The sequence below is a fragment of the Castanea sativa genome, chromosome 7 (genome assembly GCF_040712315.1).
Source record: "Castanea sativa cultivar Marrone di Chiusa Pesio chromosome 7, ASM4071231v1".
NCBI lineage: Eukaryota > Viridiplantae > Streptophyta > Magnoliopsida > Fagales > Fagaceae > Castanea > Castanea sativa.
The window spans coordinates 32,381,538-32,453,626 of record NC_134019.1 but is presented as its reverse complement, the minus strand read 5'-3'; the positions used below and the strand labels follow the sequence as shown (position 1 = coordinate 32,453,626).

Genomic DNA, 72,089 nt, shown 5'->3' with positions numbered 1-72,089 from the left:
TGTGAAAATCCCTAAAAATTTCATGAAAAATGCATGTAAACATGTAAAAAGATGAAAAAGTAAGGTTAAAATAGTCTTACCTAGTATAGATGAAGAAAACCTTTGAAGCTTTGACCACAAAAACGACAAATTTTTTTTTTTGAGAAGAGGGATCGAGAGAGGAATCGAAGAGATAGACAAAAAGAAGTTTTTGAAAAATTCAGATCTGATTCCTATATGTTCTAAAAATTTGAAATTCCATCTATCGAGAGGAATCGAGCAGAAATCGAAAACAACAGGAAAACAGGCTCGATCAGTCCAGAGGAATCAGGAAGGAATCGAGGCAACTTGAGACTTTTAAAAGAAAATACTATTTTTCTCCTTCACATTTCGATTGGTTGAAAAACAGACTCGATCGGTCGAATTTCAAAGAGATGGAAATTTTGAAAAAATCTAGAAAAATTTTCTGCAGAATCATTTGAAAAATTGGTTTTATGATATGACATGAATGTTCATGATTTCAAATGATCTTCAAAACCAAATTTTTCAAAAAGAAATTCAACTTTAACAAATTTCTTCACTTTTATCTTTTCTCACACCCCAGAGATGCATTAAACACTTCAAGAATTTAATTTTGGTAGGCCATAAAAACATTACAACTCAATCACATGTACCAAATTTAACAAAGTTTTGCTTGTGGTGTGTGCAACTAGCAAGTGCATGAGATACTCGCAGGGTGACATGTAAATATAAAAAATAAACACACTTTCTACATTATTCATCACATAAGTTTGATAGTGACTATCACCTAAAGAGTTACATCATATAACTCTCACATCTCTTAGAAAATACGCTTGCAATCATGCAATTTTTTATTGATTTTTCTTTTTCTTTTTCTTTTTCTTTTGAAGCACATTTTTCTTTTTACTTCTTTTAACTAATGTATAGTAACACCTTAAGAATTTTGCTGTGCAAGTACTACACCTTATGAAGTACGGCTTTTATAATTTGTACACAGGTGTTCATGATTGGCGAGTAACAGTGGTAAGATGATTATTTATACCTTTATCCTAGAATTTTCTAGTCCTTACAGTCAAAAGAATGTGACTTCAAAATCAAGAGCATGTGTTTAAAAACCATAAACAACTCACACATATAAGCACTACATAGCACAAACTAGCAAAGTGCAGAAAAATAAAGCTCATCAAAACTAAACAAGGTACACAGTCATGAAATGTAAATTTCATATGCCAACCTCAATTACACATCTCGAAGATGCATAATACAATTTTTTTTTTCTATTTTTTTTTTTTAAAAAAAACTAAAAAACATAAAATAAAACAAACCTAGAATGCAATGTATGAATGGAATGCAAATGCAATCCTAAAGAAAAATAGTTTTTGGTCACAAGAGATAGAAAGAATTAACATAAGGACCATGTCAGACAGACTCACTGAGATTGAGTTTTTTGCATCCAGACCTTTTTAGATGCAAACTTGGAGTTGGAATTATTCCTAATATCAACTCCAGCATTGGTATAAAGGTCAAGAACCTTCACCAACTCATGAATAAGTGCAAGAGGATCTTGTGCTTTTGACCCAGACACTTTTTTGTTTGGGAGATTGCTTTAAAGTTTGCAGCTTAAAGCAATTTAGTCTAGTATGCCTAGCTCTACCGCAAAAGTGACAAAACCACTGTGGTTTGCGGTTCTTCTTGCTTTCAGATTGATTTTTCTTTTTGAGCTTAGACTCACTCATATCTACCTTAGTTCTTCTAGAAACAGGAGCTACTTTCTTATTAATCTTAACATCAGTAGAAGTTTGACTAACAGTATAGGAAGATGTAGCCAACACAAACTTAGGAGGATTTACTATGGTAGTAAATCCATTCTCAACAAACCCTGACCTGTCTTATCAGAAATAGACTTTTGAACATGCAGCATCTCATCTAGTTTAGAGGTAGAAGATCTATTTATTTGTTCTCTAGCAATAGATAAGTCTAATTCTAAACTTTTAACCTTTTCTATCAAGGACATGTTCTTAATCTTAACAGAGTTCAATAGTTCATTAACATCAAACAACTTTAGCAGCGAATTTTTCTTTTCCAGTTCAAGAGTGTTTATCTTTTTCAAACCTAATTTCACACTCATAGCATCTTTAACTACTATTTTCAAAGTTTGTTATAAGTTTCTTTCAAATTTGTATTTTTAGAGAGTTCCTCATTAAAAGGGTTTTCATCAATAGTCTCAATTTCACTTACTACAGTAGTAGTAGTAGTAGTGAAAGCCATGAAATTTCCTTCTTGATCACTTTCAGACTCATGATTGAAACCTTCAACATCACTAAGGTAACAGCCATAGCCTTACCTTTTGACCTTAAGAAGGTTGGACACTCAAATTTCATATGATCGTAACCTTGACAACCATAACACTATTGTCCTTAAGAATTAGTTGAAGATTGACCTACTACTTCTTTTGATTTTTCACCATTATTGTTCTTATCAGTGTCATTCTTCTTCACATTCCTAAAATCAACGTTGTTTCTGTTTCTTGCCCTCCTATTATTGTTTCTCAGAAAGTTTCTAAAGTTCTTGGCAAGGTAAGCAATCTTAGTAGATGATAGTTTATCATCAAATCCACAATCATCAACATCATCAATAGATTTTATGACCCTAGATTTGGATTTATTCGTCTTTGGTAAATCAGATTCATAGATTGAAAAGACCCAACAAGTTCATCTACAGGGATAGAGTCAACATCTTTACTTTCAGTTATGGAAATCACTCTAGGTCTAAAATCCTCAGTCAAAGATCTAAGAATTTTCCTAACAATTTTAGGTTGATTATAGATTTCACCCAAATTAAAAGCAGAATTAACAATATCATTCAATTTAGCATAGAATTAATCAAAAGACTCATCTTCAGATATTCTTATACTCTTAAATCTAGATGTCAACTGCTGCAATTTATTAATCTTTACTGCCTTAGTACCTTCATGCATAGTTTGCTAGATGTTCCATGCAGTATGAGCAATCTTCACATTTGAGATTCTCTTAAACTCTTCCATGGAAACAGCATTGAATATCGCATTCATAGCTTTGCTATTAAAGCTTGTTGTTTCCTTTTGGGCTGTAGACCATTCACTAATAGCAGTAGTTGGTCTTTCCCAACCGTTCTCAACAAATAGCCATACTCTCTCATCAATAGATTTTAAGAAAGCTTTCATCTTAACTTTCCAGTATGCATAGTTATTACCATCAAAGTGTGGGAAAATCACAAGAGAGTGACCGTGTTCCATGACAGCAGGGGTTAAGGATCAACTCTAGGTAAAGATACCTAAAATCAAGAGCTTTGCTTTGATACCAATTAAAAGTTTGTTTAGACCCCTATAAACCTGATTGTTTTAACCTAATTAAGTAACCAAGTGATTACTTAGATTAATTTTTAGATCTAGGTTAAACACAAATAAATCATATCATGCAAAGATGCGGAAAAATAAATAACACCACGATATAATTACCCAGGAAAACTAATGAAACTAACCGTTTCAAGATAAAAATCTGGGGAGGATTTGACCTAACTATCCTCAAGGTAAACCAAATCCACTATAAGATAATTGAAGTTTTTACAAAAGATTTAACCCTAAATCTTATACTACATCATGTAGTAACTTACTAACATAACCATGTGCAAGCTCTGAATCCACAGACTCCTTTTCTTCTTGGATTAACAGCAGCATAAGCACACCTTTACTTGTGACTTTAAGACTCCACTCAAAGGTTTCAGATCATCTTCGCTTGTTGATCTTGATGCAGTAACTAGTTCTACCAATCATTGATTGTAGTTTAAGCTCCAATAGAATCTTATGTAGTTAAAAGGTACAAAACCTCTCAAATTTCACAAAGAGTAACACACAAGTCATCTTCAATTATTCTAAAACGTAATTAGGGTTTTCCTTTTATATGTAGAGAAGTTTAAGTGAAACCCTAAATTTGAAATTCTATAGAAAAACTGTGTCGGTGATTTTTGATCGGTCAAGCCTAATTCTCGATCGATCGAAAAAGATAGAACTTGAATTATCTTTTCTGCAATCAGCTAGATTTCAAATCTTGAAACACACTTATAAGCATTGTCTAAACACTTAGACTAGACATATTTTACTCTCAGTTTGCCAACACAATACAATCATGATTCTAAACATTTAATCTAAATCTTTAGAACCTAACAAAGACCAAATTAATACATGGAATATAAAACTAGTATCTATTAATAAAATATAAACAAAAGAAAAGTAACAAGTAATTGTTTCTCATTTTATTTTAACTCAATCATTTATCAAAAATCCAATACTTCTTGAGATCCCAAAAAATTTCTATGACTAGTTCTAAACTAAATTACACATTAATTGTAAACTAAGTAACACAGATTTTGATTCCAACAACAATGGGTTTTCTGGGACCAAAAAGATAGGATGCAATGCATTTAGGGAGTTAAAATTATTGTCTGATGAAAGACTTCTGGTTGCAAAGATATTGTAAGCAGAGATGGAATCATCATTTTATCTTTGGGGACCAAAAGATGAACCAAAAAAAAGAAAAATACTACAATTCAATACTAAATTAAAACATGAAATATAAAACTAGTATTTATTAATAAAATATTAACAAAATAAAAGTAATATAATGATTGAATTGTTTCTCATCATATTTTAACTCAATCATGTATCAAAATGAAATCCAATACTCTTTGAAATCCCAAATATTTTCTATGACTAAATTTAAACTAAATTACACATCATTTTTTCTTTCAATGCATAAAATCAAGTTCTATTGATTTTACCAAAAGAAAAGAATAAAATCAAAGAGTCCTTTAATAAATCATCTTTCTTTTTGTTACGAAATCTAGATTTTACAATATTCATAATCGAAAATTCAAGTCCATAGTTGCTTAAAAAAAAGTAAGAGTAAGCATGAGTATAACTACTCTATAAACAAATTGGTAGAGTATTGATTTTTATTTAGACCTTATTAAACATTGATAAAGTTTAGGGGAAAAAATTATGATAAATTATATATATATATATATATATGTATGTATGTATGTATGTATGTGCATGTGTAATACCATTGTAGGGTCACAATTTGCACCCGAACCAACTGTATGAAGGGAACAGGCCCAAAAAGTTCAATACAATGAAATTTGTAGAGAGTGGGTTTGAAACCTAGGTTCTATGAATGTTGGATAACAAAGATTATGGGCTAGATCCTCAATTCACTTGCAACAAACTGATTATATAATAGAACTCTCCTCGGACGTATGCCGAGGACGGTTTGTATTGTGTTTTTCTCTTCTAAAGATAGATTACAATGGAGGTTGGTGTGTACAGTATTTTTCTCTTTCTTCTCCGATCCCCCTCCTTGAATGCCTTTCTTTTCCTTTTATATCATCCTCCTTCCTCCCTCCATCTTCCACGTATGGCCCAGATCACCAATCTAGATATTTGTCCCATCCCCCACCCTCTTAAAGTCTTCAAACAATAGCTATAAGGCTGATCACTACTGTTCATAGGTCATTTCTTTATTAATGCGGCCAGAGAGTTAGGTGTAGAGTCTTTAATGCGGTGGTAGCAACTTTTTCTAAAATATTTCTCATTCACTCTTTCTCTTTGTATCCTTGTGGAACACATCTTCATCCACCATACCTCCTAGAATTTCCTTATAAATATCATGGCGCGTAGTATAGTCTTCACCTCATATAGCCGAGGAGATCCCCCTCCTCGGACTATTTCCACCAACCTCTTTCGCAATAGTTTGCTTGTAGGCTTTTAAGTTCGGTATAGTTATTACCACTAAACCCTCCTCGAACAATTTAATACCCTCAGATCAAGCCCAAGGCCCAAGAACATATTCTGACCCTTCTGCCCCCACAATAACCCCTCAAAAATTCATTTTTTCTCCCATCCGAGGAGAAAAATGAAGTTTTGATTCAACACCACAGCCTTCGCACGCTTCTCAAACCATTACACGTGAGAATATCATTTCACTCCTTTTGAAACTGCTCTTGATGCCTTGAAATCCATAACACCCCTATTAATTGCTCCAAGTAACGCCTTGTCTTCCACGTCCAACGGTGAGATGCATATCCAACGGTTCATGTTTTTCCTCAAAATTTGAGCGGGATAACTCCCATTCAATGCCACCTCCCATATATCAAAACGCCTAGGAAGTCGCGACTCAACTCATTACTCCAGAAATCAATCAAATCCTAAGACTCCGTCCTTTTCTCTCCTCTCAATAAGCTCGCGAAGAATCGTCTACTCATTTTCCCGTAAGTTTTCACTCTTTTAAATTCTTTTTCTTCTCGGCTGTAGTCCTCGGCCTTTAATTGTACCCCTTCCCTTTCTAAATCTCCATTTTTACTCCAACCAAATGGGTAGATTCAAATGTCTAGTAGATACCGATGCCAGTATGGAGGGTTTCCAAGCCAAATACCGCATCCCTCAAGAAATGGGTTTGAGATATTGCCCCCCAAAAGCCATAGCTGACGATTGGAAAGAAAGGGAAGTTGTCATTCCCATAATCGCATTTTTGGAGGGTGGAATGACACTTCCCATGAAGAGCGTAACTAGTGAATACCCGCATAATCATAGATTATGCCCAGACCAATGTACATCTAACATGTCTAGAATCTTAGGTTGTGTTGACGCTTTCAACGAGCAAATGGGTTTGAGACTCACATGGCACGACATTGCCCATATGTATGAGTGTCACAAACTTAAAGGCGTAGTATATTACCTCAAGTCTAGGTCTAGCATTGTTAGGCTCATATCGTGTCTTCCCAAATCTAACAAAAGCATGAAGGACGACTACTTAATCGCCTCTGGGAAGTGGTACAACGGTCCTTATTGTCCAGTCGAAGAAGGAATACCAAGTGTGATTCCATAGGATTTAGGTTCCCTGGCTTGGGGTTTAGTTCTCCTAACTTTATCATTTAGATCTATATTGTATCTTAGTTTCCTCTTTATTTGATGTTTATTGTTGATCTAACCATATTTATTTCCTAGGACATTTTTCAGATAAACAACACGTATCGCCCCATTTAAGCCTATCCAACATCGCGAACCTCAATAGAGTTTTAAGATCCGAGGTATTCCTGAGTGAAGATCTGCAAGTAAGGGCAGCCTATCTCATCATGGGATACGAACTGCTATCGGCTACTTTCCAAGATATCGGCAACGCGATCATCGCGGGTGACCGGAGACGTAGAAGGATAGACGTCTCAAAACCGGAGTTCCTTGCTCTACACGATTTACCGGACGACCCTTCTGTCATCCTATACGTACGCCTAATAAAAGCAGCTCCTCCTTCAGTGCAACTTGTGGCAACAACCATCCGAGAAGAGCCCACATCTCCTCGCCTGTCCCTTGAGGAAGAAATAGATCGGTTCCGACTTGAGGAAGTAGAGAAACCTTCAGAGGGCCACATTGTCAACATCTCGGACGAAGAAAACGAACCTGCCGAGAGCTCTTGTATCAAAGGCTTCATAGTTGTACGTGTAGATAATAGTTCCGAGGAAGAAGAAGAAGAAATGTCTCGACAACCAGGGACAAGTTTGAAGGATTTGCTTGCACAAAGGGGCAAGCAAGCCACTGTGAAAGACGCTTCGGGATCCCAACCTCCAGCCAATCTCCCTCCCCCACCTCCTCCTCTAGGCCCTCTCATTACCATACCCAACAGAAAAAACAAAAAAACAAAAAGTGTCAAAAGGCTAGACACGAGCTTCCTCCGTGGAGAGTAGGGGGAGTCATGATTTGGCCGAGGTGCACCGCACTCAGTCCCAATGGTCACCTCCTTTGGAATTGGATAGGACTCTTATTTTTTTCCATGCCTCCATCAGGGAGTTCCAAAAAGGGCACGCCCATTACCTGGCCGAGGCCCTGGAACAGCCCATTTTGCTACCCAAGGATATGGATGCCCTAAAGGGGATGAGGCAACCAGATCTGTTCTTATCCTTAAAAAGGGACTTGAATTTGGTACGTATCGTTTAATTCCCTTACCTTTGTAACTTACTTTCTGTTAACCTTCTTTAAACATTTACACATGTTCAGGTTATTCTTCATAATGCACTTGTTTACTACCCTTGTGCAGGCTGTCCAAGAGGTTTTTGTAGCGGAGAAATGGGTGGAGGATGCTCGGAATGATGCTAAGGTTGAGGCCAACATTTGGATCGAGACTAAGAAAGCTTTTGGTCTAGTCGAACAGGAGAAGAAGAAGCTTGCTAACAAGCTAGTGGAAGAGGTGAAATTAAGGAAAAGCGCTGAGGCTGGACTTAATACAGTCGAAGCCCAAGCGGAGGAGAAACGCAAGCAGCTTCACAACAAAGGAGAGGAGCTAGCCACTGCCTAACGAGACATTTTGCACTTAAAGGGCGAGTTAGCACACGCCAAGGAAGCGGCTCACACCATTAAAGAGACCGTGGATGCCGCATCGCTTGCCTCATTCAACAAGGGGGTTGAGGAAACGAAAATCCGATTGGCCGAAGAGCTAGCTGAAGTATGTAGGGATTACTGCCAACAAGTATGGGCAGAGGCCCTTAATGTGGCAGGGTTCCCTGCTACCTCAGAGTGGAGGAAGGCCGAAAACGTGTGGCTCCCCCCAGACATATGTGCGATTGAAGCCCTTCCACCTCTTTCAATTGCTCCTGAGACAGTGCCCCTTATACAGCCATCCCCAGTTCAAGAACCTCTCCCACCTCTCAAAGCATCTGCTGGCTCTGATCAAGCGGCGGAGCAAGGTGAGAAGACTGAGAAGTGTCTAAGCGAGAGAGCTGATCAGGGTGACCCTCCACCAAGGGTGAAGGACAAAGGAAAACAAATTCAGACCCCATCCCAGACCAAACCTTCAAGTGCTGCCCTCGTCATCAAAGAATTGACTCCCAAATCCAAAGAGACTAGGCCCAAGCAAAAAGGGGAGGAGGACAAAACAAAGTAGGCCTCCATTGAAAATCAACACATAAGCAGCCTAGGATTCTTTCTCAAAATAGCTTTTTCTTATTATAATTTTACTGCCATCATTTTGTCATGTGTTTTTGTTTCCAATGTAATCACGTAAAATGATAATGACAAATTCAAGATTTTGATCTTTAATTCCTTACAGATTTCACTTACTGAAATATTTAGCTTTTTATCTTAATATTCAAATGAACAGGTTAGATCTTTATAATGTCTTAGTTAATATTAGTAATTTGACATGGAAATAATTTCATTTCATTGACCTAAGCCATCAATGGACAACTTGTATATTGAAATTATACTATTTAATGTGCAATAGCAAACTGTTAAATATATAAGAATATACCTCAACCTAAAATGAGAAAAAATATGGTATGAGACTAGATTTTATGTCAAACTTAGGCATAAAAGTAAATCATTAATCTCACCATGATATGTGATCCGAGGAGCCAGGCATGACCAAGTTTTTGTTTGATACTTATAAGAATTAACTGAAGTGTTAATTTCCCTAAAATAGATGGTCCGAGGACCAGACGTAACTAAGGTTCTGTTTAACATTTAATAAAAATATTAATTTCCACAAGGTATGTGGTCCAAGGAACTAAGCATGACCAAGTTTCTATTTGATACTTATAAGAATGAACTGAAGTGTTAATTTTTCCAAAGTAGATGGTTCGAGGATCAGACGTAACTAAGGTTCTATTTAATATCTAATAAAAATATCAATTTCTACAAGATATGTGGTCTAAGGAACCAAGCATGACCAAGTTTCTGTTTGATATTTATAAGAATGAACTGAAGTGTTAATTTTTCCAAAGTTGATGGTCCGAAGACCAGACTAACTAAGGTTTTATTTAACATTTAATAAAAATATCAATTTCCACAAGGTATGTGGTCTGAGGAGTCAGGCATGACCAAATTTCTGTTTGATACTTATAAGAATGAACTGAAGTGTTAATTTCCCCAAAGTAGATGGTCTAAAGACCAGACGTAACTAAGGTTTTGTTTAACATTTAATAAAAATATCAATTTCCACAAGGTATGTGGTTCGAGGAGCCAGACATGACTAAGTTTTTGTTTGATACTTATAAGAATGAACTGAAGTGTTAATTTCCCCAAAGTAGATGGTCCGAGGACCAGACGTAACTAAGGTTCTGTTTAACATTTAATAAAAATATCAATTTCCACAAGGTATGTGGTCCGAGGAGCCAGGCATGACCAAGTTTCTGTTTGATACTTATAAAAATGATAATCAATGCTACACAGTGCCAACAAAAATAAAATGGCAGAAATGTCTTTCATTAATAATAGTACATTCGTAGGTTATTTACATTCCAGGGACGTGGTACAGTCTTTTCATCTAAATCTACAAGATAATACGCCCCTATGCCAGCTACTGAACTGATGCGGTAAGGTCCTTCCCAATTAGGTCCCAATTTTCCCCATGCTGGGTTCTTGGCAGTACCTAACACCTTCCTCAACACCAAATCTCTAGGAGCAAGTGGCCTTAACTTCACATGTAAATCATATCCCTGCTTGAGTTTTTGCTGATAATAAGCTAGCTGAACCATAGCATTTTCTTGCCGTTCCTCAACTAGGTCTAGGCTTTTTTCCAATAAATTGTCGTTGTTACTTGGAATGAAAGAGCTCGTTCTCAGTGTGGAAAATCCAGTTTCCAGAGGGATCACAGCTTTGGCCCCATAAGTCATAGAGAAAGGTGTCTCCCCCTTGGATCTTCGAGGTGTAGTTCGATACGTCCACAAAACATGTGGCAATTCTTCCACCCACCTCCTTTTAGCATCGTCTAATCTTTTCTTGAGCCCATTGACTATAACTTTATTGACTGCCTCGGCCTGCCCATTCCCTTGTGGATAAGTTAGAGTGGAATATCTATTCGTGATGCCTAGATCACAACAGTACTTTCTGAAGGCCTTACTATCAAATTGCAGGCCGTTATCTGAAATAAAAGTATGAGGGATTCCGAACCTAGTGACAATGCTTTTCCAGACAAACTTCTTTGCATCCACATCTCTAATGTTTGACAATGGCTCAGCTTCAACCCACTTAGTGAAGTAATCTGTCCCCATGAGCAACCACTTCCTATTCCCTGTGGCATTTAGGAAAGGCCCTACAATGTCTAATCCCCATTGAGCAAATGACCAAGGACTAGACAAAGGATTAAGGGCACCACTTGGCTGATGGATGTTGGGAGCAAATCTCTAACATTGATCACACTTCTTTGCATAATCTTGGGCCTCTCTTTGCATATTGGGCCACCAATACCTCTGGGTAAAAGCTCTATGAACTAAAGACTTTCCTCCTGTGTGACTTCTACAAATTCCTTCATGCAACTCCTCCAAAAGTAATTCCGTTACTTCAAGATGTATACACAGCAAATATGGTCCTGAAAATGAGTGTTTGTACAACTTTTGATCCTTTGATAGCCAAAATCGAGGTGCTTTTCTGCGTACTTTATCTGCTTCATATTTCTCCTCGGGTAAGACATCATTTTTAAGGAAGGACACTATAGGATCCATCCAACTAGGTCCCACTCTTATTCGATGAACCCAAATGGTGTCACTATTCATTCCAGAGGGCTTACACAAGTCTTCAACAAGGATAACCCAAGGTAGGCTTTGTGCCGAGGACGTTGCAAGGGTAGCCAGGGAATCAGCATGGGTATTCATACTCCTAGAGACATGCAACAAAGTAAAAGATTCAAACTTTGATTGTAAATACCTGACCCGGGCTAGGTATTCTTGCATTCTTGGATCTCTAGCCTCTAACTCCCTTTTACGTGGCCCACCACTAGTTGTAAATCCGAGAACATTTGCACTATTTTTTCACCCATTTTTTGAACCATATCCATCCCTACTAATAGCGCTTCATATTCTTCCTCATTGTTGGTAGCCAAGAACCCTAGCCTCAAGGATTTCTCAAAAGTAAACCCCTCAGGAGACACCAGAACTAACCCCACACCAGACCCTTTTTGATTTGCTGCTCCGTCAACATACATTCTCCACATCCAAGGTTCCTTACACGAGATCATGCCAACTAATTTTTCATCCATAGATAAGCCTTTAACATTCTCTTCTAATGAGGGCTCCGCAAATTCCGCCACCAAATCAACAAGGACCTGGCCCTTCATGGAAGTGCGAGGCATATACTTGATATCAAAAGCCCCCAAGATGGTACCCATTTAGCAATCCTCCCCGTGTAGTCAGCGCTTCGAAGTACAGACTTAAGAGGAAGCTGAGTTAAAATGACAACTGTATGAGATTGGAAATAATGGGGAAGCTTACGTGTAGCATGCACTACCGCTAGGACAGCTTTTCCAAAGGCAAATAATGCACCTCAGCCTTATGTAAAGATTTGCTCACGTAATAAACTGGCATCTGCACATTATTATCAACCCGAATCAAAACCAAGCTAATAGCATGATTAGCCATGGCAATATACGCAAACAGAACTTCATCAACTTCTGGCCGAGACATAATGGGTGGTCGCGAAAGATAATCCTTGAGTTGTTGAACAGCTAAAGCACCTTCCTCGATCCATTCAAATCCTTTCCACTTATTCAATAACTGGAAGAAAGGCCTACACCTATCTATAGACCGAGAGATGAACCGGTTGAGAGCAGCAGTCATCCCAGTTAACCTCTTAACTTCTTTAGGATTCCGAGGTGGCTGTAAGCTATTAATTTCCTTGACCTGTGCAGGATTGACCTCAATTCCCCGATGAGTTACCATATAACCCAGAAACTTTCCAGATTCCACACCAAAGAGCACTTGGAAGCATTAAGACGTAATTGATACTTCCTTAGTGTCTGAAAAGTATCGCTCAGATCTTCCTCATGCATGGAAACTGTTTTACTTTTCACCACCATGTCATCCACATACACTTCAATAGTCCTCCCCAACTGTGGTTCAAACATCCTGGTCATCATCCTTTGATAGGTAACCCCTGCGTTTTTCAAACTAAAAGGCATTACCTTATAATGATAATTCCCTGTAGGAGTAACAAAGGCTGTCTTCTCATGATCATCCAAAGCCAAAGGTATTTGGTGGTAACCTTGGAAAGCATCCAAAAAACTCATCCGAGGATGCCCAACTGTAGCATCCACCAACTGATCTATACGAGGCATTGAGAATGAATCTTTAGGGCAAACTTTGTTCAAATCTGTGAATCCACGCACATTCTCCACTTCCCATTCTTCTTATTTACTACCATTGTATGAGCCAACCATTCTGGATAGAACACTTCTTTAATAGCACCAGCCTTTTTGAGCTTAAGCACCTCTTCCTTGACAGTCTCGGAGTGCTCCTTAGAGGGACGCCAAGGTGGTTGCCTCCTCGGAACGACAGCCAGACTGACGTTCAAGTGATGACAAATGAAACTCGGATCAACCTCAGGGGCTTCATAAGCATCCCATGCAGATACATCTACAGTCTTTCTTAAAAACGTAACCAGCTCCATTTTCTCCTGAAGTGGCAACTAAACTCCAACCTGAAAGAACTTTTCAGGATCATCACTTATAAGAAACTTCTCTAACTCCTCACACGTAGCTTCCTCTATTGCCGCCACATTGGGCGTAGTCAGAGACATTAATTGCTATGAGCCCCCCATAGCCAAGGCCGAGGGCTTTGGCCCAGGCTGATGCAGAATTGCAGCTGCTATACACTATCTAGCCACAGATTGGTTTCCAATAATTTCCTCGATCAGCTCTCTAGACGAGAACTTCACCTTGACATGTAGAGTTGAGGAAACGGCACCTAGAGCATGCAGCCAAGGCCTTGCCACAATAGCTGTGTAGGGAGAATAAGCGTCTACCACAATAAAATCTACATCTACAACTACAACCTCTAGACCTGATTGCACAGGTAACTAAATTTACCCTTTTGGTATGATAGCTTTCCCCTCGAAGCTTATCAGTGGCAAATCATAGGCCATAAGATCCTCGAGCTTTAAGTTAAGCCCATTGAACAAGTCAGGGTACATAATATATGCACCACTACCCTGGTCAACCATTACCCTTCTCACGTCGTAGCCCCTATCCTCAGCGTAACAACCAAAGCATCTTCATGCGGTTGGATAGTCTCAATCTTATGTTCTTCCAAGAAACCAAAAATAGGTGGAGTATTCCCCTTAATCCTTTTTGGCTCAGAGTTAGACTCCTTGGCAAGAGTTCGTGACATAGGCATCAACCTGGTAGGACGAGAACTAGTCCTACTAGGAGCAGCAAAAATAACATTGATTGTTCCCAGAGGAGGCCTTGATGAATTGTTCCCTTGGCTCACCGAACTTGAATGACCTCCTTACCCATTGGGATGATACAAAAATTGCTTCAACCTTCCCTCCTTAACTAACTGCTCCAAATGATTCCACAGAGTCCTGCAATCTTCAGTGGTATGACCTCTGTCCTGATGATAGTGGTAGTGGAGATTCTGATTACGCCTCAAAGGACCCCCAACCATCTTTTTGGGCCATTCGAAGTATGGTTCATTCCGTATTTTTTCCAACACCTAATGTACCAATTCTCGGAAGACAGTGTTAACCACCTGTGGAACAATAGGACCAGATTGCCCAACAAAATCTCTTCGGGGCCTGTTATTGTTGTATCTGTCCGACCTAAAATCCCTCATCTTCTAAGGGATAACCTTCGCTTTTTCCCTTACCCTGCTGTTGATCTTCCTCAACCCATTTCTACTCATCAATTCGATTCATGAGCCAACATACACTTCTTACAGGCTTTTTGGTCAGAGATTTCTGTAAGTCGTGCTCAGTAGGAAGGCCAACCTTGTAAGTCCATATCACTACATCATGAAAATCACCATCAATCTCATTGAACATCTTCTAGTACCTGTCAGAATATGTTCTCAAGGTTTCCCCTTCTCTCATAGCCATGGACAATAACGAATCCAAAGGCCGAGGAACTCTACTACAAGTGATGAAGTGGGACCCAAATGCCCAAGTGAGTTCCATGAAGGAATCAATAGAACCTGCCTTCAATCCATTAAACCATCTCATCGCAATAGGTCCCAAGCTAGAAGGGAAGACTTTACATATTAAAGTTTCATTTTTAGAGTGTACTGCCATCCTTTGATTGAAATGACTCACGTGTTCTACAGGGTCTGTTCGGCCATTATAAATGGTGAACGTGGGTTGAGTGAACCGCCGTGGAAGCTTCCCCTTCTCCACCCTATGTGTGAAAGGTGACTTGGAAAATTGGTGTAACGCCCTACTCATAGCATCATTTCCTAAGCCCCTAGAGGAAGATTCCCTGCCCTGATGACCACGAAGATGACCAAGTGGAGTTCTTGACCTAGACCTGTAGCCACTGCCCTGGCTATCTTTAGAAGAAGGGTCAGAAAAAGAGGGTGTTTGCCTTCGCCTCTCGTGGTGCAACTTCTTCTTCAAATGGTGAATCTCCTTCTGCATGGCTTTTGCATGTTCCTCGTGAGGAATTCTGCTTCCATCTCGTGAACGATTCCATCAGTGTGCTCTGTATGCACACTACCCTCTCAATCTCGTTCCTGCTCAAGATACAGTGAGTGATCCTCATGCTGGGACCTCATAGACTCTACATGATGTGGACCTGAGCCTACCATAATGTTACAATTCCTCAAACACAAGATTTCCCACAGATGACACCAATTGTAGGGTCACAATTTGCACCCGAATCCAACTGTATGAGTGGGCTTGAAACCTAGGTTCTATGGATGTTGGATAACAAAGATTATGGGCTAGATCCCCAATTCACTTGCAACAAACTGATTATATAACAAAACTCTCCTCGGACGTATGCCGAGGACGGTTTGTATTGTGTTTTCCTCTTCTAAAGATAGATTACAATGGAGGTTGGTGTGTACAGTATTTTTCTATTTCTTCTCCGATCCCCTTGCTTGAATGCCTTTCTTTTCCTTTTATATCATCCTCCTTCTTCTCTCCATCTTCCAAGTATGGCCCAGATCACCAATCTAGATATTTGTCCCATCCCCCACCCTCTTGAAGTCTTCAAACAATAGCTATAAAGCTGATCACTACTGTTCAGAGGTCATTTCTTCATTAATGCGGCCAGAGAGTTAGGTGCAGAGTTTTTAATGCGGTGGTAGCAGCTTTTTCTAAAATATTTCTCATTCACTCTTTCACTCTGTATCCTTGTGGAACACATCTTCATCCACTAGACCTCCTAGAATTTCCTTATAAACATCATGGCGCATAGTATAGTCTTCACTTCATATAGCCGAGGAGATCCCTCTCCTTGGACTATTTCCACCAACCTCTTTCGCAATAGTTTGCTATTACCACTAAACCCTCCTCGGACAAGTTAATACCCTCGGATCAAGCCCAAGGCCTAAGAACATATTCTGACCCTTCTACCCCCACAACCATCACCAATAAAATCTTTGAGAAAAAATAAATATAATATATGTTCAAAAAAAAAAACACATATATGTATGTAGAAGAGAATGGTATTACCTTAGAGTAAAAGTAAACTTTTTTTTTTTGTTGATAAAAATAGAGTAAAAGTAAACTAATGGCCTTGCTTAAAGAACCTTAACTCTTATTTTATGATTAACCCATAATCTTATATAGATTATGAAATGATTTTTAATTTACTAAAATAAAAAAAGAACTCTGTGTTGTTAAGTTATCCCACATTGGTAAGGTGTGATATTGAGAAGAGGTTTATCACTTACTCCGCGACACTAACTGCCGCATGCAGTTTTGGTGTTGGCGTGTGAGTGTATTCTTTTATCTCATCTCTCTTCCCCTATATATATACGCGTGTGTATGTGTGTTTCTCAAATAAAAAAAAAAAAAAAAAAACTCAGTATTGTTGAGTCATCTCATATCGGTAAAGTGTGATATTGAGAAATGGTTTATCACTTGCTCCGCGACACTAATTGCCGCATGCAGTTTTGGTGTTGGCGTGTGAGTGTATTCTCTTATCTCATCTCCCTTCTCCTATATGTGTGTGTATGTGTGTGTGTGTGTGTGTGTGTGTTTCTCAAATAAAAAAAGAACTCAGTGTTGTTGAGTTATCCCACATCGGTAAGGTGTAATATTGAGAAGGGGTTTATTGCTTGCTCCGCGACACTAACTGCCGCATGCAGTTTTGGTGTTGGCGTATGAGTGTATTCCCTTATCTCATTCTCCTTCCCCTTCCCCTATGTGTGTGTGTGTGTTTCTCAAATAAAATACCATAGACTTATAGTTGCATACAATACCAAAAACGCAAAAAAGAAAAAAAAAATTAATGGTATTGTGTTAAATTCATTTTATGTTTTTTTTTTATATATATAATTTTTGGAGAGGGTCACATGCCATCTGCTAGCAAGGGCGTAACTAGAAATTTTATAGGCTATATCTTTAAAAATATTTAATAATTATAAGTAATATTAGCCTCATTACAGGCACAAAGCGCTTGTGATGAGGTTTTAAAAAAAAAAAAAAATCTTGGATAAGTTTGTTTTAAAGATATGGATTAGTAGGAGAGTATCATATTTTGTAGGCATTTTAAGTGGAGTTAAAGATATATTTTTATCGAGTTGTCCTCAAGTTTTTTTTTCCTGCTAAACGCAAGGTTTGGGGGTATTTCTGAACCACAAAAAAATCCAGTCTAAATAGGAGAATCTTCTTATAGATAGTATAGGTAGATAAATGATTTAAAAAAAAAAAGGGGGGGGAAGATGTTCCCCTACCTTGGCTTTAGTTCCACCACTGTTTGCAAGTCAGCTATTACATTGTTTTTTTATTGATAGTATAGATATAGATAAAGGATTTTAAAAAAAAAATTGGCCGTTGGCTTTAGCTCCTCCACTGATTGCCAGTCAGCTATTCATTGTTTTTTTTTTTTTTTTAAGTCTATTTGGACAAACTAAAAATTTGGAAGGGTCAAATGTAATTTTTGAAAATAAATTTTAAATATTTACATACTATAATTTTTTTTTTTTTTTTTTAAATTTAAGCAATCAAAAATCATCCCAAGTCATGTCAAAGTACTACTGCAAATCTGCAATGCAAAGACTCAAAATGCAAGTTTATATACTTGAAATTTAAATTTATTTATTTATTATTTTTGTTGTTGGCACTTTTAGATGGAGAAACAAGTATAGATTCCAGGCAAGAAAAAAAAAATTCTTCTAAGTTTTGAGAGTTTGGATAGAGTAAAAATAAAGGGTTTTTTTTTTTTTTTGAGTAAACAGTAATATTTATTAGAACACACACGAAAATAATAATAGTATTTTAAACAGCGGACACTAGACATACACAACCAATATGGAATAAACATCTCTATTTTTTTTTCTTTTTCTTTTTTGAGTAAACAGTAATACTTATTAGAACAAACACGAAAATAATAAGTATTTTAAACCGGATTTATAATACATGTTTTTCTTTTAATTTAAGTGTTCAATTTGTGAGGATAACTATGTCTTATAGTTGGAAATTGGAAGGGCTAAATGGATAATTTTGATGGTCTCACAAATAGTACATGACCATTAATTTTTTTAACTAAAAAATTTTTTTTTTAGTGTGAACTCATCGATCTCACATCACAACAAAATAGATACAAGTATACAACATTAATAAGGATTTGACTCAACTTTAAAGAAATGATGATGCAGTGGAAAATGGTATGAACATTAATTACCATCACAATTTAAAATTACTACAAGACAAACTCTGTAAACTATACAACTTTCGAGTTCTCTCAACAAGTTAACTATATTGTAATAAACTAAGGGTATATTTGGATACCGTTTATTTATTCAAAATTAAAAATTTATTGTTAAAAATATTGTAGCAAAATAATTTTTAAATGTATGAATAGTGTTGTGGACCCAAAAATGCATTAATATGCGCATTTTTAGCTAAGTCGTGAATAGTATTGTGGGACCCAGCCATAAATGCAAACACTAAATAATTTGGACTAAACGTGCAATCCAAACGCACACTAAGAGAGATTTGTTTATTTATATTTATTTGTTTGGTTTTGTTTTCTTTGACAAATGGGTGTGAATTTTTTTTTTTTATTCTCTCTTAGTAGGTAAGCATCAAATGTTGAGGTTATTATTATAGATACCATATCTTGGATTCTTTAAGGAGGTATCTCTCAACGTGTTGTGCTTTGCTTGAGCCATCAAAAACATATATAATTTATTATATGGTTGGCTTTTCACACAGTCAAGCTTCTCTATCTCTATCTCTATCTCTATCTCTATAGTAAATTCCACATCTCTTTCTCTCTTTGTTTTTTTCTTTTTTCTTGAATCACTTATCAAAAAAACAATCTTTTTCCTTGATTGACCAAACCAATTGATTTTGTTGAAAGATTCTACTGACCTGGCTTCAATTCCATGCCATCATTACTTTCATTAGAAGCAGGATTAAGAGAATCTTATACTATTTATATTTGACCCTTCATAAAGTGGATATAAACCCCTTACCACGCAAAAGAGGACAAGCCACACAACAAGTTTGCAACGTGCTACCTACCTTTCATAAATATGCAAAATGACCCAACATTATTTTGTACTTTTATTTAGGTAAAAAAAATTATGGGTTTGCTTTAAAGAGTACCTTTAAGGTATATGTTAACAAACTATTTTAGTCAAATTTTGACACAACTTTTATAGAATATATAAAAATAAGTGAAAAAATCAGTTGTTTTTTTTTTCAATAAAAAGTTCCTAAAAATATTTCCTACACGAATGTCTTTAAAGCATTCATCAACGAAATCCAAAAATTATATATAGTAATTTAAGTAGAGTAGATTAGATTCTCTAATTAAATTTAAAAACTTTAATACATAGACCAATAAAAAAAATTGTAGTATTTTTTTAGGATACTTATGTAATTTACTTAAGTGTTTAAATTTAATTGAAAAACTTAATATATTATGCTTAACCAGGTTAAGGTACTATAAGTATTTTCCTTTAATTTTTTTTCCCCTCTCCATCTCACTCTATGAATCTGTATTTTAACCTTTTAGGATATTGAGAAACATTTTGAAAATAATTAAATAATTTCACACTTTTACTTTTTTATTTTTTGGTGCTGAGATGAATTTTTGCTTTTATAAAGAATAAATTTCTGTTGGTAATGATTGATCTTGCTCTAGAAATTGATGATAATTTGCCCCTGGCTTTGCTAATTGAGGGAAATAATAAACTTAAGGTTGAAACTTAACTGAACTAAACTTTATCAATGCTATTTCCTCATCATCACTGCCTTCACAATGGGGTTTTTATTTCCTGCTATCTGTTTTAGAAATATACATATATTGATTGGTTTACATCCTGGTGTAATTTTAACTACATCTCTCTTTAAATCATTTTCTATTTTGTACAATGGCATACTAATACACTTAACAAAACTTGTCTGACATTATATTAAGTTGGGATTATATGCTCCATTTGTTTAGGCTAACATATTTTCTTGGAGAAAATATTAAAACAATTTTTTTTTTGAAAATATTATTGGATTTTTGCCTATAATTGCAATTATGAATATTTAATTTCTATCTTTAATTTGCACAGAAAATTATTAATATCATGTAAAGCACAATGATGATGGGTGAAGTGATAGTGACAATGGATGTTGTGTGGCAGCGATGGACATGATGGAAATGGTGGTGGTGTAGTAGTTGCGATGGAGTCAGTCAATAGTGTAGGCGTTATCCAAAGTGTGGTAATGACAATAGCAATTTGTGGTGGCGTGATTTAGTGATAGTGGCGTGTGTTCTATCGACTAATATTTTCATAATTTTTTTATTGGACCGTTTAAAAAATTAATTAAGTGAAATAATTTTTCTACCCCATAGCTAAAATAATTGAGAACCCGTATTGGATGAAGTGGTAGGTGAAATGTGGGGAAACTATTCTAATTAATCCTCGTATGGAATGAGATAATTAGTACATTTTGGTCATCTTTCCTAGCTTTCTTCATAATTAGACAAAGACTTCTTGCCGTCTAACTAACCCCTTGTATGGAATGGGATAATTAATACATTCAGGTCACCTTTCCTACCCTTCTCTAAAATTAGGTAAAAGAATTCTTGCCATTAATTTAGTTGACTACTCCATATTTATAAATTTGTTTGTTCACGAGTCTTGCCAGGTTAGAATAGCTAGAGTCAAAGTAGAAATTAGATGTAGCGTTTTTGGTGCAATGACTTTTGGCTAATCCCAAATGCAATGTGAATTCATATCAAAACAACTTTTGAAATTGTGAGAAGAAAAACACAATAAATTTAATATTAGATGACTAAGATATGCAAACTTGGGAATGGAGGAATACTATTCACAAGTCTCATATAGGAGTAATAAATGACTTACATTGGTGGGTTGAATCCCAACATCCATATCAAAATCTGCAGTAAAAAAAAAAAAAAAAAGCTTGGGAGATATGAAGAGAAAGAAATTAGTCACAAAATAAGCAAGTAAAAACTAAAAACCTTTCAAATTTGTCAAGACAAAGAACAATCCCTTTCACAAAATTACAATCTATTAAATAAGGTTAAAAAAAAACAAAAATGAAAATTGATGAAATTGAAGGGGCATATATGAAAAAATGGGTGTGTAGATTCTTCAAGTACAAGCATCCGACAAAACTAATGGAGATGCGGGAAACCGGAGTGGATCCAATCCAAACTCCACGTTTAAGATAGAATAAAATAATATATATATATATTTTAATAAAATTAATGTATCTTTGATATTAATAGAAAATAAATAAATAAAAAAGAATTTGGTGGAAGAAGAGGCAGATTCTTAATTCTATGGAAGAGAAATTTGGAATCTAACGGCTGTAAAAGCGTGTCCTTTTTTAATGTCAGAAAATAAAAAAGAGCATCTTTCTCTTTCTCTCTCTCTCTCACTCTGTCCTTTTTATATATAATGCTAAATAGTTGAAATCTCGGGCAATATCAAAATTTGGGACCCACAACTCTCCAAGATTCCTTATCTCTAAGCCACCCATTTCTGAATATATAGGTCCACACGCTCTATGGTTGGTGTTTTACACGACCCAATCACATGTTATATGGTGTCCCTGTTTAGCTTCAAAGGTTTATAGTTTCTAGGTACACAAGGTTTTTATTTTTATTTTTATTTTTATTTTTTATTTATTTATATGGTTCTTTTGTGGTTCACATGTTATATGGTTCTTTTGTGACTGAATTTTGAATTTTTCTCTTTTTATTCTTCTGAATTGCTGAACTTTTACTAAGCCCAATTTAGTGCGTAGAAAAAAAATTTCAATGAATCTTATGGGATGACCTTTCTTTTCCTCCTTCTTCTTCATTTTATTTTTATTTTATTATTATTAACATTATCACAACTTTGAGAAAATTCCAAATTGTCCTTGCGGTATTGAATACTAAAATCCTTCTACTTGGTTTGGATTAGCTTATTTAATGATTGTTTATTTATTGAGAAAGTTTATAAACACAACAAATTTCATGCTTATTGATGTGACACGTTGTTAGTGGTGTTTAAAAAAAATGATGTTAATAAGTCTAAATAACATAACAGTTTGCCAATTCAATTTATGTGAAAAATATTATGAGATTTTTTGTGTATGTCGTATTGCTTTTATTTTTTTATTTTTTTGATACAAGATAGAATTCTACTCTAACCTAATCTAAGTCTAAATGTATGTGAAACTCCCTCTTGAAAACTTGAATCTCAGCCCTTACCCCCACACTCATAAGTTTTTATACTTGTGGAGTAACCATCGCACCAAGGATGCGCGGTGATGCTTTTCTTTTATTGATATGTTAACAAGTGTGTAAATGCTCAAAAAAGATAATGAATAGTAATAAATATTTCCTTATGAGTTGTAAATATGTAATATACACTAATAAAAAATTTAAAATAAAAATTTGATGAATAATTTATTGATTTGTATACATAAAATTTATTGTGGTTGTTTATGTTTTTCTAGACACATGCATTGTGTGACTTTATTTTAAAAAAATATATGTAAAATTTTATGAATAAAATATTAAATGCACTTTAAATTGTGTCCTTAAGAAATTTGTTAAGAAAAATCTTACACCTTAAATATGTGAAAAATAACTAAAAAAGTGTCTTTCAAAAAAAAAAAGTAAAATACATTTTTATTCATTACAATAAGTTATAGAGAAGTTAAAGTAAAATACATAAAAGGGTAGTCTTAGAGAATTGCAACAAGAACAAAACAATCCGTAGTCCAAAAAGCCTTCTTAATGATAGAAAATGATATGTGGTACTCTCCAAATAATTTTTTGGTGTACGTTTTATTACAGGTCCCATATTTTTGTAAGAAAAGCATCACAAATCATGCTTATCTAAACTCTTACGTACTTAATAGTGATTAAAGATGCCAAATGTTGCAAGATTGCTCAAGTAACTGGAAGAGACTGTAGAAGAGTACATGATTTTTGGGTACAAATAATTGCTCAAACTAATATAAATTCAGAAATGCAGAATATGGATTATAGACCACCGAGATGGAGTGGTACTTTTTTTTAGTACTTCTAAAAAATTAGGTCCTTCTCCAACTTGATCTAAGGGACAAAACTTGCAGACAACTCACAGATGCCAGTTCCATTTTCCTTATTGCAAAGATGACCCAACAAATGGGTTTTGGAATCAACAAAAAAGCTATAAAATAAAATAAATAAAAATTTATAATCCACCAATTAAGCAAAGCCATGACTCAAGAGGTCAGAAAGTTGTGATTCCTTGTGAGATGGAGACCCAAAAACACTGTACCAAGAACATAGAAGAATCTCACTAATTTGTCATGAAATGCTATGAATTGAAAAGACATATTTATTTATTCAGAGATTAAAAGAAAAGCAGGTAAAAAAAATTTATAAAATAAACACGTGGTGGAATCTGAATGCACATAGAGACTGGCCTCAATATTCCTCTTGGGTGGTCTTCTTGTTCCCATAAAGGAATTTGTGATTCTTGACCCATCTTGGTAGAGATGCGAAAAAGTGGTACATAATTTTAGATTATTATTAAAAAAAAAATTGTTTTTTTTTTTTCTTGTTTGACTATACTAATAAAGCCCTCCATACTTGAACACTATTATTATTGGGTTTTTTAATTGCAAAGTCATATTAAATGGGTAAAAAATCTTTGGGTGAGTCAGATTGACCAATCAAATTTATTTCAATCAACTAATTCAAGATTTTGATACTATTTAAGATTTTTCATGTCATTTCATAATTTTATAATCCAGGTTTGGATGCACAGTGTTTGTAAAAGTTGATGCTTAGGGTTCTTGTTGATTTTGTGCTTTTGGGTTAACGGCTTTGGACTTGCTTCTCTTTTTTCTTTTCTCCCCAAACTTTTTTTCTCTCTCTAAAAAAAGCTTGCTTTACAAGAGTTCAATTTGAGTTCAAGGGGCACACTCATTCTATAATGATGACGATGGATCTCATGCTCTTGAAAAGTGTCCCAAGATAAAGTTATTGTAAAGAAAATCATAAAATTTAGGTAGTATTTGGAAAATTAGATTGATTAGCAACATATACATATTTATTGGGATGTATTTGTCATTTTAAGCCATTTGTGTAGCAATAAGATTAATTGGATTTGAATTGTAGGGAATTTTTTTTTAGAGAGTTTTAATTTATGGCGTCTGTTTCTGATGACTGTGCTCTTTATCATTAGATCAGGACACCAATTAATTTTGGGTGTAGGCAAAGATTGAATCTCAATTCTCTAATTTAATTATCAGAGACTTTACTAGTTAAGCTAACTGGAAACTACTAGAAAATTTTTTATTTTTTTTATGGAAGGGAATTTTCTAATTGATTGAACATGAATTTGTGTAAATTACATTTAGAACTATACTTTACCCTTACTTTTTGTACATGCGTAGCAGCACATCACATGTTAACTCCAACTGTCCAGTTATGCAATTTTATTATATCTTATTATTTACTTAGGGAAAAAAAGTCTCCTTGGTGGGATGTTGCCAAAATGGAACATTGAATTGTATAATTTTTAGGAAAAATATATATAATTGAGTCAATTATCAATAAGATCTAGGTTCACAATCTTACTTATATGTAAAAATATCATTAAACCTAAAAGTTATTAGTATTTTATTACTTTGTAAAAATGATTTTGTCTTTTTCCTTTTTTAACTCAATGAAGTTTATGAGTTTATCTCAAATAGTAATTTTTACTTTTCTTGTAAGAACAAAGTTTATTTTAATACCTATTAATTTTGCCTATAAAATATCAAAAAAGAAAATTACTATTTTTAACGCTTTCAAATGTTGTAATTATCAAATTATTTTAAAAAAAATAGTGTTTTCAAATGTAGTTTCACTTTTAGGGAGTCTATTTTTATGTAGGGGACGTGGGTAAGAAGTAAGGACATTCATGTAATTCAGTCTTGACCATTTTAGCATCACCTCCAAGAACCTTAAAGGTAATTTACTTTAGGACCAATAAACAAAATTGATGGTACCTTTCTAACTTTCTTCTACCAGTGGTCCACTAGTCCTTGCAATATCATGTTCATATTTTCTCGAATTATTTCTGTAAAATGGAGCAATGTTTTGGTGAAAAAACAAAATCTTATTAGACTATCTTATAAAACCTGTCTTTTACAATGTCTGAGTCTCATATATTATCAAATTGTAGTTGCTTAAAAGAACATCTCATAAGATATCATCTCACAGTGAACCCAACATTTGATGTTTCAACAATTATGAATTACAAAAAGTTTTGATAGTGATTACAAAACTGTTTTACCTATAACCATTTTATGCACTCATTAGCAATGACAAAAGATTATTGTCTAAAAAAAGCAATGGTAAAGATTATTGGGGTGTGTGTGAGAGCATACTATTGAAGATAATTTCTCCATATTTGAGAGATGTGTCATCCTTACATCAATGCTCACAATTTACCTATTTATCCAACTTAAAAAAGAAGAAGATAAAATAGACTTCCACAACTAAAGTTGGATTTAAATTGTATTACAATTTGTAGGTTTTGGTTAATTCAATTGATAAAATCTTTTATAATCGAATAAGAACTTAGTTTTGAATCCTAACTACATATGAAAAAGTAATTGATGTCCTCATTTGATGTAAAAAGTAATTACGGATGTAAACGCTATAAATTCAAATCCTATATATCATAATTCATCAAGATGTTACACGTTACCTTTGCGACTCATGTCTCTCTCTCTCCTTGGTAAACCAGTTTTTATTTTTTGGGCTCTTTATTTTGGTAAACACTAAATTCATAATTCCAAAGTGAAGAAATGAAACCAATAAGTAAAATAGTTTCTGTTTGTTTGTTTTAATATAAATATATATTAATATATACTCATTACTCCATATGCTTTCACATTCCGGACTTCATGAGGCAGTTTCTAGACTTGCCTTTAGATTGCTACACGCCATAACTCATAGTCACAGCTGTATAGAAGGGGAATTGCAAAGTGTATGAGATGGAAAATTATTAGGTACTCCCGGAGTACCATAAATGCATATTCCCTCCTCTCACATAAATAGTGGGTCTCACCATGAATTTAATTAGTAGAACCCACCATTTATATAAGATGAGGGAGTACGCATTTATGGTATTCCGGGAGTACACAATAATTTTCCGCATGGAGATAGGGGCATCCAGTTGACACTCAAAATAGAAATCAAACAAAAATCAAAATCAATTAAACAATAAATAGTCCAAATATTATTTTATTATTCATGAGGCAAAGAGCAAAACAAAAAAATATTATAAGGATGTTTAAAATTGTCACAACTTATTTCGTTTTTGTTCCATCTACTTCATTAGAAGATAAGACCATTATAAATATCAAATAGGATGTAGAAATATAACTAATGAAATCAAACAGTTTTTAGTTCAAGAATATTGACTCCCATAACATATGTTTATAATCAATCATACGGTAAATAGAGAGTTAAACTCTTAAACTCAATAAATAAAAACCTCGTTTAGATTATTATTATTTGTTTCCTTTTGCTTTTATTAACAGATGCATTCACGCATCTATTAAGGAGAAATCTAATGGTTCTCACTGCATTAGAAAATAAGAAAAGAAAATAAGCAAATATTTATTTAACGGAATTTTGTGAGACTCCTAAAAAAATAGTTAATTAATTGCAATAAAAAACTCAATTTTAACCAATGTATCAAGACACTCATTAATTGGACCATTTTTTTATAGAGAGAAAAATCAATATTATATATATTTATATATATAAAACTTCAAAAAAGCACAACCTTGTGCTTTCAAAGGAAACATCTAGAGTTCAATTCCTTCTTCCTTATTGTAACTATTGAATTTTTTTTTAAAAAGACACATCCCTATTAATTCTAAAAAATATCAGGAAAAAAATTAAACTAAATTTTTTTCCCTAATAAAATATTGTTCTATAGGTTCTTTTGCATATACACATGCAATTCTATTACTAACACAATTTTCTTTAAAGATATAATGATAAGATGATAAATTATGAGCGGTAAACAATTTATTTACATAAATGTGTCACAAACATTACTTTTATTATTTGCAAAAAAATCAATTATTAGATTTGTTCATATACAAAATATTAACCTTTAACCTTTAAATTATGAAAAATGCTACAACTACAAATTTTTTTACAAAAATAAAAGAAGCTATATTTTAAAATGATGAGTGGTTGTTAATAAAGGTTTAGATGAAAACCTGAAAAAATTTGCCATATAATCAATTTGTAAAAATGTTTTTTTTTTTTTTTGGGTAGCATTATTAATAAATTATTATAACTATATACTCTCCTACAATATTTCTTGTTACTTGCAACAATTTCGGTATAAAATTGGTATAAAAAGAATATACCGTATAAAAAAATTATTAGATACTCTCGAAGTACATTGCGTTGACATAATACTCTATCGTCTCATATTTACGATGGACCCACTCCAAATTTTAACAACCATCCAAGATTACTTCAATGGCATTTATAGGTCAGAAAGAGAATCAAAGAAAACAAAGAGAGAGAGAATCAAAGAAAATTCCAAGGGCAGTAATGAAATTTTAAGACAAAAAAGAAAAAAAATAGTACAAAACCTAATTTACCATTTTGTTGTGGTGGATGATATACGCGACGACACGAAAAAGTGGACTTGTAAAAACCCGTAGAAACTCGGTGATGCTTTTTCTCTCTTCCTCTTCTCAACAAAACCAACAGAATCTTCGCGTAAAAATTCTCGGTTTCATTTTTTTTTTTTTTTCCATTACCCACTTTTTCTCTTTCTCCAAACACAAATATATATTTTTTTCTTCTCTTTCACTGTATTGGAAATATACCTATATATACATATATGTATATATCTGTGTGTTTGTATTATATATATACACACAGATCCTCAGTCTTCCTCTCTATATTTTGCTCAGTTTGTTGAAGAAAATCCATAACAGAGAAAGATAAAACAGAGAGAGATAATTACAAGAGAGATATAGAAAAGGAAGTGAAAGATCGGAAGATGGGTTCGGTTCCACCGGAGCTGAGCTTGGATTTTGCGCCGAGTTTTGTGCCGAAAACGATCACTGATTTTCTCAGGGAGGTGTCGATGATCGGTAGCGTGTCGGAGAGAGCGTTGAAGCTCGACGACTTCGTGAAAAGATTGGAGGAAGAAATGGGGAAGATCGATGCGTTTAAGCGCGAGCTTCCACTCTGCATGATTTTGTTGAACGATGGTTGGTTTTTGTATATATTTGTGTTTGTGTGTGTGTGTGTGTGTGTTTTTTTTTTTTTCAATAAATTTGGTTTTTTGAGAAATGGGTTTTTGATTTTAGATGATTTTGATACATGGGTTTTGTTTTTTTTTTTTACTTGATTTGGATATGGGTTATTTGATTAATGGTTCTTTTCGTTTTTGTTGTGTTTCTTCTGTATGAAATTTCATCCCATTTTGGAAATGGGGATTTGGATTCCAGTTCTGAGATGGGTTTTAATTTTTGAACATGTTGGTCAATAATTTTTGTGTAAATTTAACTCTCTTTTGGTGTGTGTGTTTTTGCAGCGATTTCAGTTTTAAAGGAGTCAATGCAATGCACTGTGCCTAATGAGGTTCAACCAGTGTTGGAGGAGTTTATACCACTGAAGAAAGATTGTGATCAAAATGAAGAAAACAAGAAAGAAAAGGATTACAAGGATAAGAAGAACTGGATGAGCTCCGTTCAGCTGTGGAACACTGAGGATTTCTCCTCTACTGATTGCACCAAATCTAATCCTAAATTGGATACAAAGGTATATAATGGAAGAAAAAAAAAAGTGGAATATTATAACTTCATAGACGCACAAAGTAACTAGGAATTTATCAAATTAATTGCTAATTTTGAGACAATCTGATAGAAAGTAATAGAGGAATTGATTTTTTTTATTTATTTATTATTTGGCTATGGCAGAAAAGTGAGGAAGAGGGTATCTTAGGAAGTGAGGATCCATTCCAATCTTGTAGAAATAGAAATGGAGGCAGGGCATTTATGCCATTTAAGGCCTATCCGGGGTTTCCAGTGGCGAGAAAAGAGGAGAAGGAGGAATTGCCAGTACATGGACTTTCTTTGCTTACTCCGGGGATTAAGAATCCCAGGGAGGAATCAGGCTCTAACGGTTTGAGAACCAGCTGTGGCAAATCTGTTTCCTCCTCTGCTCCTAATGCTATTATACGGAGTGGGGCACAGCAGTCGCAGCAGCAGACGGCTAGGAAACAGAGGAGATGCTGGTCACCGGAGTTGCATAGGCGGTTTGTTAATGCTCTACAGCAACTTGGAGGTTCACAAGGTTTGACCCTGAAACTAAAATCAAAGTTCAAGATGACAATTTGGAAACTTTTGTTTGAATGTTGTTTTGGTTGAGTCTAGAGTTCCACAAATACTTGAATTGGACTTTTAATTCTTGGTGTTGGATAACTTTTTTATTGTCAAAGGGTTGAATGTGCAAAAACAATTGTAAGTGCAGGACTAGTGCTATTTCATTTTGTTCCTCTTGAGGTCAACTTTATCTCAAAGATGGATATTTTAGATATAGAGCACAGTTGTGGTGTTGTGCTTTTCATCAACATGATAAGATATGAAATTGTATTATAAGGATAATGATTTACAGTGAAGAGATACAGAATAGGGAAATAGTGGTTGTTGCATATCATCTATGAATCTGCTGAAAGTCTTAGTGGTGTATCAAATATAGCTGTGATAGATTGCATTATCTTACTTTTGATATTAAAGGGTCTAATTTGAACCTTCGGGATATTTTGCAGTGGCCACTCCAAAGCAAATTAGAGAACTGATGCAGGTTGATGGGCTGACGAATGATGAAGTTAAGAGTCATTTACAAGTAAGTTCTTAATTTTCTTTCTGCCTTTCTTCTCTGTTCGGTACTTGGAAGAATGAGGGATAAGTTAATCGCTGGAGGAAGTCCAGAATTTATGTTTCCATTACCTCATTTTTTCCAAGAAATTAAGGCATTCTATAAGATTGATATTTTGAATGGAACTTGATTCCGAAGATCACAATTGATTGAAGGTTTTTATTGTTCTTGCAGAAATACAGACTTCATACTCGAAGGCTTCCAAATTCTACAGCAGCTGCTCCTGCAAATCAATCTGTTGTTGTTTTAGGGAGTTTATGGATGCAAGATCAGTATGGTGATTCTTCTAAGGCTAGCAGTTCCCAGTCTGGTTCTCCCCAAGGTCCCCTGCACTTAGCTGGGAACACTGGAGGGACCTCCACCACAGGTGGTGACAGCATGGAAGATGATGAAGATGCAAAATCTGAGGGCTATAGCTGGAAAAGTCACACTCAGAAACCTGGAAAAGCTGATGTATAGAGTTCATCCGCCATGAAATTTTTGCAGATAAGACATATACATGGGAGGGGCTAATTACTATATAAGAAAATTACACTATACATAAATGAGAAGGATCTTGAGAGAGGCTGTGAAATTTTGCAGGATTAGCTTTCCTTCTGTCTCAAATTTGAGTTCTTATTTTATTGCGGAATTGGTACGAGAATTCTAAGCAAAATCCATGTGTGCATGGAAGAAACAAGGCCATTGACCCATATCGTAAATCTCTTAGTTACCTAATACTTGTTATGAATTTTTAATGTTAGAATCTTAGTTTGGACTTTTCCCTTATTCCCTCAAACTTTTGTTTCTGCAGATGCATTGTCAATGGATAATAGTAGGTCGACTAATTGTTTCCATATGGTAGGTATTTGTTCATTCTAGGGGAAAGTGTTTGTAGCTCATCATGCTCTCATCCAAGTAATTGGAAATGCATTCATTTCACCCAAATTTGTTAGAATCTTTTCTGTTATAAGAATTTTGAGAGCTCCTATCTGGAATCCATTTGAGAGTTAAGATTGGTACAACTCTCATATGAGGAGAAAACCATAAGTTGAGCCCCATGAGGTTGCCAGAAAAACAGAGGAGAAGAAAATAAAAGTTGATATCCTTCAAATATTCCACCACCAATAATAAATGTAAAAAATCATTTTAAGTTCTCTCTCACTTTCCATTTACTGGACTGGCTCAACAAGGCATATACTTCATTTTAAGATGGCAAACACTCTCGAGTCTCTTCAGTTCTCCATAGATTTTCTCAGGATTTTGTCTTCCTTGGAATTCCAGACCCGAATCAAGGAACTAACAGGAGGAAGGATAACCAATTCCTTAACCTCAGATTATTGGTTGGTCCATCTAAAATGCTTGCAAGTTTATTATTATTCTTTGGATAATTTAATAATTACAACAATAACGGAGTAGAGATTTGAACCTTATTTTTCTCATAAAGGAGGGCATATAGTGCTATTGAGTTAAAGATTCTTAGCAAGATGCTTTTTAAGTTAGTTGTGAAGTAGAATGGAATTTGATATCAGCAAAATTGTTGCAATTTCGGATCTTTGGGGCAGTTTTCTTTTTTGAATGTTTGGTGCAAATGAATCCAATGTGTTGTACCCTGCAATATGATTGAATTAAAGTTGCTTTCCTTGGCACTTGAGATTGTTTTTACTTGTTGCATGTTAAATTTTATCAGCATGATCTTTCGGGCATTATTCTGTCTTGTAATGTTACTATTGTATTTAGTGGAATGAGTAGAAACGTGTCTTAATTAAATGATTATTACAATATTCGAACTTCAATTGGTGGGGGATAGTGTTTTGGTCGTACAAGAAAACAGGACAAGATCCGGACTTATCTTTGGGAGAATATATTTGGGTTTATTCCTTTAATAGTTGTGGTTATCTTCACCCTTCTGGAATGGGATTTTTTTTTTCCCTTGTATATTTAATGAAAAGTAGACAAGTAGATGTCGACATGATCCTTCCAATTTAGCTAACTTGCATTTTATTAATTATCAATAAGGGCTGTTTGGTGAACAAGATTTCTCAATTCTCACCCAAAACCAATATGACCTTAGTCCTAGATACACATTGCGTAAGTATGCAGGAATGGGAGAAGGTTCAAGAATGAATCAGTAGATAGCCACTTAATATTAGAGAAATGCGATGTTCACAACAAATTTTAAGTGGAAAATTATTACTAACTATTATTAATTGGTAAGAAAGTAATTTCAATAGAGGTTTCAAATTAGAATCAACAACTTATTATTTATGATTTGTTGTGAAAGTGTCATAAAAATATTAAACACGTAGCATTTCTCTGTTTATTGTGTCAATTTTTCTTTTAATTATTTAATGACTTCCACTCATATGTAAATACTTACTATATTGAGAAAATTGCTCATTTGATAAACAAAGTACATGAATATCAACAGGCTTGTGCACTCAATTACATTATCACATTATATGGTTTTGAACCTGCTGACCCAATTATGTGTTCTCCAAACAGCCTCTTAATTGTTCACAAAAGGTTCAAAACCCAAATATCATCCTTTTACCTAACCCAGTCATATCCCACTAAGAAAACACAATCAGTTGTAATGTTTATCTGGGTGCATGACAAAATAGTCACCCTCACAAGCAAAATAATAGAGAGAATCTTGTAGACAAGATTATAATGAAGGAGCCCACTTTGATAGGTCCACTTTACATATGGTATTTGTTTGTTTGGTGAAAATGGAGTGTGAAAATGATGTAACCTCTCATCAACTTCACTTCTTTCTCTATATTCATAGGGTTAATTTATTTTATTTTATGTTCAAATCTGATAAGTATTCCCTTTCTTTAATTGGTAGATAGATAAGAGAACTAGAATACTACTAGAGAATAGAATATTTTTATTTTTTTAGCAGCTAAGCACATTGGCTAGTCACATGGCAGCTGAAGCAAAATATATGCAATTGGTCCCACAATGAAGACCATTCCTATTTAAGATTCCTTCAAAGACCAGCCAGAGATAATGATCCCTTTTGATTGCTATGGTATAATTTGGAAATTTATATTAAACAGAAACCCTACCCAAAAGGACACGTGTAATTGTGTAAAAAATCACTACCAAGGGGACAAATGTAGTTCTCAATTTTGGTGAATGGGCCAACCAGGCTAACATATTTTCAAATATTTTTTTCCCTCATAAGTTCTACCTGGGGAGATATTAAATTATAAATCTATTAAAAAAATTGCACCTCCTAGAACCAAAATTAAAATAACCTTCTGACCAACAATTCTTGTTCACAGCTATTGTGTTGAACTTTATCTTTCTCTGGTTGACAATTGACAAGTAGAACTTAGACAATTCTTACCAATTAAGATATTTTTCTAAACAAAACTCGTCATCCCTAAAATCATGTGGAAGTGTGGAACCAATCTATTCATTCTTATGTGCACTTCTTTCATCTTTTGATGGTCCTAATGGGATCTTTGAGCCTAGATTTCAAATTTTTTTTCCCACTATGATATTCTTGTTTATTTCAATTTTCAATAACCCAGTTTCTTTTAAATTAGACGGGACGCATGCTTCAAAATTTAGTCTTTTTTTTAAAGATGAATGAGCAATTTCTTTCAAAATGATTGAAAAGTCAATACACAAAACTTAGTCTTACATGCTACAATTTTTATATAAAATATGCATTGCATATGTACATTTACTTTTGAACTTCAAACTCATAGATTGATAGCATTCTAAATTTTGAACTCAAAATCAGAACTTTCTCACTTATCTTGCTTGCCTAAGTTGCAATGACCTGTAAATGTATTTCATTTTTTCTGTTCTATGCACACCGGTCAATACCATAGTACTCTTTCAGTTAATTCTCTGTATCTTTTTACTTCGATTGACATCTTTTAGAGCCTTTCGTAAGATATGAGTCATATGACCTATATAGGTTGTTGATTAGAAAATACTAGTACATACGAAAATAATAATGCTTGGGCCATAGGAATCCAGCAAGTACACAATTCTCAATTTCTCACTAAATCCTAGCTTGGACCTACAATAGATGTACCTAGATCCTTCTTTGTTGTCTGAGTGACGAGTTTCATTTTCAAACTGCATTGGCAATTATTGGGCTTCTTTGGTAAATCTCAAGTAGGCCCAGAACTATCTTAACAGATCTACCCAACTCAACTAGAATACACCCTAGACTTGCACAAGACCGTTCGAGTCCGGTCGGTTAATTAGGTTCAAATTAGAAACGGGTTCAGGTAAAAAATATTATTGTGAGCGGGTCGGATTGATTAGATTATGGGTTGACCCCTATTTTTTCACATGCAATTTTTTATATAAAAAAAAAATTATATTGTCTTTGTTTTTTTGTTACTACAAATAAGAGAACAAATAACAAAATATGAAAAATATGAAAATTAAATAATACATAAACTCTAAAGTTTATTTTACACAATTTAAAGTTCACTAATGATATTATCACCATAAAAGAACAAAAATAAAATAAAAGGTAGTGGACTATATCATTATCAAGTGTGCGGCAGTAGAATGAGAGAACTAAGATGATGAGATTTGTGAGTGAGAGTGAGAAGTAGAGACAGAAAAATCATTCCAAGCATTAGGTTTTTTTTTTTTTTTTTTTAATAAAAAAAAACTAGCGTACTAAACTATTAGGGTTGTGTGTGAAAGAAATCACACTCTGTTGGTGTGATGTCCCATTTGGTCTAATTCATTAAAAAGACTATAATTGTTTCAAAAATAGGTAAACCCATGTGGTGGCTTGATCCAACCCATTTTTACTTTGGGTAAAAAATAATTTGGGTTTAGATTAGGTGTTTTCCTTTGGGTTCGAGTCAGGTTAATGAGTCTAGGTCCAATTTTTTTATGTCTAAGAATATTGAGCATTGATCCAAAACTCTTGTAGGATGATTCTCTTTAGCACAAAATGTGTCTTATAACGAATATATATATATATATATATCTTTCACATATGAAACTCATACATATGCCTAGAGATTTATGTAACTCAACTAGTACATCTTGGTATTTCTAACAAAAAAGACTAGAATTTAAATCCCCCAACTAGTTATTATTATTATAACTATTGAATTATAATAATAATAAAAAAAACTCACACATATAAATCCCATATATAGAGGAGTGTGATTGCTTTACCACCCCAAAACGCATTTTTTATAATTGAGAAAGTTTAGGGACGCAACAAAATATCACAATATTTCATATCATTTTTGTTTTCAGCTGTAGTTTATTTAATTTTGTCTTATACTATAATAGATTGATACTTCAGCTGTCATGAAAATGTTGTGAGATTTTGTTGTGACTATAGAATAATTCTATGTAGTTCATGGTTGTCAGAATGGGGAGTTGATTCAATGGTTGTTAGAATTGGAAGTTGAATCATAGGATTGTACGAATCTTTCAAAATAGTTGATCCCTAGCACATTGTCAATGGATTGTACACTTGTCAAACAAGTAATATCTTATCCCAACGAAATACACGTTACATAATTCGGTTGACCAAAGTGACCATCGCAAGGAGAAATTATATGGTCTTCATGGTGGACCACGTCATTTGTCCACCATTCCAGTAAAAAAGTTCCACTTATTTAAAATTGCTGAGTCAGTATTCAATTTTTATTTAAAACTTTACAATTTTAAACAAGTGGGAGTCTTTTACTGGAATAGTGGACCACATCACTTGTCCACCACGAGGATCTTATAATTTCTCCACCGCAAGATTTTAGGGGGGAGAGAGCAAAAACTAGCCTTTTGGTTTTGTAAGCAAATCCTAACCTTAAAAAACCAGTCAAAACTCAAATCCACAGGCAACGGTCATGTGTAACAAAACAGTCCCCTCATTGAAACATAAATGCCCCCGTATATTGGCGCGAAAAGTGGCATCCATGTCAAAAAGTACAGACAGTTACAAAACCTTAGGTGAGAAAGAGAGAGAGAATAAAACAAAGGTTGAAAGACAAATCTCTGGATGAGAGAAGTGAAAAAATAACTCAAAGAAGAGAATGGCACAAGCACAACCTGAGAAAATCCAAGATAGTCCAGAAAAGGACATGAAAATGAAAGAAACAAGCAGTGTGTCATTCAGATTCAATGCCCAGGCACCTGAATTTGTGCCAAGATCACAGACCCAGATGCCTATCTCGGGTTATGTCTATCCATGCTTCCACTTTCTTGGTGGGAATGCTGGTTGTGGCTCTAATTTGTTCTATGTTGGGGACCAAGACCCTGCATATTTGATCTCCAACCCCAATGTTGTGCCACCCAATCTCTCCAAAACCACCCAAACTAATGATCTTCAGCAAAAGATCAACAAACAGGTTATTGGTTTGAACATGATGTTGCATATTCTCATTTATGTGAAACTATTGTTGCATGTGTGTTTATTGACAAATTATCAATTTTTTCAAATTAAGCAGCGAAAACAGGCTCGAATTCAATTACACTTGCTCATATATGATGATAAATTACCAACTGTTCCAAAAACCTAAGCTATTAGGAAATGGTTAATTTAATCCTTTAGCCATTATCCTAACATTATATCTTTTGAAAAAGCTATATGACAATTAAAGAATTAGTCATGCTCTTTTCTTGATCAAGTTAATAAATCCAATATAGTTTACCACCCAGAATTGTGGCCTAGTGGTTAGGGTCTTAGAATGTGGTAGGCCATTAGTTAGAACCTTTGGGCAGGGTAATACCATAACATTGATTCAGCTTGAGGATTTGCATGATACGCTTGAAATCACCGGTGATCTAAGTGGGGTTGAAGTAGTAAGGTCGTGGCTCAACCTACCTGATGAGTGCTTGCGGCCCTTTTATCATTCAGGCCCCTTAGGCATTGATTTCTGGCAGGTAGAGAATCTACTGTGATCAAGCCTAGATAGGATCGCCATAACTATTCTTCCATCACCCTTTTCATTTAGGGGGAAAGAAAAACCAATGCACATTTTAGATATGCATGTTTATCCAATATTGTGTTGATTTGTCATGAATTTTAATGCTTTTTCACAAAAAATGGATTGGACACTACCCAAGTTAGGCCAAGCTGTCCTGTGGCATTCATGATTTAAATCTTGTTGAGTTATTTGCATTTTGAACTCAAGAAATTTTCAATTTGAAAATGAAATCTTGACAGTGAAGATCAGCTTTTGATAAACTTATTTCATATGTGGCAGAATCATTATCTTATCTTCTTGGGGCATTTCTATCATGCCTACAACTTTTCCACATTCTAGTATAGTTGGCCCTTTCAGACTAAACTGATGTAGACCCATGTACCATTTCCACACATATGCACCACTTATAATAAGTGTGAGGCAAATCTGACGAAATTTGTCTAAGAAAAAAACTAGAGCTTTTGCTTCTAGCAAAATCAATAGTATTTAGACAACCTCTTCACCACAGGTATTTTTCCAGACATTTATACTTCAAATCTTTAATGGACCTTGTCCAAACGAGATGAGATACTCATAAAAAATTTTCTTGGCAGGGGACTAACCTGTAGTTTCACTTTTCCCATGTAGGAAGCCTGCTATGCAAGAAATCCATTTATAAAATCTGTGTACAATTTTGGGAGACAAATGTTTCTTGTTTATGCCCCCATTGTTGGAATGCCAAGCAAATATTGATGTTTTCTACTGAAATGTTTTAAACCTTCTTTTCATTTAGGGGTGCTCAGCATTCCTTGACATCGAGGCAACATCCTTTCAAATTTAGGTTCTAATATATTTTGTGATATTCCATATTCTCATTGACACACTTACAAGTCTTATCTAGATTTCTCAACCAATTCCATGACATAATATGTTTGCTCTACATATTTTCTATTACCTTTCAATTGCTCCACTCCAGCTACAGACCGTTGATTATTGCTACTTTTCCTGCTATTGAATCCTCCAACTTGAAGAATTTTTTTGCATAACATGTTTCCTTTTGATGTGACAATTTTAAACAATGATGTATTGTTTAGTGCAAGCTCCTATTGTACTTTTTACACCTTTCAAAATTTTGAGAATGGTTTTTGTTTATATAACAGGTGGAATACCAGTTCAGCGATATGAGTCTGCTTGCATATGATGCTTTGGCAAAACACATAAATAAAGATCCCGAAGGTTATGGTAAGGATAGTGGAATAGTACTACTTGTATATAGATTCAATTCAAAAATAATTCTCATTCTTGTGTTTTGTCTTCATGACAGTTCCAATATCTGTTATTGCTTCCACAAAAAAGATCAAGTCCCTTGTTAGTAATAACTCTGTACTTGTCCAAGCCCTGCGGTCCTCTCCAAGGCTTGTATGTCTTTGGTCAACTTCAGAATTTCTACTTGTTAATATATATTACAGATAGTTTTTAATTAAAGCTTGTATAAATTTTCTATAGTGCGGTCTTTGAATATATATACTCTTTTTATGATGCTTGCAAGGTTGTAAGTGATGATGGCAAGAAGGTTAGACGTAGAGACCCTTTCACTGAGAGAGCCAAAGAGGAGTTACAGGCAAGCACTGTTAGACTTCCTATAATGAGGGAAACCATAATTTTTAGAAAGTTTTTCTTGTAATGGTTCTTTGTCTTGCAGTCTCGTACTATTGTTGCAGAGAATTTGCCTGAAGATCACTCTCATCAAAACCTTGAGAAAATATTTAGTGTGGTTGGAAGGTTGGGTCTGTTGATTGTATTTTGTTTCTCATCTGGTTTTTTTTACTAGTGAATGTGGTCTTTGTGGCTTATTATGGTTAACTGTGCAGTGTGAAAACAATTCGAATATGTCATCCCCAGGATTCCAATTCTTCCCGCTCCAAATGTGAATTTTCAATTAGTAATAAGGTAAACAGAATGAATTAAGCCATTTTGTTCTTATTGGCAAGAGATTATTCCAAGAGTTTTTCTTACATTATTTGTTCGAATTTCTTTTCTTTTTAGCTCCATGCACTTGTGGAATATGAGACTATAGAGAGAGCTGAAAAAGCGGTATGAAAAAATCATGAAGAAACTTAACATACAAACTTTCTAAGTTCATTACTATCCTTATAACAGCATTAATAACTAGTCAACTTCACCAGGTTGAGAAATTAAATGATGAAAGGAATTGGAGAAAAGGGCTTCGAGTAAAGTTGTTGCTTAGACGCACGGTGTGTCTAATTAAATTGTTAAACCAGTTCTCCTTGTAGCTTCTGACTTCTTTTATTACTATGCTTCTGTATTGAACAAATTTCATTACTTTGATTGTAATGATGTCCAGCCAAAATCTGTTCTAAAGAGCAGAAAGTCAGACTTTGATAGTGTTTCAGAGGATGATGAGAAGACACCTCCTGAATCCTCTGAAGATTCCTCGCAGCCAATCAACATAGATTCGGTCATTGAGAGCAATGTAAGTGTCCTCACTTTTAAAACTAATCATATTGTAGAATTTTTTATGCACAAAACAGACTCTATGATCTTCTAAATGAGGAACACTATAGGGAGTCATTTTTTGGCATATAGGCTCACTTTGTGCACCTCATTCATCTCACCATGCTATATTTTCAAACAAACTAGTCTTTTCATAACTTGCACACCAAGGAAGGTGCACCATTGGCCTAATTTGATAGTCTTGATACACTTTCCTACAAACAAAAATAATTACTTATTAAAAAGAATGTCTGCTATATTATTAGGCTGAGGAAAATTCAGCTGGAATAAGGAAAGGATGGGCTCGAGGACGTGGAAAGTCCCGGGGACGTTCTCAAAGCCATATTGGACGTGGCCTAATTGCCTTATCTCCACAACTGTGCAGCAGTGGTGTTCATTGTGAAGCATCTGCCAAACAGGCTTCCAAGGGCCCAAGAATGCCAGATGGAACAAGGGGTTTCACTATGGGACGAGGCAAGCCATTAAGTACTGCAGCTCTAACTAGTTCAACAGCTCTAACTGGTTCACCTTGAGTGATTGGTGGTGCTCTAATTTTTATTTTGGTCTATTAGTTAAGATAAAGTGGCTCTATATTTTCCCAGTATAGTGATTGAGAAAGTGGGATTGGTTAAGTAGCCAATAAGATGTGGATTGGTTTATAATTTATTAGTCATTGCCAACTTTATTAGTTATTCGAAATGTACATAGTATGGTATGCCAGAGTTCGTGGCAATTGACCATGATTGTATGTATTTTGTTCACAGTTTTTTCCTAGCATGTCGTTTTCTATGAGTTTGTTGGTTTAGGTTCAGGACTCAACTTTGTCTATTATTGAAGGATTTTCTTAAATAATGCAATTAAGGGGTTCATCTCCTTTAATTTCACTCTCTCATCTTGTTTTATTATTATTTTATTTTTTTACAGATTTTTTAAGCTAAAAAGTGATTAAATCTATGTTTGGCAAAGACTTTTCTTTTAACTTTTAGTTAATTTGTTTACATACATGCAACTTGTTAAGTTCAAACCTTTTTTTTTTATACGCAAATGTGCATATCTAAAAAATGGGTACCATTCAATATTAGATCAAAGCTTAAAGTTTCTAATTACAAAAAATAAAACATGATTGAACAAGAGGGTAAACTTGGTCTCCAATCTAATTGCAACGTCAGTGTGGAAAAAATGCAATGTAACTCACTAACTAACAATATTGATGAACTTCTTTAGCAAAATATTTATACACACACACATATATATATATATATATATATATATGAAATTGACAATAATGTACATGTGGTTTAGCATTGTTCTAACTTCAGAAGGTGGTGATTCAATTAAATAGAAAAAGTAAATATCCTTTTCCTTTTCAAGGGCCAAGTTGGTTTCACTTAGCTCAAGTGAAAAAATATCAGGTCGTCGAATAAAGGATTTGAGATCAAATCGTGCTTAATACAAGAAAAAACACATTTGTATCTTGCTTGACTTCTTATAACAAAAAAAATGACAAAGTTTAGCTACAAAATTAGTTGTAACATGAGGTTACAACCTTACTCAATATCTTTTTATTAGAGGTAAATTTTGATAAATCTGTCATTAGATTATATTTTCTTCTTATAACCTCTATGCTGGCAAAATTTCTAAAATATTAAATATCAACAGCTATGTCATCAATAAATTATTTAAATTGCAAGTTTTTGTAGTTTAAAATTGTGCATAAATATAAACTTATAGATCATATTGTAAATAATATCTGATTGGCATAAAATTTGACATGTGTATTAAAAGTGTAAAAAAACATGCAATTCAACGGTTAGATTTTCATAATATATAGTAGTTTTAATGATATTAAGTAAGGTTGTAGTTTTAAACTATAATCAATTTTGTAACTTAATTTTGTTCATAACAAAATGTATTAGGAATTTAGGAATTTAGGAATGTATTAGGAATTTAATAATGTGATATTCAATTTTGTAACCCAATTGCTAACAAATAAAAAAAAATAGAAATTAGGAATTTAAAAGAAGAGAGTTATGCAATGAAGTGATCATATGTTCCTGAAAATCAAGGAAGAAGTAACAACACATCAAGATAAGCGTCCTTCAAGTTTGAAGCAAGAGCGACAGATGGCTTACACCGTCAAGCATCTTCTTCTTCTTCTTCTTCTTATTGCAGAGAAAAAAGGTTGACATTTGAAAGAAGAGGATAAAAAATACACACATTTTGCTTGTCTATCCTGTAATGTACTTTTTGGATTAAGTCTAGCCTCAAATGTAGTTGTCTGATTGTGTTAATGCAAGCAAGTTTCCTTTCAATGTCTTATTAGTTTTCATTCATTCAATTATCCTTATATTAGCATCAAATTGTATTTTCTTTGGGTTAGTTGTTTGTCTAGAAGGGAAATGCTAAAGTCACAAACTATTTTACGAACTGTTAATATAATGGGTGATTATTGGCAAGTAAAAATGTAATGTTAATGATGGGTTCAGCTAAGAATCAATAAAAATTTATCACATTATTAATTTGTAAAAATATTATAAAATAATTTATACCTATAACATTACTCTACCTTGAAATAGAGTAGATTATAGTAACTTAAATTGAATATCCTCTTTATGTTCTATACGTAATCAGTGTTAACATAATTAGAGTAACTTAAACTCAAATATCTTAATCTTAAGATTTCTACATAGTCATGAACCTTGAACCTACATTAACTTATTGTGCATTGGCTAAAATCATCTTTGTTGAGGTATTATCAAATCCATAACCCTTATGCATAGCATTCTTGGGATTAGGGCTACAAATTAACAAATTGTTTATGAACAATTTGAGAAAAAGCTTGTTCATGTTTGTTTGTTTAGCTAATAAATCAAACTCAAGCACAAGTTTAGGTTCTACTACTAAACAAGCTAAGCTCAAATATAATAATATACTCATAAAAAAGCTTATGAAACATGAACATGCAAACTTGATTTAACTATATATAAGTATTACATTTTTATATGTGTACATGTCCAAAAATATACTTATATAGACTTGAGAATGGATTGTGTAAATTTGTAACTAGGTTTATATTATATCAAATTTGTATTTGTAATTAATTGATAATATAAAACATTTCATTGATTCATAGTAACATTAATTCATAGATTTTAAAAGGAGTAAGAAATTTTGGTTTTACCATATTTGTGTAAAGAATGAGTTAATCAAGTAGTTTGTGAATAAGTTTGAGCCTGTTTGACAAGGAAATAATTAAGTTTGAACATACAATCTTATTTGGTAATGAACTCAAACTTAGTTCGTATTCAAAATAAAATTAAGAGGGCGTTTGGATAGCACAAACGCGCGTCCACGTCCAGTTTTCTTTTTTCTTTTTTTACACTTGTTTGTTACTGTTCATTGGCCATGAACAATGATTTTAGGCCAATGAACAGTAACTTTTGGCATGAACAGTGTTTTTTACTCATTTAAAAATTATTTTGCTACAGTATTTTCAGTTTTTAGCAATAAGTTCTATCCAAACGGATCCTAAATAGACAAAACCTAATTCGTTAATATTTAGGTCGGCTTAATTACAAGCTTACTCGGAATAAACAAAGGGTAAGAGATACCTTTTTGTGGTTCCTACTCCTAGTGGGTGGCTGATGTAATCTTTAGCATTTAATTCATGTACAAAATTTTATATTAAATAAATATATTTCTGAATTTTCAACATCCGGCCTATTAGCTCAGCTGGTTAGAGCGTCGTGCTAATAACGCGAAGGTCGCAGGTTCGAGACCTGCATGGGCCAACTAATTTATTTTATTTTTATTTTCGATTTAAAAATTATTTATTTATTTTTGATTTTCAAAAAAATAAAATAAAAATCTCATACTTGTATATCTCCTTTTATACAATCAAATTGAGAAATATAAATTTTTACCCATACTTAATCATTAATCTCACATTGTTTCCCCTCTGCCGTAGTATTTGCTACAATGTGACAATGCACCTATACTGCTCGATAAAATGCCTTAAATCAGTGCGGTAAAATTTGGTCCCATCCATGAAGGTAGCAGCAACCCATTACTTCTTTTCATATACTTGTTTTCGTAAATTTCTTTGCCACTTATTTGTTGATATACATAATATGTAAATATGTGTGGCAGTCTTTGATTATTAGTTTCATTTTTCATCAATAGGTCATACCCAGTGAACTAGGATCCTGATTTTATTAGTGTCTCGGATTTGAACCCATAATATAAAAGGCACTTGCTATCTTACCAAGGTAACACCTCTAAAAGTGTATTATGTCCTTGCCTTTTGTCATTGCACTAGAATATAAATGCCCATCTACTTACACTGTGTCAATTTGTCAAACACGACTAGTAGTTTAGCATTTGTTCGGGTCTAAAATGAATATGGCTCTGCAGTTGAAGTGGGTCCAAATGAGATGCAACTTATTATCATGCCTGGCAATGGGCTAGTTTCTCTCAGATTTTTGTACTTATTTCTCCACATTCTTTATTTCTGGCTTAACTGTGAACTACTTCATATTTACAAGTTATCTTTGCTTTGTTTCCATATTATGCTATCTAGCTTGACATTGTTTCAACTGTTAATGTGACTTTGAAAATTCGAGGCACAAGCATTGGCCATGGAAGTGGAACCACTGCACTACCTTTGGAAGAATATCTGGTGGAATCATGAGTTACTTACTTTTATTATGTAAGTATCAAACCATCAGTTTATTCGAAAATGGATGATTAAAGCTTGTTGTTCCTGTCATATCAACATTCCATTCCACTCTTAAGTTTTCGAGTCGGGCTATGACTATGTACTTGTTAGAGATATCCTTCAAATGTACTTTATTTATGTTCTCTATTAACTAAGTCTATTTTTAAAATCAAACAAATAATCTTATCATATAATTGTATCTTTTGCTTGCTTGTGTAAAATCTCTTTTCTATTTATCCTTTCTATCAACTCTCAAGGTTGTGGTGTTTAGAGTTTCCATTGAACTAAATGCATTAAGTTTACTACAGAAGTCATAGTTGATCAAAAAAAATTCTTTAATATTGCAATTTCTAGTTGTTAGCTAATTAGATTAGATGCCTTGTTTTGTTTCTCCTTTGTTGCTATACTATCTCAAAGAACCTCACTACGTGCTTATTTGTTTTGCTAGGCAGAATCTTCCAACTCCATTATGGTTTTAGATGCCATTTTTAAGCTTGTAGGGGTTCACTTGAGGAAGATGACACAGCAGCTAATGCAAACTATATGGGGAGGAGATGGTAGGTATGCAGATTCTCTTATTGTTAGTAGGAATGTCAAGGCCTCAAGGGGCTTTATGTTAGTGTAGCCATCAAAATTATGTAAGAGGAAATGCATCTTCTGTATTTGTTACATGTGATTTACCTTCTTTTCTACAATTTAGAACCCAATTGAAGCTCTTGCAATCCTTGTCATGGGGAAACATAAAATTAATACACAATAATGCTTAGAATTTCTATTGCTACTCTCAGAAATCCAAATAATGGGAAACAAATTTCAAATTTTCTTAATAAAAGTTAATCTAGGCTAAACTGCACCTTTTGTCCCTATTACCTAATATTTGGTCCAAGTTTGATTTTTGTCCCTCAAATTTTATAGGTTACACTTTAGTTCCTGAAAATTTTAATATGTATCAATTTCGTGACAGTATTGATGTGGCACATTAAAAGTCAATGTGGGCTTTATAGCAAATTGATAGAAGAAAAAATTGATACCTTTAAACATGTTGAGGACAAAATTGCAACTTTTAAATTTTAGGGACGTCAATCAGGCTTGGGGCCAAAATTTTGGGACAAAAGCCTGAAATCTACCTTATATACATAGTATTTATAATTTGGTTTTGGGTAAAATCTGCACTAGTGGCACTTCCTAGGCATATAAGCACTTCCTAGGTTTTGGGTAAACTCTTTTAGCCTTGAATTGCCTAACATTTGGAAATTCTGTAAACAGCTTTAAGGGGGATCTTTAAAGCTGAAATTTGGAGCTTTTAGGAAAAAGCTTTACAATTCACTGTTCATACTTTATAAATCCAGAAAAGCTCCAAATTCACTGTTCATACTTTATAAATCCAGAATTTTAAAGCACTATTCACTGTAACTTTCCAATCACTCAAAATGCTAAAGAGCTTTTTAGTTAAAGCTCTATGAGTCCGTTTGGATAGAACTTATTGCTGAAAACTGAAAACACTGTAGCAAAATAATTTTTAAAGTGGTAAAAAACACTGTTCATTCCAGAAGTTACTGTTTATTGGCCTAAAATCACTGTTCATGGCCAATGAACAGTAACAAACACGCGTTGAAAAAAAAAAAACAAAACATGGACGCAGCTAAAAGAAGCTGGATCCAAACATATTCTATATGGCAAAAGTTGCACTACTAAAGCTCTATAGTTGAAGCTCTTCTTCTTACAGTTATGCCAAACAGGCACAAACTATGTTTAGCTTCTGCTCTGATCATGAATAAGCTACTCTTTAATCATCTAACAAGAATTAATTTTTGCAACAACTAACATTCTAGATGCCTTTCCTCAATAAGGCGTGTTTCCACAAAACATGGGGCCTGTAACCATATGGTTTTAATCCAAGCTATCTTCAAAGTGAATTACTCCGGGATCACAAAGTTTTATCAGTACCTAACATAGGATTCAATTGATAATTCTATTTGATACAGAGCTCTTATTTAGCTAGTTCAATTGTTGTTATAAACAGATGGTAAATTCATAAATTGTATTAAAAGAAAAGCCTTAGCTTTTGTTAGTTTTGGTATGATTCTTCCACATATATAACACTTCAGGGAAAAACTTAATCCTTCACATGCTTTTGGCAGTTAATCAGTTAGAGAAAATTAATTCCTCCTCTTCCAAAGCCACTGTTTCAACATGAATTTGATTAGATTATTCAATGACGCTCTTTTCATCTTATATGCTTCAAAACTTAGAGATATTCAATTGAAGGTTCTGCTGCAGATGTCTGCAGATTTGATTTAGATACCCTTTATAGTTTCTGTTTATCTCTCAAGTCCTTGGATTCCAGCTTAAGCTGGACCAAAAGACTTTTTGCATCAATGTTCAGCTTAAGCTCAAGTCTCCACACTTCCCAGCACCTAAAATCCTGCCACATTACCTTTTATTCATTTCTTTATCAATACAGCAACCTCCAACACGTGAACAGTTGTAATATAGAATATTTTACTATTGCCAGATCAATCATCAGCATACTACCATCTTAAGTCTTGATTCTTAAATGAATCTGCAATCTTTTGCAACCTGTTTGAGAGACCTTACCAGTAATCTAAATTTAACATTATCACTTTGCTTTGAAAAAAAGAAAAACAAAAAATTGTCTTATAATCACAGCCAGTGTGCTACTTGAGTGCTGAGACTACAAGATTTTCAATATGCAAATGTTACATGCGTACCTGTCATTAGGTCTAATAATTGGATACCTCTACCGAAGATCATTCAGAAATTAGACTAATACTCATTGCTTTTTACAGAAAGCATAGGAAAGAATTATAGGGCTGTGCTTAGCTAGGCTGAAAATCAGCCCAACTTAGCTATAATGATAAGAAAATTCCTATTTATATATTTATTTTGCTCCCTATTAAAGATGTAATTTTATTACTATAATATTAAGAGAAAACAGAGACACCACTATATAAAATAAAATAAAATGAGATGAAATATTTTGAATGTTATAGAATATATCTCTTTATGAATCAGCAAGTACATTGCTAATAATTGTTTGAGCATTAAATTTCCTCTCTTTACTTTGGTCTGCTGTATTTATGTGGCAGATACCATATTTAAAATCACAATTTGAACAAACTGACATTTTCACAACATGATTTCTTTTTGCTATTGCATAGATTAATTATAAGTAAAGCTGGCATGCATACAAGCTCAAGTTATTGCAGCTTAGGACCTGTCGATTAATTTAAATCACTAATTTAATTTCACTTATCCAGCTTCTTTTGAAGTAAATCTACAATGTTCAAGCTCACTGGGCCTAAGCTCATCCAATCACATCTCTGGTATACAATTAAACGCCATGGACAGGAAAGATAAGGTTTTCTTTTCTGTTTTTATCTCTAACCACAAAAGAAACAATAGAGTAACATCAAAAATAATTTTTGAAATAGCATTCATAGAAAAGAACTCTACTTCTTTGTTATTTTAGTAAGTAAAACATTATAAAGTGCAATTACACGTACTAAGAAGTAAGAAGTGCCGGTTTAAATATCTTTTGTTAGCCTTCCTTTCAGCGGCACTTGTACTTCCACTGTCATTACTTGATGAAGATTAGCAAGAAATTTATTGTGCTTTATGCACTTTATCTTTTTAAGTTGACTATCTTAAAATGCATGCCTTTCTCATATGAGATCCTAGTCACATTTTAGTATTTTAGTATATGATTGAACTATGAAATCTTTGTAGTAATATATTTGCTCAAGTGTATCAGTATTTGCGTAATATTATTTAATATCTGTTCCTCCCTACTTGTCAAATACAAAAACAACTATAATTTCAACAAGAGACAGGTGGTTTCCGATATCAGTGGAAGGAATTCTGAGTTTGAAACATGTTGATAATAAATTTTTTTTTTTTTAAAAGAAGGGTTAATTATAGAAATCCACCCTAAACTATGGGGTACTTGCACTTTGCACCCCAAACCATGAAAACTAGTAATCACTACCCCAAGTGAGACAAATATTGTAAATAGCATTCCCACCGTTTGTTTAGATGTTATCCTTTTACAGTCACGTGCTTTGCACATGACCATCGATTGGATAAATGAGAAAAATGTCCTGCCACAATGAAATTTAATTAAATGCCCTTCTTTCTTATTGCCTCCCTCTCCCCAGTCTAAAATATATCTGAAATCCTAAACAAAAAGTTGTCCTAGAAACACCACACTTACAATCAATCCACACAGTGGTGAAAGAAAATCCGTAGTATTGGGGATTGACACTCATGTAAATGGCTATGTCACAACCTCATGATGTTAGTTATTGACAAAAATTTATCAAAAAAAAAAAGTTATTGACAATAATCCATGACCTGTCTCTAAAAGTAGCTTGAAATACATTATTTGTGGGGCTTATTTCTAGAATCCCGTCTGTAACTTGGTAGTTAATTAAGTAAACCAGGTCCCTTCAAAAGAATGTTTTTCCCCTCAATTTCATTGTTGCCCCAATGCAAAATTGTATGGTCCACCAGCCAACAGTTATCTCATATCCCATAATAGGGTCATCTCATAAAAAAAGAAGGGACAATTCTGCAAATGACTTTTGTTTTTGGAAACATAAGCTTACAAAAATAATGGAAAGAAAAGGCTGTTGGACATATTGTTTGGAGAACAAAACTGCAGATGCAATTTTGAAAACCACTTTATTTGCCCCTCCCTATTATCCACAGTTGTGGGCGTGGTGTTTCTGTGAAAAAATATTCTAGGTTTCAGAATGGAGAGGGAGGAGGCAATTAGAAGGGGAATTTGAGTAAATTTCATTATGGTAGGCCATTTTTAACATTTACATAGTTCATGGTCATGTGCTTTGCACGTAACTGTTAAAGTTAACCTCCAAATGGATGGTGGGGTATTATATGTAAGATTTGTCACAATTGGGGTAGTGATTGCAAGTTTTCATAGTTTGGGGTGCAAAATGCAAGTGCTCCCACAGATTAAGGGGGATCTCTATAAATTAAAACCGAAAAGAATAACTACAAGTTAGTTACTGCTATGAATTCCTCTCCTTATGGATTGGCATCAGGCCATTATATTTAATGGAGTAACTGCTCCACTGCAGTGGAAAAGTGGGAAGAAGCTCAGTGAGAAAAGTATAACTGGAAAGGAATGTGTCTCTACATTACTTTAGAAAGTAATGGCTGATTTGTGGTTCCAATTGAATTTGGATTGAGATGTCCTCATTTCTTCCTTTATTAATCTTGACTCAATTTGTCACAATTTGGTTCAAGATGTTACATCCAATCTTGACTTTGCTTATTATCTTTTAATATTGTGCAAATGTTGTTTTGTCCCTTTCTTGTACATGTACATCAGTTGATTAATTAGGCCAATTTTTTAGATAACAAGCCTTTAGTGTAAGATCCATTAGCGTCACTTCATATCTTACATATACATAGTACCACATTTGGAACAATCTTAAACCTACAAGCAATTAGATTCAATGTGCTGAAACTGAATGTTCTGAATCCATTAAGTACTGACCTTAACTGATAAACCTATAATGGCTCGGACATTCATTTTATTTTCTAAGAAAGTGTTAAACAAAAGGTCTTCAAATTCCATTCTGTGAAAACATCCATATAAGTTATTAGGGTTCATATTAGCTATCAAAAAAAAAAAGTTATTTGGGTTCATAGATGTGTTGGCAAATCCAAGTGCCTAAACATATAAAAATTGGGTTGTATCAATCGAATGGTATTAGGGTTGAGTCTGGAACAAAATCTGCTAAAAAAATGATGAGGTTATGATATACTCAAGATGATGAATATGTTATTATTTTTAATACGTTAATTCATTATTCTGCTGCTTAAGTTTTGGGGGTTTAAATCAGATATTTTTTCAATTGATACACTTAGTTTGGAATAAATTTTGGAGTGTGATCCTTGACTAATTTGTTAATGGATAAGTCACAATATCTTAGTGTTTCCCCTTACTTCATAGGAAACTAATTGGTTGTTACAGCCTCAATTAGGAGCTATGAAGCACGGGTGCGGCGTTTGGGCCGCCGCACCCGCGTCGGACGCGGCCGGACGCGGCGACGCCGCTGCCTGCGCGTCCGTGCCGCGTCCGGCAATAAAAAACTATTTTTTTCGGCGCGATTCGGGCCGACACGCGCGAAATCGGGCCAATTCGGCCCGAATCGGTCCGTATCGGGTGAAATCGGTCCGGCCGAAATTCAAAAAAAAAAAAAAAAACAACAACAACAACAGGTGCTTATGGCTGGAAAAAAAAAAAAAAAAAGAGGTGCAAACGCACCGTTTGGAAAAAAACCAAGACCCAACCCTCTCCCTCTTCATTTTTCTTGAGCCTCTCTCCCACTCTCTACCTTCACTCTTCAGCTAGGCTCTCTCCTATTCTCTGTATTCTAGTTATTATTTACCATTATTCTTAAATTTGGTATATATTTATATAATGTGAAAAAAGTATGTTTAGCAATATATTAAAAATATAAATAAAAATATTTTTAATAATTTTTTAATCGCCGCACCCCGCCGCACCCGCACCCTACTTTTTCAAAAATTGCCGAGTCCCGCACCCGCTCCCGCACCCGAATCCCGAAACGCACCCGTGCTTCATAGATTAGGAGTAGTGATGAGTCCAGTGGGGAGGATACACAAGACCATGGCAACTCATCTTAAGAATATTCTGATGATGAGTATAGACTTGAAGAAATCTATAATAAGCTTTTTAAGGAATGTGCTAAGTTCAAGAAAATATCTAAGAAATCCCTTAAAAAAATCTAGTAAGTTTGAGCATGAGAATGGGGATTTAGGGGTTAAACTTGATTAAGCCAACAAGTTTAAGGGAGAGAATGCATTTCTTTGGAGAAAGTTGAAAAGTTTCTTGGGTGAGAAACTTGACTTAGCTCTGACAAGAGTGGCTTAGGGTACATAGGGATCTATCTGCTAGGTCATCTACTTCATAGTCCCTTCCTGGCGCCAAAGGAATTATAATTTTGTTCTCCTAATTGCTACAAGTAACATGGAGGGTGACAAAGTTAGTCAAGCCCTTGAGAATAATGGCAATAAGCCCACAGCTAGTATGAAAACCTCAAAGTTCCAACTCTAGGCCTCCTCTTAGGAAACAAAACATATATAAGTTTGTTTCTTTTTGTCACCGTTGTGGTATTGCTGGTCACACTCAATTGAACACTTTTTGTTTAGATCTCAAAGACAAGAACCTTATTGCCTATCCTTAAAACAGTGAACAGAGTCTAGAAAATCAAGTCAAGGCAACAAAATTGAGACCCCAAGATTGAATGGCCAAAAATTGTGAATATTAAAAATTCTAATGTGAGTGTGGGTAATGTTTACAAAACAAAATGTCACATAAGGAAAACTTGTCCAAAACCTAGAAAGGAGAGAACACCACCTCGTGGTAGAATTCCAACTCATTTTGATATCCTAAAACAAGTTCAATTGATGAGCATAAACTTGATGAACCTTGAGAAACATAGTCTTATTACGAATAGTTTTCAAGGGTCATGCACCAGAGCTTGAGCCCTGGTTCTTTTTCTAGTGCTATTACAAATATTTTTTAAGTTTGATATTTTGCATGACAGTCAATAGAAAGTAAACAGATGATTCCATCAAATGCTTATCACATCTAAATTATTTTATTGCGATATTTTAGTTGCAGATATGGCCACTATGTTTTCACAAGACTAGTGCTATTGCTAAGGCCACTTTCTGAATTTAACCAATCAAGTTACTTTAATATACATTTCCTTTGCATATAAATCACCACTAAGCACCCACTACATGTAATCAACATTCCACGGCAATTTCTTCATGCTCACAGCTATGGGCCAAAAACTCTTCCCCTACTTCACCATTCCCTTCTGTTTAATGTTGTTTTTGTCTCCTCTCACCCTTCCTCTTGTTTCCAGCCAACTTAATTACAATTTCTATGATTATTCATGCCCCCACTTGTCGATGATGGTTGGGTTCGGTGTTTGGTCAGCTCTACAAAACGACACCAGGATTGCTGCATCCCTGCTTCGGCTACACTTTCATGATTGTTTTGTAAATGTATCTGTTCTTTTAAATGTTATCTCTAGCCTTTTCACACACACACACACACACACACACACACACATATATATATATATATATATATATATATATATATATTCGTAGACGTTAAAAAAAAACAAAAACTTAACAAAATGTTAGGGTATGTTTGGTAACTGTTTTTGACCTTATTTTATTTTATTTTTTTAATTCTATTTTTGAGACTATTTTTTTAATTCTATTTTTGAGACTAAAAAACTTGTTTGGCAACACAAAATCGACAAAAAATAAAAATTATTCTCAAAACTTAATTTGTGAAGAAAACTGAAAACATGTAAAAGATTGTTTTTAGTTTCTAATTTTCAAAAGTCAATGAAAACACGCATTTGATTTAATAAATTTGTCTCATTTAATAAGTTAGGATTATAGTTCAAATCCTAGTAATAACATATTTTAGTATTTTCTATTTTTTTCTTTAAAAAATTATTTTTTTAATTTCAACTAATCAAACATGTTTTTGATTTCAAAAATACAAGAAAATTATTTTTTTTTTTTTAAAAAAAACAAGTTTTTAAAAATAGAAAACAAAAACGGTTATCAAACATAACCTTATATTTGTTTGAAAATATAAAGACAAAAATGGTTATCAAGCATAACCTTATATTACCCACTTAATAGTTTTCTCATGCATCCATGTTTCAAATAATTGAGGTATTCTGCCCAGTGTGTCAGATATTAGATGAAAATAAGTATGGCAACTATGGCTATGGGATATGTGTTACACGTAATAGCACCCCCAACAGGACTGTTCAACATAGTACAAATTTTTTATTTACTCTACTTATCAACAAAAAAAAAAACTACTTACTCTATAGTCTTAATCCCTTCTGATTCTATCTATCTTCTTTTACTTGGAAATTTTAATGAGTGGAACCCTCATGATTGTGTACATCAACTATGACTTCTATCGAGCAGTTAAATTACTTTTATAAGAGTGTGATTGCTTGGCGTAGGGCTGTGATGGCTCGGTGCTTCTTGATGACTCAAAATATGGGAGTGAGAGAAATGCCTTTCCCAATCGCAATTCACTTAGAGGTTTTGAAGTCATCGACAATATAAAGGCTGATGTTGAAAGATATTGCCCATCAACTGTTTCTTGTGCTGATATATTGACTCTTGCAGCAAGTGAAGCTGTTCGTCGGGTATTTACAACACTTTAAATATAAACTGTTAGATAACTATGCAATCTAGTTCCCTATTTTGCTGATTGTTTTATTTCTATTCTCTTTTTCTTTCAACTTTTCGATTAGGTTGGAGGACCTTATTGGCGTGTTCCATTAGGCCGACGAGATGGAACAACAGCAAATGAGATGGATGCTAATACACAATTACCATCACCTGTGGAGCCTCTACAGAACATCACTGCTAAGTTCATATCAAAGGGTCTTGACTTGAAGGATGTTGTAGTCCTCTCAGGTTCTTGTTCTTTACCATATCTTGATTTGGGTTGACTAAAAGTACACTAGGAAGTATTCATCAAAAAAGGGCCGGAAAACTACTCTAGGAAGTGGCTAGTCTACATTCCCATGCTTGACTTACTAAGGTGTTTTATAGAAGGAACTGCTAGGAAACAATATCTTCTTATCAAATTTCCAATGAAAAGCCATACTTCAGCCTGGTAGAACCGCTAGGAAAGATGGACCTGTCGACATAAATATATACTTCAACGTAAATCATATTATCTATTTGACACGATAAGAGTTATTTTAACTTCTAAGAAAAAGTTATTGGGCTGATTTTCTAATGCCATAAAAAGAAAGTGGACTGATTGAATTTTCATGCATGGGATATTCCAAGCACTCAAGCACACCCTATGGTCCTTACTAAATGTTCTTAACATAAAGAGCTTTACTGCTTCTGTCTATTTTAGGAGGACACACCATAGGCTTTGCCCAATGCTTTACCTTCAAGGGGAGACTCTTTGACTTCAAACGCTCTGGCAAACCTGATCCTTCACTGGACCCTTCGAGCCTCTCGAATTTGCAAAGCAAATGCCCCAATAGTGATGCATCAAATAGCAACCTTGTTCCTCTTGACTCCACAAGTACTGACAGGTTTGATAATTCGTATTATACAAACCTCAAGAGCAAAACCGGGCTTCTTGAATCTGATCAAGCATTAATGGGGGATCCACAAACTGCTGCACTGGTTAACTTTTATAGTACTATGAATCAAAATTACTTTTATAATGACTTTTCAGCATCGATGGCAAAGCTTGGTAATGTTGGGGTGCTCACAGGGCAAAATGGTCAAATTAGGAAGAAATGTGAGTTTGTGAATTAAGTTAGTGTTGGTAATGTTAGTTACTGTATGGAACTTCTTTACTATGATTAAGGTTGCAATAAAGGTCATCGGCTTATAAGATATTCTAATTTTCTTACATCTTCTGAGTGCTAATATAGATAATATTGCCAAGAGTCTTGCAGCTCAATTGGTACTTCCTGGTCTTGCTAACGAAAACATCTAAGGTTCAAATTTGTCCTCCTCCATCGTAACTATTGAATTAAGTCATTAACAAAAAGAATATAGACCATCTTCGTTACGAAGTACAATTCATTACCATCTATTTGGTTTAAAACTAATCCAAGCATTGAAAACAAAAACAAAAAAACCTAATCGAAGTTCCATATGGCCATCTGATACTAATTTCTAGGTGGAATTGACATTTGAATAATTATGTAATCTAGTAGAGCAGTCACAAGTGAAAGATTTTGATACTCATATCAAATGTATCCTATTGCAGTCAGAATCAAATTACAAGATTGGCAAGAATAAGTGCAGTAATGTGTGGATGTGCCTATTTATAGCTATATATATGATGCCGCATGATTACAATTAAACCCAATCATATGGTTATGTTCTAGTGTCTGATGATCTAAAATATCTTCTCGTGACCTAATTCAGCAAGACATACAGTTTGCATATGCATTAAAACATTCATCATCCTCATCTTAACTCTGATATACATTACAAGCCACAAAATTAAAAATAAAAAATAAATAAAGTTATTGGGGTCAACTTCCCTTATATTCACTGATTAAAAATTGCACATTAGAAACCATCTCTCTTGAATCTCACTTGTTATGTACTAATCAACAGTTCAACACTATCTTTTTCATTACCTCTTTTCTTCATTCATCTTGACATACACATCTGGATGGTACTCATCTAATGAAAAATTTGGTTTACTGCTAATAATTTGTAGATCATAGTGTGGCCAATGAGCTCTAGCTCAACTGACACCACAAGGATGAGGTCTTGGATTCAAGATCCATTGAATGTGTGTGTAACTTATCAATCAAAGAAAAACTTGATCGAGCATGACTCCCACTCAACTTGCAAACCCTCATGACCCATAAAAGAGCATTTCCAATTTTTTTATGTGCTAAAGACAAAGTTTACTAGACTTGGCGTGTTAATGGCTTTAAAAATTCAACCATTATGGTTTATTGGCTACATGAATCATTCTCAAGGAGCAGTTAAAAATAATTGCCTTTTGTATGCAAAGTTGCTAAATAGTCATGGTGATGGCCCACTAATAAGATCAAGCCTGACATCAGGTACTGAACATTTTCTGTACACCACTCACCACTGTAACATATTTTATCATTCTCTTCTTTCTAGTTTTCAATTGGCATGAAGAAGGGAAAAGTTTGTAGTTGAGAGAGAAGACCACGCTCAAATGCACTAATAAGTTATAAGATTCAAAAAAGAAGCCGACAAGGAGTGCTTGGATTCAAAAAAAAGAATATAAAGAAAAGCTGGTAGATGCCTGACTAAAACTTTGTACAGCAGCCACATTGAGATTTCTGTCCTAGTCTCACAAAACAACTTTTATCACTCCTCCTCCTTTTTATATATTTGGATCTGCCAAAATTATTCCATATCATGAACTATCATATTCATCTTCAACATGATCACTTAGAGCCATTAATGAAGCTTATCTATTTATTTCAAAAAAAAAAAAATGATCAATTTGAGCCATATATTAATAAAATAAAACCCATTTAGAGGACATATTCTCTGCTACCAGATGAGATTCTCTTCCGACCCTTGACTTCAATGTTGTGTTGCATAATTGACATCTTTGGCTTTGGATCATTTAAAATTCAATTCTCTTCAATCTAGTAATTGAAGGTTTTTTTTTTTTTTGGACTTACTTGAAGGTAATGTTTTCAAATATACTAATGGTAGGGGAAGTTATCGGTTTTCTTGAGGTGTGTTTTGCTTTCATACTATATACTGTCAGATTGGAACTTTTTCCAGAACTTATTTATCTATTATGGTCACAATATATTCTGCAATTTTTTCCACTACTTGTTTATTTTTATACGAACCCACCACTAACAATTACTTTTATTTTCTAAGGTTTAGCGATACAACTTTCATGTCATAAATTTTGCTACAATTCTAAGAGCATCTCCAATGGCTTCTTTAAAATCAAATTTAGAGAGAAAACACTCTAAAACTCACTTTAACAACTTTTCCATCTCATTTTTTAGATTAGAATTGCTACAGTGCTTCTCTACATAGAGAACACTGTAGCACTTACTGTTCACACTTCAAATATTTTTTTCTACTATAATAATCAGCTATTAAATAATAAGAAATGTTGAAAAATGTGTAACGGTTAAAAATAATAATAATAAAAAAATAATATTTAAATAAGATAAATAAAAAGATAAAAAATTTGTTAAAAAGTACTTAAAAAAAAATAGATAAATAAAAGTAAAATATCATCATTCACTATTTTGGACAGTATAAAAATTTAAATAAGCTGATGAATAATGTAGCTATTTATGAGTGATAGGTCAATGTAAAAAATTGTCCACCGTTCAGAGTGAACCACGTCAAGAACTTCTGACAGAATGTATAGTTGTAAAGGAATTTTTATTTTCCACCGCTCATAGCCTTCCACTTCAACAAGTTGTAGAACTAGACAACTAGTTATGTCCCTCGATTTATTCATTTGTAATGGGCTAACTCACCTAGCAATGATGCATGCCAAAAGTAGACCTGGCAAAATTGGAACAAGACCTGCTAACTTGCTCAAACCCAAAGGAAAATTATGCATAGGGTAGGATTTTTTTGGAACCATGCAAAAACTGGTCGACCCTTTTTAACACATCAAAATTTTGTGTTTCTTTTTTTATTTTATTATTCTCAAACTTCTCACTCTGTAGTTCAATTTATCTCTCTTTCCTCTTCGCACTTTCTTTTTTAAATGATGAGTGTTCTTTTTTGGTGGAAAAAAAATACAATTGGATTTTAAAGTTCTCTTTTATGGCATGTAATCTATAAAGCATTCCATCAATTGTTGCTTTTGAATCATCTTTTGGTATTAGGGGTAAATTTCTTACTCTATAGATTGTCTTTTACCAGAAATTTTAGAAGCTTTGATTTGTGCTTGAAATTTGATCCATGAATTTGAAGATAATATTTAATTTATTTATAAAATAGTCATAGTTAAAAAAAAAAAAAATAGCGCTTTATTAACCCATTTTTATTGTATACTAAAATTATATTACATTTTGTATTATAAATGAAAATACTAGTAAAGTATTATTTTTAAGTATTTGGGGATGTAGGCTTTTCTTAAGAACTTGAATGAAACTTGTCACTTCGACTCCAAGAAACGAGATTCAAATCGGCTATTTCTTATAATAACTTTCAAACATTGTTATTTTGCCAAATATTGTTTTTATAGTATTATTCTTCAAAAATGGTCCACTAAGATATTGAAATTTATCTTAATCAAAAATCATAAAATTGATATGTCTTAGAAATGAGTTTCAAAGGAAATTGTTTTCATCGTGTACTTGAAAAGAAGAGAAGAGCTAGCTCAATGTATCAAGGGCTGTAAACAAGCTAAACTTTGTCAAGTAGTATGTATTTAAGCTTGACTCGTCAATAAAAATCAAATGCTCAAACTTGGCTTGAACTTGAGACAAACTTAAAAATAATGTTTGAACTTGAGCTTGTGAGAATGCTAAAAAGCTTGAGCTCTGCTTGGCTAAGCTTGATTAATTAGTCAAGCCAAACTTGAGCTTAATGTCAAACTCAAACTCGAGCTCAAGTCAAGTTTTTTAGCTTGAGATCCAAAAAAAATTACATCATCAAATGCTTATATCACCAAAAATCAAGCAAACAAATATACATACATACATACATATATATATATACACACACACTCATTTTATCATACTTCTAACACTCATGATTAGAATTTGTTCATATTACAACTTTATATAATTAAATTCATCCATCATCATTTATTGTTTATAGTTTGAGTAACTATTCAAAATACAATTTTTACATCCACATTTGTCATTCGTACAACTATAATCTTCACAAATCTAAATAAATTAACATTCTAAAACATATATGAATAAATAAGCTATAAATTAACAGTCCAACATATATGTGTAATGTCATAATAATAAGTTTATTTAGTAAACATATATCAAGCTATAAACTAGGTTAAGCTCAGCATGTTTTGTATCGAACCCTATTATTCACAAGCTTATTTACGAACAATTTCTTTTGCTTGAGCTCGGCTTGTTTTTCAAACAAATCTAAAAATAAGGTTCAAGCTTGGCTTATTTGTAAACAAACGAACATGAACAAGTTTTTATCGAGCTGAACCCAAGTTGTTCATGAACGGCTTGGTTCGTTTATAGCTCTAAGTGTATAAAGCCTTTTGTTTTACACTGTGCAATGAAGAGCAATGCTAGAATATTATCAATGGGAGCATCAATTTTGGCTAATTCTTTTGTGGAATGTTGTTTTTGCTGGATCAAAAGAAATGCTAACTCTGTAGCTCATGAACTAAGCATGTATGTTTTGTACTCAAATATCTCAAATTTTTGTAATTGTGTATCCCTCCCTTGATCCTGCTGTCATGGAGGCTTGGGAAAGAGATGTATCTCTTTTGCTCCATCCATGAAAATTTTGAATTTATTATTAAAAAAAAATGTTCCCTTCTTGTTTTTGATCCTTCAGTGGAATCTTTATTCATAAAAAATAACTAGTCATTTTGTGTGAGGAATTGAAAATTTAATTTTTTTAGAAAAACAATAATCAATATGACAGATTGCTTGGATAGTTGAAATCATCAATTAAGACATTGTATTTTTAACAAATATATAATGAAAAATATCAAAAAATAGATGATATAAAGAAAATGTTCATAACTGCTCAATGCTACTTATGCTTTTGAATTTTTGTCCTGCTCTTTACATCTTTAGAAGATTTTGGTCTTTTACTCTTTCTTATTGTTCAACTCAACATACAACTGTAAAACATATTGAGAAGGAAGAATAGACTTCATTGAGGTGGTGGAAAAGTGAGAAAATGAAAAGAGGGGTACGTGGTCCAATTGGCTTAAAGTTTTAACATAATTTTTTGTAACTTTTTCCTATTAGAATTAGAATAATGTTTAAACTTTTTGACCTTTAATAAGTTCGACCTATCCAGCACCTAAAAAAACAACTTTAAGTGAATGATGATCAACCCCATAGTGGTGGTTAGCAGCCCAGGCACACGCACCATACGCTCCATAGAAAAATCCATCTCCAATTAGTAATTAGGAAAAAAAAAAAAAAAAAGAGTTTATAGACACAAAAATTTTAGGCTCGGTTGATATAGCAGATTGTTAATAATAAGTTCAAATAAAAACAAGGAAATTCAACCGAGCAAATTGTTAATAGTAAGTTCAGATAAAAACAAGTAAAAATTTGCTATCGGCTAAGCTGTGATAAAAAAAATGTTGCAACTTTTTTTTTTTTTTTTTGTACTCAGCATTCTTGAGGAAGAAACTAGATGGAAATCAAGAATACCATGTTTTTAGAGAGTTCACACAGGACAAGACAGAAGAACACATGGTTTAGAGGTTGATGATTCAAATATCGCCCTAGTCTATTATCTATTAATTTAAGTTCTTAGCTAGTTCTGGCAAAGAGACATGGCGTTGGCAATAACAAATTGTCATGTAGCAGGGGGATTATCGAAATTCATATTTATATATATATTGCAAATGTTGGTAAGTATATGTAGAAAAACCTCGATCTTGATCATCTAATTTACCAAAAATAAAGTAGCATTGCTCATATTTACTTCCCAAAAAATGATGCTGACCAGTGTATCAAAAATTAGACACAGTTAGAATAGGATATCATATCATCATGAGCGGCAAATATTTCTAAATAAAAACAAAGCAGCTGAAACTTCAAGTACTCTCTCTCTCTCTCTCTCTCTCTCTCTCTGAGTTATATAACTTACAAGGTTTCATAGGCATGGAACCTTGGTACATCTTTGTCATTTCTATTCCTATTTTTATACTACGTAGAAAGTAGTGAACTGTCAAAGTGGTTTTTCATAATTTCTTGCAGTAGCAGAAAAGGTCCTGAGAAAAACTACTCTCCCATCCCATCCCATACCACCACTTTGAAAAAGGTTTTCCCTCAAATCATTCTCAATTCCTCTTGTCTCTCTCTCAATTTTTTTTTTTTACCACAAAAATCAATTAGACTTTAAGGGTAAAAAAAAATTAGAAAAGAAACACCCATCTATTGTTTATTTTTCGTTTTAAAGTCTAAACCTTTTGAACACCGAACACAATCTCTTCCACCTTTTTTCTCTCTCTCTGTGAACAGTACTTGAACACATACACAAAAGCCTGATTTTTCTTCTTCAGAATCTAATAGAATTAATGATTTCCAAACAAACCCACTTCTGGTTTTTCATTGTCTCCCATCTCTATCACTCTCTCAATCTCAACTCAAGCCCCTTAAACCTCTGAAAAACCCAAAAAAGACTGTTTTTTCTCTTTCTTTCTTGTAAAGCCACAGTCAAAACTCACATGTCGTCTACTACTACTACTACAACTCCAAATCCAATAGACCAACAACAACAGCTGCTGCCACCTCCATCTCCAGAGGCTGTGACCCAGCAAGCCTACACAGCTCATTCGGGCCACGGGTCGGTGGGTCCGGTTATAGCTGTTCTTGCAGTGATCACTATTCTTGGAGTGATAGCTGGGATGATCGGACGGCTCTGCTCGGGTCGGCGTATCATGGGTCATGGACAGTACGACTTCGAGAGCTGGGTTGAGACCAAATGCTCGTCTTGCCTCGACGGCAGAGTCGGCCCTCCTCCGCCGCCACGTCAGCCTCCTCCAGATACCTCCTCTGCTCAGCCTCTGCCGGTGGAGAAGGAGAACCCACAAGAGATTAGAGAAGAAGAAGAAGAAGAAGAAGACGAAGACGAAGAAGGTGAAGAAGAAGAAGAAGAAGCTCATGAAAATAAACAACATGGACATAAACATGGTGAATCTTCACAAGGGTCATAACATATTTTTCTTTCTCTCTCTCTCTCTCTCTCTCATTGTATGAAAAATGGGTTCTTTGATAATTTTTATAATGTTTTTCTTGTTTTTGTGTTAGCTTGTTATGTTGGTTTTTTTTTTTTTTTTTTTTTTTTTTTTTTTTGGTTTTAAAAATTTTATGGGCATCCTACAAAATAGGATGAATATCATGATCATCATGAGAACATTATGAGATTGGTGATTTTTGTTTTAATCATAAAGGAACTTAAATGAACTTTTTTTTGTTCTTTTATGTGCTTCGATTCTTGTCAACATGGTCATCATGTGATCATTATGGGGACAATGCTAAGCAGTAATTAAGGAGTGCCACAAGTATATAGAATTATAGATTAAAATCGAATGCCACAAATTATATCTTTTGACTTTATTCAACATTTAATTTAATCTTTTAAACTTCTATTTATTCATTTCAATCCTCAATAATTTAGGATTTTTCAATGTAATCTTTCTGTCAACTTCTATTTAATGAGTTCTTATTAAGTGTCCAAAGCACAACACATTTTTGTACTTACCTAAAATGCACATTATTAAAACATATTTTTTCATGTTAATAATTTATTGATTTGTTGTGTATTTTTAATTTGACAATATATTTTTTTTAAATATGGTTTAATGAAATATTAGATTCACCTTAATTTAATAATAGAGTATTGAGAACAAGAATTAAAAAAAAAAAAGAGTATAAAAAACACTTTAACTTTGTCTTTTCTCTTTGGGCCATTCATTTAAAAAAAAAAAAAAAACCTTTGGGTCATTCATTAACAAAAACCAAAATGAGGTGGAGTGACAGCTAAAAGCTGTCGGCATTCTTTATGATATCTTGGATTGGAAAGAAAGAGACCGGAGACCTACCTCCTACTCTCCATATTTATTGGAAAAAAAAACAAAAACAAAAACAAAAGAATATATATCTGCTAGGGACTGTATCTGTGATTGACTACATTTATTTTATTTTTAACGAAGAGAACTTTGTTAATTATGTAGCACTGATGGCCGGATTTAATAAAGTTATTGTAAGTGGACAATTTGTACTTGGACTTAAAAACAAGTTGTAAGGACCAAAAATCGTATAATAAAATGACCGCCACAATCTGTTTTATGACTAGAGATCTGAATACAATGAATTTGTAGAGAGGGTTGCAACAAAAGTCCCTCTTCTGTATCTCCCCTCTCTTATTTATACTATTTGCCCTTATTATCTCAGCCCTACATCTCTCCATCTACTTAATCCCTTATACTGACACATGTCCAATCCTTTGTAGTCGGTAATGGAGAAAAGCTTTAGCTCTGTGTTTTGTACTGTTCAGGTCATGTCTACATTAATGCAGCGGACAAAGCTGGTATTCCTCTATTTAATGCGGCCAAAATGGTTGGTACAGAACATTCAATGCAATGCTCATAGTTATCCAACCCCACCCGGATATTTGTAATATGTCTCATACATCATCAATCTCTCTTTCATTCCTTACCCGTTCATCCCACTTTGTCCTCGGGCAGGTTCCTTTATTCTCCTCTACTCCTTATACCTTCCAGCTTGTCTCCGGGTCTACGGTTCTTTGGATCCTCGGGTCTTCGGATCTTCGGGTCCTCATAACAGCCCCTTAACACTTGAGTTATTAACCATGAATTAATAACCAAATTTTAACTTCTCGGTCACGCTTCTTACGTGCTTTCTGCTTTCACACGTACGGATGTCTTTTCGCTGCCCATGACACGCTTCTGACGCCTCGTGGTCCACGATGGAGCATTTATGGTGTCAAGCGGTTCTTTTCCTGCGCACGTTCTACGGCTGGATGGATATCGTACGGCTCAGATTGGGATCTCAATTATGAGCGGGAAAATCACCGCCCTTCCATTATTATATTTGTTTTCTCATTCCTATAAAAGCGAACCTTCAGACTGGCTGAAGCTCATTTTGGCGTTTTGAAGGATTAGAGGAAAAGAGAGCTCCCGAGGAACAATTTTAAGCACTCTTCAGAGGTGTGTCTGCTCTTCTTTTGTTTCTTTTTGCTTGTTTACTTTTCTTTTCCCGTCGTAAGGGTTAATGGGTAGATACGCTAAACTAGTAAAAATAGATGAGGCGAAGGCCACCTTTAAAACCCAATATAAGATTCCTGACGACGTAGACATTCAATATTGTGAGGAAGAAGAGTGTCTATTCGTATCACGGCCACCCGAGTCAGTTTTAATTCCCATGATCGCTTTTATCGAAGGCGGAATGCAAATTCCCATGGGTAGAGTAACCCAGGATTTTCTTGTAAACTATAGGCTTACCCCAGCTCAATGTTCCCCCAATGTTCTTAGGATTTTAGGATGCGTTGATGCCATAAATCGTAAAATGGGAACCAATTTAACTTGGCATGATGTAAATTGGGTGTACAATTGCCAAAAAGGGGACAGAACCAAATATTACATGAAGTGTAGGGTTCCCGCCGTTAGGCTGATCTCCTGCTTGCCTGACTCAAGCAAAGGAATGGACGAGGATTACCTCATCATCTCGGGGAATTGGCATGATGGCTTACACTGCCTTACCCAAGATGGGGTGCCAGGTAGGATTCCCGAGGATCGATATAATACTTAGGAATAACCGTCTTTCTTATATGCCCTAATTATCGATTAACTATTCCTAACTATTTTTACTCCTTACTGCAGACAACTACCACACCGCTCCAAACATAGCCGTTGTGAACTGTCAAGATTTAAACAGAATTCTCCGGTCAGAAATATTCTTGCACAGAGATGGACAACTCCGAGCAGCCCACGTCATCCTCGGCTATACCCCTTCCACCAAACAATTTCAAAGTCCGAAGAACGTAATCCGAGCTAGGGATCTTCGGCTAGCTCGTATTGACATTGCGGTTCCTGGCTTCTTACTACCTACACCTCCTCCCGCAGGAACTCAAAACGCATAACTTCCCGCCCCTCTTACAGCCAAGTTACTTTACCCCCAGAGCAATCCGCTTACCTATTGGCAGAAGAAATAACTTCAACTCCCGAGTCTAGTCATCCCGAGGTGACGGAAAAAGACTTTGAAGTGTTTTACCGCGAAGACACCCCTTGCAGTTCACGTCCTTCAACCAGCGATATGGGTTTCCAAGAGAAAGAACCCGACCTACTGGCATTGCTTCAAGCACATGCGAGCAATTCTTCCCCTGCCATGGCTATACCTCCTCGTCCAATCACCCCCGCCGTGACACATACGCCTCCCACCGAGGTCGTGGAGAAAAAAAGAAAGAGGGGTCAGAGTGGCAAAAACGTTATAGAAATCGAAGAAGGGGAGAACCCCGACCCTTCTTCTAAAGATATTAGGGCTGGGAAAGCCCTTTCCAAGAAGCCTGCTCATACTGGACCTTCCAAGGACACTAGTAGCGAGCCAATAAGGAAGTCATCAGTCTGGCGACCTAACTTCACCCTAAATTCAGGCAGCCCCGTTTTTGATGATGCCAATCTTAGGGACCCGAAGAAGGGAAGCTCAAGCCTGGTAGCTGAATGCTTGGAGAAGGCCCTATGCCTTCCCGAGAACATGGCTGAACTGCAGTCTTTCCGCAAAAGAGAAGTCTTCTTGTCTCTGAAACAGGATTTAGCTAAGGTATTTTCCAAAGTTTTTATCATTCTACCTTTATTACTGTGAAAAGCATTACTCATCTAAATTTCTTAATTCATGTGCATTGTAGGCTGTCCAGGCTTTATTCATGGCTGAGGAATGGGTGGACCATTCCTTGGACTTAACTAGGAAAGCCGAGCATAACGCCGAGGTAGTTGTGAGGGCTTAGAACGAAGCTGAACAAAACTTGAAGGAGACCCTCATTTGCCTAGCCGAGGTAGAAAAAACTCACAAAAACGCTGAGTCTACCCTGCAGAGTTACGAATTGCAGGCCAACCTGGCTCTTGAGGCCCAGAAGCAAGCTCAAAACAGACTTGCCCTTACTGTGGTTGAACTTAAGCAAGCACAGAGGGAACTAGCCTCTAAGGAGAAAGAGAAGGCTAATGCTGAGCAAGCAGCATATGATGCCGGAATGAAGAAGGCTGCTGACAGCTTGACTACCCAACTCAAAGGGGTTGCTAGAGCATTTTGTTTAGAAGTGTGGGGTCGAGCTTTAGATGCTGCTGGAGTATCCACTAACTCCGGGCTTCGAGCTCCTGACAGTGTTTACTACCCTCCAGCTTTTCAGTTAGCTCCTGCTCCCCATAAACCTACGAGTGACTCAACGGCACCCATTCCGGATCCCGATCCATCTATTGTGCAAATGACTGAAAACCCCTCCCCTCAAGCCGAGCCCATGGCTGAAGTAAATGAAGCCGACCCGAAGGAAGGGGGACAAGCAAAAAAGAAGAAGAAAGAGAAAGAAACAGAAAAGAAGAAAGACAAACAACCCAGCGCTTAATCTTGTAGTTTTTTGTTTTATTTTTTCTTTGTTGTTGTTCTTCTTTTTTTTTTTTTTTTTTTTTACTGAATGGAAAAGAGAGATAACCGTGTTGTGCTTTTTGTTGCTTTTTGTTATCGTATTGCAAGACTTCAATATCTACTTTGTTATAGTTATTATTCATTTGTCAAACACAATGCCTTACCTCTCAAATGTTAAGTTTTTATGCATACATATAATAGATCGTACCGACCACTTTTGCAATATAAGCTAACAGTAAACGGTGTTCATTTTTTTTTTGTCTTACACTTATAATTTGAGAAACTAAGCAAGAAACAAGATTAACTTAACGCTTAACATTCACCACGCAACAAGATTAATTTAAGTTAACACTTAACTTTTCGCTAAGAAATGAGATTAAGTCAACAATTAGGTATTAGCTTTTAGACTTATGGCCCGAGGAGCTGTTCATGACCTAAATTTGGCTTAACACTTGACTTTTATAAGTTGTTAATTCCTCTTAGACTTGTGGCCCGAGGAGCCAAACAAGGACTAAGGTCAGTTTAACACTTATACTGGTATAAGTTATTAATTTCTCTTAGACTTGTGGCCCGAGGAGCCGAACAAGGACTAAGGTCAGTTTAATACTTGTAGTAGTATAAGTTGTTAATTTCTCTTAAACTTGTGGCCCGAGAAGCCGAACATAGACTAAGGTCAGTTCAACACTTGTATTGGTATAAGTTATTAATTTCTCTTAGACTTGTGGCCCGAGGAGCCGAACAAGGACTAAGGTCAGTTTAATACTTGTGGTGGTATAAGTTGTTAATTTCTCTTAGACTTGTGGCCTGAGGAGTCGAACAAATACTAAGGTCAGTTTAACACTTGTTGGTATAAGTTATTAATTTCTCTTAGACTTGTGGCTCGAGGAGCCAAACAAGGACTAAGGTTAGTTTAATACTTGTGGTGGTATAAGTTGTTAATTTCTCTTAGACTTGTGGCCTGAGGAGCCGAACAAATACTAAGGTCAGTTTAACACTTGTTGGTATAAGTATGAAAGAAAAAACACATGCTAATGGAACAAAATGAGCCTGCAACTGATACAAAAGAAAGCTCTTTCCTTAATAGTAATAACGTCGTAAGTTATTTACATTTCAAGGGCGATGAACCACCCTCCCATCCAGATCTTCCAAACGATAAGCTCCTATTCCTGCTACTGACGTAATTCTATACGGCCCTTCCCAGTTAGGTCCTAATTTACCCCAAACAGGATTTCTCGCTATTCCTACCACTTTTCTTAACACCAAATCGCCTGGTACCAACGGTCTTGATTTAACTCCCTTGTCATATGTTTGCTTGAGTTTCTGCTGGTAGCTTCCCATCTTCACACTGGCTACTTCTCTTCTTTATTTGATGGTATTCAAACTATCACGCAGCATGTCATGATTACTTGCATCATTATACTGATCGGATTTCAAGGTGGGAAAGCCTGACTCCAACAGGATTACAGCTTCCATTCCATAGGTCATTGAAAAGGGTGTCTCGCCTGTCGATCTTCGGGGCGTAGTACAATAAGCCCATAACACATGAGGCAACTCTTCTACCTATCGTCCTTCAGCGTCGTCTAAATGCTTCTTTAATCCAGCCAAAATAACTTTATTTGTAGCTTCAGCTTGACCATTTCCTTGAGGATAGGCCGGTGTTGAATATCCATTCCTTATTCCCATATCTGCGCAATACCGGCGGAAAGCCTTGCTATCAAATTGGAGTCCATTATCAGAAATCAAGGTATGTGGGACTCCAAAGCGAGTTATGACATTATTCCAAATGAACCTCTTAGCATCCACATCCCTGATATTGGCTAATGGTTCAGCTTCCACCCACTTCGTAAAATAATCCGTGCTGACAAGGAGCCATCTCCTATTACCAACTGCCCAAGGAAAAGATCCGACGATATCCAAGCCCCACTTAGCAAAGGGCCATGGACTAGACAATGGATTTAAGGCACCCCCTGGTTGATGAATGTTTGGCGCAAACCTTTGACACTGATCACACTTTCTTGCATACTCTTGGGAGGCCCTTTGCATGTTTAGCCACCAATACCCTTGAGTCATGGCTCTGTGGGCTAATGATCTTCCTCCAGCATGACTCCCATATATTCCTTCATGTAACTCTTCCAATAAAGGTTCCATAGCTTCAGGATGTACGCAGAGTAAATACGGCCCCGAGTAAGATCGTCTGTACAGTTTATGTTCTTCCGATAGCCAATATTGGGGAGCACTCCTCCGTACCTTCTCGGCTGACACTTTACCTTCAGGTAATACCCCATGTTGTAGGAAGGTTACAATGGGATCCATCCAGCTCAGGCCCACGCGAATGCTGTGAACCCCGACTGCCGGGATGCTTGTAAGACTAGAGGTCAACAAATCCTCTACCATCACCGTCCTTGGCAACTTTGAGCCCAGCGATGTGGCTAACATGGCCAATGAGTCGGCATGAGCGTTCTGCCCCCTTGGAATCTGTCGTACTTGAAAACTCTTAAACAAACTTAACACCCCTTTGACTCGTTCAAGATATTTCTTTATTCTCTCATCTCTTGCCTCGAACTCTCCATTAACTTGTTCGAAAACTAGTCTGGAATCACAATATAAGTCCACTATTTCTCCTCCCAGATGCCTAACCATTTGGGAGCCTGCCAAGAGAGCTTCATACTCGGTCTCATTGTTAGTGGCTATAAATCCAAGCCTCAATGACTTTTCCATAACTAACTTCTCGGGAGTAATTAGCACAACTCCAATCCCGGTTCCCTTTCGATTTGACGCCCCATCCGTATAAACTTCCCAAAGAGGAACATACCCTAGACCAATAGTCATTACAGTCATCATTGCATCTTCTTGCTTAGTGTCACTTTCTGTGAATTCAGCCACAAAATCGGCAAGAACCTGCCCTTTAATAGCCGTCTGGGGCATATACTTAACATCATAAGCTCCCAACTTGGTTCCCCATTTAGCTACGCGACCCGTGTAGTCTGATTTCCTCATGATAGCCTGCAGAGGCAAATGGGTGAGCACCACTATTGTATGAGCTTGAAAATAATGGGGCAACTTCCTTGTAGCATGTACAACAGCTAGAAGAGCTTTTTCCAAGGGTAAATATCGCCGCTCAGCCTCTTGTAAAGATTTGCTAATATAATATATTGGTTTTTGAACCCCGTCATCATTCCGTATTAGGACAAGGCTTACAGCATAGTTCATGACGGCTAGATAGGCATACAATACCTCTTCCTTTTCCGGCCTTGATAATATCGGTGGATTCGTCAAGTATTGTTTCAAATCTTCAAAAGCCAAGTTACACTCATCTGTCCACTGGAAATCTTTCCATTTATGTAAAAGACGATAAAAAGGTCAGCACTTATCCGCAGACTAGGATATGAACCTATTCAAGGCTGCAAACATTCCAGCTAGCTTTTGTAGCTCCTTAGGATTCCGAGGAGGATGCAACCCTAAGATGGCTTTGATTTGGTCAGGATTAACTTCAATTCCCCGATGAGTTATCATATACCCAAGGAACTTTCCCGAGCCTACTCCGAAAGAGCACTTAGATGTGTTTAAACGCAATTTATACTTCCTAAGTACTGAGAAAGTTTCTTGTAAGTCCTTCAAATGGTCTCCCACCTTTTTACTTTTGATCACCATATCATCTATATATGCCTCCATATTACGCCCCAATTGTGAATCAAACATTCTAGTCACCATCTGTTGATAAGTGGAGCTTGCGTTCTTAAGTCCAAAGGGCATTACTCGATAATGATAATTGACATTAGGAGCACGAAAAGCTGTCTTCTCCTGATCATTCAATGACATAGGGATTTGATGATAACCCTGGAAAGCATCTAAGAAACTCATCCGGGAATGTCCAACAGTTGCATCCATCAATTGATCAATTCTTGGGATGGGGAAAGGATCCTTTGGACATGCCTTGTTTAGATCAGTGAAGTCAACGCAAACTCTCCATTTGCCGTTCTTCTTTTTTACCACAACAGTATTGGCCAACCACTTGGGATAAAAAATCTCCTTGATTGCCCCTGCTTGCTTTAGCTTGTTAACCTCCTCTTTAACTGCCTCTGCATGCTCTTGGGACGCACGCCGAGGAGGCTGCTTCCTAGGCATTTCATTGGGACTGACATTCAAATGGTGGCAGATGAATTCTGGATCAATTTTCGAGACGTCATAGGTCGTCCCTGCAAAAACATCCATAGTATCCTGTAAGAATTGAACTAACTCCTCCCTTTCCAGCACTGGTAATTGTGATCCCACCTGAAAATATCTCTCCTTATCTTCTCTTATAAATATTTTGTCCAACTCCTCGGCAGACTTCTTTAATTGCTATAATGCTTCTGGTGTCGCCCCCATTGATGAACCTTGGTTTGTTCTGATATTTGCAGACATCAAACATTGCCGGGCTACCAACTGGCTACCATGTAATGCTCCCACATTACCTCGGATAGGATATTTCACCATTACGTGCAAAGTTGACGAAACTGCCCCCATTGCATGGAGCCAAGGCCTAGCCAAAATGGCTGTGTAAGGTGAATATGCCATAACGACTATGAAGTTAACTGGGACTTCGGTACCCTCCACCTGTACAGGTAACCTAATCATCCCCCGTGGAATTACCTGTTTCCCGTCAAAGCCCACCAATGGGGAATCATATTTCTCCAAATCCTCTTCTCTCAACTTTAAACCATTAAATAAATTAGGATACATGATTTCTGCACCACTTCCATCATCTACCAAGACTCGCTTCACGTCGTATCCCCTGATACGAATGGTTACTACCAATGCATCGTCATGGGGTTGATACGTGCCCTATTTATCTTTATCAGAGAACCCCAATACCGGCGTTGCCGAGAACCTCATTCTTTTAACCAGTTGGTTGTTTTCCTCCTTGACTTCGTTTCCAAAACCGTTTTGCACGGACATGATCCGTGAAGGATCCCCGACTTCTCTTCTCAGATGCGCCAAAATAACGTTAATGGTGCCTAAAGCTGGTTGAGGAGTATTTTCCCAATACATTCGCGTACCTTGTTGTCCCACTTGCCCGTCCGGTCTAGCCAAGAAGTGATTGATCTTCCCAGCTTTAGCTAACTGGTTCAGATGATCACGCAATGTCCTACAATCTTCTGTGGTATGTCCCTTGTCTTGATGATAATGACAATGAAGATTTTGATTCCTCATGGATGCATTTCCACTCATCTTGTTGGGTGGTCTAAAGTACGGTTCATGCCAAATTTTCTCCAATATGTGATGTATAGGCTCCTTGAACAATGAATTAACCAAAGGAGTTTCGGCAGACACTGGATGACTTGGAAAGTCTCGCTTAAGCTGACTGCCTTGAAACCCCACTCCCCGAAGATCTTTCTTCTCCGGATATACCTTCACCTTTCCTTTGCTTTGCATCTGATCTTCTTCCATCCGTTTCTATTTATCTATCTGGTCCATAAGCTAGCGCATATCTACAGCTGCTTTCATTGTCAAGGACTTTCTCAATCCATGCTCCGCGGGAAGCCCTACCTTAAAAGTTCTCACAGCCACACTTTCCACATCTCCGTCAATTTCGTTATACATTTCCCAATATCGATCAGAATAAGTTTTGAGCGTTTCTCCTTCCTTCATGGCCATAGATAGTAGCGCATCC

The 72,089-nt window shown here is 35.0% G+C and overlaps 4 protein-coding genes, 1 long non-coding RNA gene and 1 other non-coding gene across 6 annotated transcripts; 5 read left to right on the top strand and 1 right to left on the bottom strand.

Moving 5' to 3' along the window:
* Positions 1 to 28,110: 28,110 nt before the first annotated feature.
* On the top strand, positions 28,111 to 31,155 carry LOC142642914 (transcription factor HHO6-like). The gene is made up of 5 exons (XM_075817360.1): positions 28,111 to 28,717; positions 29,044 to 29,270; positions 29,429 to 29,804; positions 30,280 to 30,356; positions 30,564 to 31,155. The coding sequence occupies exons 1-5, from the start codon at positions 28,504 to 28,506 to the stop codon at positions 30,846 to 30,848; spliced, it is 1,179 nt and encodes a 392-aa protein (XP_075673475.1). The 5' UTR covers positions 28,111 to 28,503; the 3' UTR covers positions 30,849 to 31,155.
* Positions 31,156 to 36,372: 5,217 nt separating this feature from the next.
* LOC142644733 (la-related protein 6C) lies at positions 36,373 to 40,597 on the top strand. The gene is made up of 10 exons (XM_075819312.1): positions 36,373 to 36,724; positions 38,443 to 38,524; positions 38,607 to 38,701; positions 38,832 to 38,903; positions 38,985 to 39,064; positions 39,154 to 39,232; positions 39,329 to 39,376; positions 39,469 to 39,537; positions 39,648 to 39,776; positions 40,063 to 40,597. The coding sequence occupies exons 1-10, from the start codon at positions 36,410 to 36,412 to the stop codon at positions 40,327 to 40,329; spliced, it is 1,236 nt and encodes a 411-aa protein (XP_075675427.1). The 5' UTR covers positions 36,373 to 36,409; the 3' UTR covers positions 40,330 to 40,597.
* Positions 40,598 to 43,513: 2,916 nt separating this feature from the next.
* On the top strand, positions 43,514 to 43,587 carry TRNAI-AAU (transfer RNA isoleucine (anticodon AAU)). Its single transcript has one exon. It is a non-coding gene; the product is annotated as a tRNA-Ile (tRNA).
* Positions 43,588 to 43,924: 337 nt separating this feature from the next.
* On the top strand, positions 43,925 to 47,874 carry LOC142642310 (uncharacterized). The gene is made up of 3 exons (XR_012845636.1): positions 43,925 to 44,504; positions 44,962 to 45,070; positions 47,795 to 47,874. It is a non-coding gene; the product is annotated as an uncharacterized LOC142642310 (long non-coding RNA).
* A 4,484-nt stretch (positions 47,875 to 52,358) lies between these two features.
* On the top strand, positions 52,359 to 55,005 carry LOC142644670 (peroxidase 10-like). Its single transcript, XM_075819244.1, has 4 exons — positions 52,359 to 52,604; positions 53,600 to 53,788; positions 53,897 to 54,062; positions 54,517 to 55,005. Exons 1-4 carry the CDS (start codon positions 52,365 to 52,367, stop codon positions 54,927 to 54,929), a joined length of 1,008 nt encoding a protein of 335 aa, XP_075675359.1. The 5' UTR covers positions 52,359 to 52,364; the 3' UTR covers positions 54,930 to 55,005.
* A 12,991-nt stretch (positions 55,006 to 67,996) lies between these two features.
* LOC142644335 (uncharacterized) lies at positions 67,997 to 69,646 on the bottom strand. Its single transcript, XM_075818972.1, has 2 exons — positions 68,496 to 69,646; positions 67,997 to 68,378 (listed from the first exon to the last, which is right to left on the bottom strand). The coding sequence occupies exons 1-2, from the start codon at positions 69,644 to 69,646 to the stop codon at positions 67,997 to 67,999; spliced, it is 1,533 nt and encodes a 510-aa protein (XP_075675087.1).
* Between the last annotated feature and the right edge of the window lie 2,443 nt (positions 69,647 to 72,089).

Bases quoted from the DNA above. Each gene is read 5' to 3' on its own strand.
- LOC142642914 (XM_075817360.1), top strand. From the start codon at position 28,504: ATGGGTTCGGTTCCACCGGAGCTGAGCTTGGATTTTGCGCCGAGTTTT. The intron at 29,805-30,279 runs GTTTGACCCTGA...GATATTTTGCAG, and splicing joins GCAACTTGGAGGTTCACAAG to TGGCCACTCCAAAGCAAATT. The intron at 30,357-30,563 runs GTAAGTTCTTAA...TTGTTCTTGCAG, and splicing joins AAGTTAAGAGTCATTTACAA to AAATACAGACTTCATACTCG.
- LOC142644733 (XM_075819312.1), top strand. From the start codon at position 36,410: ATGGCACAAGCACAACCTGAGAAAATCCAAGATAGTCCAGAAAAGGAC. The intron at 38,702-38,831 runs GTATGTCTTTGG...GATGCTTGCAAG, and splicing joins TGCGGTCCTCTCCAAGGCTT to GTTGTAAGTGATGATGGCAA. The intron at 38,904-38,984 runs GCAAGCACTGTT...TTTGTCTTGCAG, and splicing joins GAGCCAAAGAGGAGTTACAG to TCTCGTACTATTGTTGCAGA.
- LOC142644670 (XM_075819244.1), top strand. From the start codon at position 52,365: ATGCTCACAGCTATGGGCCAAAAACTCTTCCCCTACTTCACCATTCCC. The intron at 53,789-53,896 runs GTATTTACAACA...CTTTTCGATTAG, and splicing joins CAAGTGAAGCTGTTCGTCGG to GTTGGAGGACCTTATTGGCG. The intron at 54,063-54,516 runs GTTCTTGTTCTT...TGTCTATTTTAG, and splicing joins GGATGTTGTAGTCCTCTCAG to GAGGACACACCATAGGCTTT.
- LOC142644335 (XM_075818972.1), bottom strand. From the start codon at position 69,646: ATGAACTATGCTGTAAGCCTTGTCCTAATACGGAATGATGACGGGGTT. The intron at 68,379-68,495 runs GTATTGGTGGCT...TCCATTGTCTAG, and splicing joins CACAGAGCCATGACTCAAGG to TCCATGGCCCTTTGCTAAGT.